The sequence below is a fragment of the Silene latifolia genome, chromosome 6, assembly GCF_048544455.1.
Source record: "Silene latifolia isolate original U9 population chromosome 6, ASM4854445v1, whole genome shotgun sequence".
In the NCBI taxonomy this organism is placed as follows: Eukaryota; Viridiplantae; Streptophyta; class Magnoliopsida; order Caryophyllales; family Caryophyllaceae; genus Silene; species Silene latifolia.
Window position 1 is genome coordinate 137492786 of NC_133531.1, and position 65814 is coordinate 137558599.

The 65814-nt window shown below is 37.7% G+C and overlaps 5 protein-coding genes, 2 long non-coding RNA genes and 1 pseudogene across 10 annotated transcripts in view; 6 read left to right on the forward strand and 2 right to left on the reverse strand.

The window, feature by feature from the left end:
* Positions 1–3147, forward strand: part of LOC141585797 (uncharacterized) — a 16046-nt gene extending 12899 nt beyond the window's left edge. Inside the window, exons 2-4 of the long non-coding RNA XR_012519420.1 lie at positions 2103–2574; positions 2853–2980; positions 3071–3147. This is a non-coding gene — a long non-coding RNA (uncharacterized LOC141585797). The remainder of the gene's footprint in view (positions 1–2102; positions 2575–2852; positions 2981–3070) is intronic.
* Positions 3148–14597: 11450 nt separating this feature from the next.
* On the forward strand, positions 14598–25377 carry LOC141587362 (uncharacterized). 3 transcript variants are annotated; one of them, XM_074408830.1, is made up of 16 exons: positions 14598–14807; positions 14905–15097; positions 15861–15912; positions 16113–16161; positions 17329–17379; positions 17896–18008; positions 18122–18193; positions 18266–18405; positions 18856–18949; positions 19089–19150; positions 20071–20175; positions 20661–20736; positions 22408–22520; positions 23085–23144; positions 23244–23432; positions 24971–25377. In XM_074408830.1, the coding sequence occupies exons 1-15, from the start codon at positions 14720–14722 to the stop codon at positions 23347–23349; spliced, it is 1374 nt and encodes a 457-aa protein (XP_074264931.1). In that variant the 5' UTR covers positions 14598–14719; the 3' UTR covers positions 23350–23432; positions 24971–25377. The 3 variants fall into 3 exon arrangements, with proteins under 3 accessions (XP_074264931.1, XP_074264933.1, XP_074264932.1); XM_074408832.1 differs by having other exon boundaries at positions 14642–14807; positions 20666–20736; XM_074408831.1 differs by having other exon boundaries at positions 14642–14807; positions 16116–16161.
* A 2458-nt stretch (positions 25378–27835) lies between these two features.
* Positions 27836–29598, forward strand: LOC141585798 (uncharacterized). Its single transcript, XR_012519421.1, has 4 exons — positions 27836–27943; positions 28198–28352; positions 29336–29405; positions 29541–29598. It is a non-coding gene; the product is annotated as an uncharacterized LOC141585798 (long non-coding RNA).
* Positions 29599–34171: 4573 nt separating this feature from the next.
* LOC141587364 (uncharacterized) lies at positions 34172–37689 on the forward strand. Its single transcript, XM_074408833.1, has 2 exons — positions 34172–35031; positions 37047–37689. The coding sequence occupies exons 1-2, from the start codon at positions 34292–34294 to the stop codon at positions 37087–37089; spliced, it is 783 nt and encodes a 260-aa protein (XP_074264934.1). The 5' UTR covers positions 34172–34291; the 3' UTR covers positions 37090–37689.
* Positions 37690–40021: 2332 nt separating this feature from the next.
* Positions 40022–40396, reverse strand: LOC141588791 (uncharacterized). The gene has a single exon (XM_074410217.1). The coding sequence runs from the start codon at positions 40394–40396 to the stop codon at positions 40022–40024; it is 375 nt and encodes a 124-aa protein (XP_074266318.1).
* Positions 40397–43561: 3165 nt separating this feature from the next.
* On the forward strand, positions 43562–47938 carry LOC141587366 (uncharacterized). Its single transcript, XM_074408838.1, has 5 exons — positions 43562–43814; positions 43959–44056; positions 45181–45280; positions 46819–47001; positions 47474–47938. The coding sequence occupies exons 1-5, from the start codon at positions 43758–43760 to the stop codon at positions 47594–47596; spliced, it is 561 nt and encodes a 186-aa protein (XP_074264939.1). The 5' UTR covers positions 43562–43757; the 3' UTR covers positions 47597–47938.
* A 3148-nt stretch (positions 47939–51086) lies between these two features.
* Positions 51087–53184, forward strand: LOC141585801 (uncharacterized). 2 transcript variants are annotated; one of them, XM_074406844.1, is made up of 4 exons: positions 51087–51208; positions 51381–52007; positions 52484–52945; positions 53034–53184. In XM_074406844.1, the coding sequence occupies exons 2-3, from the start codon at positions 51389–51391 to the stop codon at positions 52555–52557; spliced, it is 693 nt and encodes a 230-aa protein (XP_074262945.1). In that variant the 5' UTR covers positions 51087–51208; positions 51381–51388; the 3' UTR covers positions 52558–52945; positions 53034–53184. The 2 variants fall into 2 exon arrangements, with proteins under 2 accessions (XP_074262945.1, XP_074262946.1); XM_074406845.1 differs by having other exon boundaries at positions 51087–52007.
* Positions 53185–53718: 534 nt separating this feature from the next.
* On the reverse strand, positions 53719–55636 carry LOC141588792 (tubulin beta-1 chain-like; annotated as a pseudogene).
* Between the last annotated feature and the right edge of the window lie 10178 nt (positions 55637–65814).

Below are 65814 nucleotides of genomic sequence, written 5' to 3' on the forward strand. Positions count from 1 at the left end.
CACCAAATATATAATTTCAGGATGAATATAACATTTGAAGCTATCGATGAAACTGGCTCATTTACATTCACAGCTTTTACTGAGGATGCTGAAAAACTCATAGAGACAAAGGTAGCTGCCTTATATGCAATGTCCCCAGAGGTAACTCCATCTTCAAAATTCAAAATCCAAAGGCTCCACCTTTTCTGATTTTCTTAAGGTAAGAACTATAATAAATACTCTAATCCATTCCTGTAGGCTAAGCAGAGCCACCTTACAGACCTCGAAAGCAAGATTAGAGCTACAAGTATCTACATCCATGTTGGCCCAGCAACATCTCTATCGCGCAACCGAGTTCTGAAGTGGGTTCTAAAGCAACTATCCCTAACTTAAGTTGCGGCCTAGGCGACTGAACTGATTATCATTTTGCAAATCGTGTAGTCACGTGCATCATTTGAAAAAACATGAAACAATCAATGTGGGATGTATGGCCTTACTTTTGCCGTATGAAGGCCGTAGAAAATAAATTCCCCACACGATTAATCAGTTCAGCTCCTAATTAAGCGCCCTATGAACATTAGGATTAGTGTGTACTTACCTATGTAATATTTGCTATCTTTTGTTGCAAGAACATTAAATCTATTCTGTCAGTCACAACTTTTGTTGGTATAGGTTACTATGTAAAATTGGCTATGCCTAGGCCAACAACAAGAGGCTATTATAAGTTAATATCAGACGGTCATGGTTGTCCTTTTAGATCAAGGTTTAGTCCACTGTAATATCTGTATTGGTGGCTTCATGCCTGTGGTTTGCTAAATGAATGAACCATGTTTTAATGGAAAATCCGCAACTTTTAACTGAAGTATCTGTTGATTTCGAGATCCCTGTGCTAAATTTCCTGGTAGAGCTGGTACATTCCTTCACACCAGATCTTATTGTTAGGTTGCATTGCCAAATTTATGGCTTTATTATTAACTTATATGTTGAATTATTTGCATATGCTGATTCCATAGCAAAAAGTACAGAGCTACTACAAAATATCCTTTGGAACTCATTAAGCCGAGGATTATCGGACATAAGAATTTCTCGTAGTTTGTAATAAGTTATTTTTAATATTTTATTATTTCGGTTTGTCACTGCCACAACAACCCCAGATTGTACCCTTTGCTGCACCTATGTTTGTGATTCAGCTTGTTTATATTTAGGTTCCCAAGCTTGTGTTACAGCTACGTTGGCCACTCGGTTGGCTCAAAATTGCTGCATATGAATAGCAAGCGTGGATTTAAGATTATAAGCATTGGTAAATCATTTTAAAATAACTGTAATTATGATTGTATTTAAAAGCCACGTAAAAACTAAAGAAATTTCAAAAATTATTTTGTAATTGAAAGTCATCTTTCCATGGACATGACAACACATTTGCAAAGGTACCCCACAAAAAAAGCACAAAACAAGCTACCAGAGTAATGGTTGGTAAGTACTTGGTAACCCTGACCATACCTCTTCAAGTACTATATGTAAGACAACTAATCATATCCATTTTCTCTATTCATACAAGCAACCCCACTACAACCTATCTATACTCTCTTAAAACAGTATTGTGCATCATCTTCATTTGTAAGTCTATGGTCTTTACATACTATACCAATTTTACAATGCTGTTTACATTTGTGTTAAATAACTAAGTTCTTTGGTTAATGCACTAATACATATGTTACTTGTGAAGCTCACCATGAAACCTATGAGGACACTAGCCAAAGAAATTGCAGGAACAAGGAGTCCGTATTCTATTAAGGTCAAGCTCATTGAGATAACGAATATGCGTACTTCATTGGAGAGCAGCACACCGAAATGCCAAATGTTTACATTTCAAGATGAAGAGGTAGCTTCTACAAAATTCCATATGTCATATCTTTGAAATAGTGTTTACTTGGGTGCCAAACTTGCACAAGATGAAATTATAGGCAGACGAGTAGATCATATGGGGTACATTGGGGAGGTTGCTGAACACTTAGTACGTATAGAGATTTTGGAAAGCTATATATCATAAGTTATTTGATGAACTATTTTATCATGATAAATTACAACTTATTCATTGGTTAAAGCTCATGTACCTAATGCAGGGAACTAAACTGAAGACTATCCTATACAATGAAGAGCTGGAATTGTTTGAGGGTCTTATAAAGGATGAAATGGAATACGAAATTTCGAATGCCTAGGTGAAGCTGATACCTGGTCAATGCTTGGACAATCTAGAGGATCTGGTGTTTCAGATTAAATTCAACAAAATAACCACTGTGCAGCCTATTTTTGGACCAAACTCTCCGGCTCAACCTGAATACATATTAATTGCATCTATCCCAAGATCATTCTCACTTGATGATCAATACGGTGAGACGTGCTTAAATCATTTCTCTGTTTATATTTCGCCTTTGAAAAAAAGGGAGTACCACCTGTAATTGTTGAGTTACTAATTAATAGTTGTTCAACTATAGATGTGCTCGGGATTGTTATATATGTCGGTCAGAATTACCAAGTTCATAGTCAAAGTGGCCAACACTGGGAAGCTTGTGAAGTTGTCATTGTTGATCACAGGTACATAAGCTCCTCAACAAATAAATCATAACATTAAAAGTACAAACCATGCTAAAATGGCATTGCAAATTTCTGCTTACTCCGAAAGCACTGTCCCGAGTTTGGGCCTGTCAGCAATCGGGAAATCTGACATAAAAGGATAATAATAAGATGTAAATTGAATCCTCATATTTTTGGGAAATCGGATTTGTTAAAGTGTCTTTTATCAATCTTTAATCCACTATTAATACCTAAAGTTTGTCATTTTATTAACATCACCATGTGGTTTTCTCATGTAGCTCTGAACAGATAATGATCATAACAGTTTGGGGAGAACTGGCCATTACGGAATGCAAAACTTTGCAATCCATTGCAAAATCCTTTCCGGTTGTTGGCTTCACGTCTCTAAGGACATCATACCAAAAAGGTAATTCCTATTACCAAAAATAAGTTTCAAAGTTATAACAATAGTGGACTACAAAAATTGACGTGTCACATAACCATGCTAATCGTGTAGGGTTCTCGCTGTCAACAACACACTCAACATTTATCATCTTAGATCCACATGGGGAAAATGCTAATGCGCTGCGTGCTTGGTAAGAACTCATAAAATGATTACTGTTGGCATTACCAAGTATTACTCCCCGCTAAACAAACAAATATGGTAGGGGAGGAGGCAAACAAGGAACTACTTGCTCGCTAAGAACCACCAACTCGTGAAGTGCGCCGTCCCGTAAACGCAACGCATCATAACGACAATGCAAAAGCTCCTTGAGAAGAAAGTAAGCATCCATCTTATTAACAATAAATAGCTCAATAGGTTAAGTCTTAAGCTTATCTCTACACCATATAAATTGTCAGTGCATGCTACATTCCAGTCAAGATATGTTGCTAAGATGCTTAGTTTTACGTTTTTGAATAATAATTTGTTGCTAAGATCCAAATAATCTCTGGGTTTTTGGAGCTTCTGCAACTTGATTTAATAATAGTAAGTCCTGCAAGTTAGCATGAAATGACTGATAAATGTCTTCTATTTAAATGCTTTACTGTATTGTGGTAAAAACCATATTCAATATAAAACTGAATGTCATGAAGAACAATAACTTTAACTGGTAATGTATTAAATTCTAAATCTTTGCCTGTTGTTCAAACTCAATTGTCTTTAAAAAATAGTAATGATTGGAACTAACAGGTCCAGAATACTCTACAAGAAGAGCACCACTGGTTGCATGTGCAGCTGAATGAATTTGACCATCGAAAAATACGCTTCTACCATGGTTGTAGTGAATGCGGAACAGGCAATTGTCAAGACATCGGTGTGGCATATACATGTACCGCATGCTTAATGAGAGAATGTTATTTCCTCTCCAGGTAAGGATTCTGAAACTAGCCAAAACATCCACACAAACTCACACCTTATCCAACCCAAAATTGTGAACACGGGATGGCTATAAAATTTGAAGCAAGAGATGAGATCTGGGCTTATTTTTTTCACTGCGTTAACCAAGAACGCGGAGAAATTATTGGAAGTGAAAGCAACAACCTTGTTCTCAATGCCTCGCATTGGTACTCATAGCTGTTAGTCTTGTCACACCCACCCTAACAAGGCAACGCTAAATTCCGCCTCACCCCATATATGCGTGATATTGGATACAGGAAAAAGAGGACTACCTTGTCCGAATTGAAAGACGGCTAAGAAGTACACCCATTTACATTCAGGTGACACCGGAAACCTCTCTTTCCCGAGCTCAAGTCCTAAAGTGGGTGCTCAAACAAGTTTCTCTAAACTAAACTAGAACAGTCCAGGCAGCTGAGGAACTCTTTGTAGGCTTTTGTTACCCGTGCACATTTTGACGTACAAGAAACAAATGTTCTGGAGATAACTAGCCCAACAACAGTTGCACGGGGCCAAATAGGAAATAAACTCAGCGGGTTATTACTGGACTTACAAGATAGTTAATAGCATGTAGCATATTAAAACAATGTGGCATTATTAGTTTACGCTTCTAGGTTGGTTGCTTGGTTATTTCGGCATAACTTGTATTGTGCTGCCATTGATATGGCTGTTTAGCAATGCACATTACGTGCTGTCCAACATCTAAGTTCTAAAATCCATTGTCAAAAACATCGTTTCTATATCTTGGGGTATCGCGCGCACCGCGCGCGATACAACAACTAGTATCTATAAGCGTTGCTAAGAAACATATATACCTGATTGATAAACACGATGAGGGAGAGAAGACGGTGACAACAGTGACGGAGATGAAGACAGAGAGACGATCAAGGAGGAATGGAGGATGATATTTGTGTATAGTAGCAGTATTATCTTGTGTTTGTGTTTTGTAGCGTATAGCAGAATAAAGCAATCTGTTGTTCTTAAGATTTGCATTACATTAATAACAACGGTTATTCAGTCTACAACCGCTTTTAACCGTTGTTATAACCTAATAACAACGGGTTCTAAACAAACCGTTGTAACTACTTTTCACTAATTTTGCGCCAAATTATTAACAACGGTTAAAATGTATTACAGATTCAACCGTTGTTATTAGTTTTTATATTAACAACGGTTTTGAAAGTATGACCCGTTGTTAAAACCAATAACAACGGTTAACAACACAGAACCGTTGTAATTAAGTTTGGTAAAATTCGCGCCATCCATTCTACAACGTCTTATGATGATTTTCGTGAATAAGCGTTGTTAAAGGGCCGTTGTAGTTGCCTGTATTTGTAGTAGTGTGCTCCTAAGTCGTACTTCCTGACCAGTATCCCATTTTCCAAAAAAATTGTAATTTGAGAAGACATTGGAGATGTTGAACGAATGTATTGAAGAAGCACAAAAAGCGTATATTGCTTTCTTCTATTTACGTTCTCCATTTGCATTGTAATGTTTACTTACAATATTTTACCTATATGGCTGGTGACGAGCCTGAACTCTTTTGTAATCTTTTCCATTGAACGAATCCTTAAATTTATTTTGTCAATTTCGATGTGTCCTCTCTATCCAGTACATCTGCTTCCTTAGGGTTACACCTTCAATTTTATCTAATGGTATGCGTCTTACTCATTTAGCAGAGTATACATGGCCATTTAAGGAACCGGTTGCACGTGACGTATCTCATTACTTTCAAATACTTTGATATCATCAAAAACCCCATTGGTAAGAAGCAGATTTCTTATATTCTGTTTCCTAGTTATTTTATTTGTTTCTTTGACAAGCAATCTCTTCAATATTCTGTTTTATTTCGTATGGAGCCAAAGAATCACTATTCTTTTGATTCTAACGACGATGTAACAAATATATCCCATTCCCGTAGATACTCTCTACATTCTACAGGCTCCAATAAACACCATATAAAGTCTGTTTTGTGCAATTTTTTGGTTGGCAGATGTATTACGAACATTCGAAATGTTTGTTGCCGATGTCCGGAGAATGTTTGACAATGCACTTACAACTCCCCATAAACGATATATTATAAATGTGCTACCAGGCATGTTCTTCATCTGTGTTTTCATATGGTTTCCAATCTTGTTTCCATTTTGCCTTGGGTTCGTTATTTAAAACGGTCGATTTGCAGACTGGAATCTGGAGTCCCATTTCTCAAGTGATGTTTAGGCTTTTTCTGCATTCATGTGTACAAATCCGAAGTTTCGGGTAATTATAGGTCGTTAGTAGAGATTCATATAGTAGAAATTAAAGTTGCTTACGTTAATAAGTTTTAAGTGAAATCTAGAGAACAGGAGTTCAATGTAATTTCATTGATAAATTACAGGAATTATATGAGACAATCCTAATACTTCGTATTATGTATGGAGTAGTTCTGAGTTTTTTCATTTTTTTGTTAAAAAAATGAAGCTTGTGTATAAGTGTACAAGTCTTTCATTATTATCACATTCCCTCCTTTTGTACCTTAATACTTTACAACTAGTCTTGCTTGTGACGGGCTAATTCCGTCATAAGCTTGTGACCTCTCACAAAAAGGGAGAGGGGACAAGGTGGGGCACCCCCCATGTGCTTCCCACTCACCTATCAATGGGTATTTTATGAGAGAAAACGGTATCCGTCACAAGCTTGTGACGGATATCGCCCATCTTCAATGAGATTTTGTGAATATTTTAAGTGATTAAGTTGCCTTTTTCTTTGCAGGCATAGATTGGCTTGCTCTTGGAATCGTTGATTTTATTTTGAGTGCATCTAGAAACAAGCATACGGGCTTTTACGGTTCCATGATTTTGTTTGTAGTTCAACAATGTTATATTGACAATTGCGAGCATTGACTTATACTGCCTATTATTTTTGTTTTTTTGCCAAGTGCAAAACTAATATACCGCCTAATATTTGGATGTATTTTAATTGATTGTCATCCATCTTTTTATTATTATGCATTTTTTGCGTTCTATATTTACGAGATGATGTTTAGGATTCACGAAAATCATAGGGTAAATTATACTCCCTCCTATTCCGAATAAGTGTCCCATTTGGACAATGGCACGAAAATTAAGGAATATAGTTAAAATAATGAAAATTATTGTATAGGGGTAAGAATATATGAGTTAAATAATGAAAAGTATTGAATATGATGGTGTAATACTACGTATTTATGAGTCTCTGGGTACTCTATCGAGTAGGCCTTACTCTGTCGAGTAAGGGTGAGTTGCAGTTTAAAATAGTTTCTGACCTGTTGGGTACTCGATCGAGTAACGTAGATACTCGATCGAGTAAGGAGGCACTCGATCGAGTACCTTAGCTACTCGATCGAGTAGCCGGTTTATGGGGATGATTTCTCGGGTTTTGTTAATAATGCGATTAGAGTATATATTACTTCCGTCATTGTTCTTTAAACACTTTTTAAAACCTAATTACTGAGAAAAGAGAAATCAAACTACGTTCTTCGCTTCAATCGCATTGTTAGCAAATCCCGGAGTTTGGAAGGTCGAATTTTACCTTTCTTTATATCGTTGTGATCCTTGCGTCGAGGGTAAGACCTATATACCGTTTTTATAGTATTTCATTAAAGTTGGTTAAACCCTAATGTTGGGAATCGGAGGTTTTGTTGTATTTTATGATTGGTAGTGATTATATGTTTGTATGTTAGGAGGAGGATTCGTAGAGGAAGCGTTTTGATATCAGCTGTGAGATCGTCTGATTGTGTTGTGCTTTCCAGGTAGGGTTTCCCTACTCAGTATTAGTCCCATGATGTGTTGATTGGTGTTTGTGGTTATTGTATATTATCATACTCGTATTGTGACGATTGCTGGACTTGGTTGCTGATAGTAGTTGTGATTGATTGTATCTGTCTGTGTTCTTCGGGGTATGTCCCTGGCTGAGTGGAGTCACTTGCGAGAGTGGCTTCACGCCCATGATTCGCCTTCTGTGGAACCCGCCACAGAAGGGATGTGCACATTAATGGATTCGGGTTTATCGTTCGATGGAGATGAACGGGGCTTAGGTGGGAACGGCTGCGGTCCCCCACTGGCGGCGAGGAGTGACCTGTTGCGATGGGCACTCTGGCAGGGCTACACACTTTAGTGTGTAGTCAGGATTGTGGAGTTGGGTTTGGAGTTCGGAGAATATCTGTGATGTTTGAGCTGTTTGTTTTACTGTATTGTTGGTTTATATAAATTGTGTGATTAGTACTGACCCCGTTTAATGTTTTAAAAATTGTGATGATCCATTCGGGGATGGTGAGAAGTTATTGAGCAGGTATGAGTCGAGTTACTGGGATAGCTGGGATGTGCCACGGTCTGATGATAGAAGTCTTCCGCTGTAGCTAGTAGTTTAATAAACATTTCAGTTAGCTAATTAGACAGTTGCTTTGAGAACATGTATTCGCATTTTGGTTTTGGTTTTGAGATTATAACCTTTCGCTAAAGTATTTATATTTAAATGTCGTTTCGTTATTGTTTATTTGATTATCATTGCCTCGGGTAACCGAGATGGTAACATCCTTATACCTGGGTGGTCCTGGTAAGGCACTTGGAGTATGGGGGTGTTACAGATGGGTTATGGGTGGTTGGGGTGGTAAATAAAGAAAAGAGTTAAGGGTAGGAAAGTAAAAAACCATGTCCAAATATGGCAAATGGGACACTTATGTGAATAGACGGAAATGACAAATGTGACAGTTATTTAGAATAGGAGGGAGTATCCTACTTCAAGAAGTAGGGAGTATAGTAAGATACACACACCTATAGTAGTTACAAGAAAAAAAAGAAAAAAAATAAATATTCAGAACAGCTCTCACAATACTTTTTTTTTTCAAATTACTCAATTTATTAAATTTAAAAGGGTTTTTTTGGTAATTACTCCCAGTTATAAATATTTTTTTTTTCTAATTGCTCCTTACTTACAAAAACATTAAAAACTGTTACCTTAGGGGTTGTTTGGTAGGGGTGAGCAAAATTGGATATCCGATACGGTTTTCAAAGCCGTATCGGATATCCGGTTTTTTAAATCTCCTTTTTTTAGTATCCTTATCCGATACGGTTTTTTTCGTATATCCGATTTTTCCATATATCCTGAAACCTTTATCCGCTATCCGGTTTTCAACCTCAATTATGTAATTTAATATTTTTTTTTTCTTTTCTAAGTGTGGTGGTTGGTTTTTTTTGGTAACTTAAAAGTGTCTTTTAAAAACTTATTAAGGGTAAATAACTTATAAATTTTAATATTAATAAGGTTTAAACACCAACATATTATATATTTTTTTTTTGTATATATTTTAATATTTTATTCTAGAAAAAAAAAGCAACCGTATCGGATACCGTATATCCGGTTTCATATTTTGCCGATCCTTATCCGATACGGTTCTTAAGAACCGTATCGGATATCCGGAAATTCGTATCGGATATCCGGAAATCCGTATACTTAAATCCGTATAGTGTATCGGATACATATAATAAAATCGTATCGTATAATTTTATGTAGGTAGAAGGGAGTGTATGGTAGGTTGTAGTTGTGTTGTTTGTGGTGGTTGGTGGTTGCAACTTGCAAGTGATGGTTTGATGTAAGTGAATTGACCCACGAAAAAAATCCTACTTTGACTTTCTTTTGATTGTTTTTTTAACTCCAATTCAACTCCCCTCGTACCACCACTTGCAACCAACAACCACCACAAACAACACAACTAAGAACTACCTTGCACTATCCTCTACCTACAAACAAAATTTCAGACCAAACAAAGCATCATAATGTAACACCCCCTCATACCAAGGTACCTTACCAGGACTACCCTAGCATGAAAGGCTGTTACCATTTCGGTTGCCCAAGGATAGTATATATCAAAAGCAACAGTCCCAAACACATTTATTAAAATAATGTAGATATAAAAAGGTTACAATGTTCCAAAAATCCAATAAATAATAATCTGACTGATAACAACTACAAAACAGACACTAAGACTCATGGTGGTGCTACTACATCTGGCGTGACGACTCTCCCATGACCGCCCCAAGCTCACCAAATGCAATACCTGTCACAGCCTGCTCACCATCCCCGAATGGATCACTGCAGATATCACAAAACATCGGGGTCAGTACTGCTCAATCAAAACAAGACAAATGCACAAGTAACCAGCTGATCATCCTCCAACCCCAGTCTCCCGATCTCACACAGTAACCGACTACACACCGAAGTGTGTAACCCTGCCAGATTACCCATCGCAACAGGTAATCCTCGCCGCCAGTGGGGGACCGCAGCCAATCCCCACCTAAATCCCGCTCATCAACGAGGGATAACCCTGTCCCTTAATATGCACATCCCCTCCCGTGACGGGTTCCACAGAGGGCGAACTAGGGTGTGAAGCCACTCCCACAAGTGACTCCACCACAATCATCACAACACCACAACATCACCACCACCACCACAACACCAACACTCTGATGATCAGCAGATAACAATATACACAATACAATCACATATTAATTCAATCAATAGAAACTGAGTAGGGAAACCCTACCTTAGCAACAATCAGTAGTGCTGGAAATCAAGCACTAGAATGGCTCCTCTATGAAGTCCTCGCCTAAACAATAATCACTTAACACAATTACATTTTGCAAAACCCATTCCTCCAATTCATAAATAAAAACAACCCTAGAATTAACAATCAACAACATAGGGATAAAGACTTACCGACGAATGGATGAAGGATTGAATATGATTGCTAAGGTGTAGGTTTGATTAGAGCGTTGTAGGTTTGATTAGGTTTTGTAAATGATGTTTTAGAAACTGATTATCGAATTATATAACTTCTAATTACTCCCGAATCAAACCGCTGAAATAATAAACGCCAGACCGGATACTCGGTCGAGTATAGAGTATACTTGGCCAAGTATCCTCTACTCGGTCGAATATAGAGTATACTCGGCCGAGTATCCTCTACTCGGCCGAGTATTCATCATACTCGGTCGAGTGTTCCTCGGCAGTAGCCAAACAAACTACACAATCCACACTACTCGATCGAGTAGGCCATACTCGGTCGAGTATTATCCTATAAAATCCGTAGTATTACACATAACCTGATTAAAAGACCCACTAAAAATCTTCTGGCCACCCGCTGTAAACCCAGACTTACAGCTACACTCTCCGGGCAGCCTTGCTTTACACAAACATAAACCCCATATAAGGCCACTGACTATCGTGTTGACAATCCCTGGAAAGCTTGTATTTGCACCTTTCCAATGAGTCCAGGAACACCTCAAATCCACCTCGTTTGCTATCTCAAACATCGACTGGAAGTTACCTCATTGCAAAATGTTGAGTTCTCCGGCCAAAATGTCGTGTTTGACAAAAAGTTTTTATTAAAGGTTGTGTTTTACAACTTTTTTTTAAAGGTTATGTTTAACAAAAAAATAATAACTAAAAAATAAATAACAATATAATAATAATAATAATAATAATAATAATAATAGGCCTGTTATAATAAATTATTAATATAATGATATTAAATATAATAATAATAATAAACATGTGATTAATAATATTAATAATAATGAATATATTATTAAAATAATAAATATAATATAGTAACTTATTAATATAATAATAGTAATAAATAGGTTATGAATAATATTAATAATAATGAATATATTAATAAAATAATAATAATATAATATAATATAATAATAATAAATATATATATATATACATTAAAAATAAATATAATAATATAAATAATAAAAATTAATTATTAATAAATATAATAGTAATATAATAAATATAAAAATAATATAATAATAATAATAATTACAATTGTAAATAAATTAATATAATAATAATAAGAACATCAATAAGAATATAAAATAAAGATAATAATTTAATGTTGAAATAAATAAATATTAATTGAACTGAACAAAAAGAGTTGAACTGAACTTAATGAAACTGAACTGAACTTATTAGAATTGAAATTAAGGCCCTGTTCTTTCTGGCTTTTTAGAGGTGAATCAATGAATCAATCGAATGGAGTGAAATCAATCGAATGAGCTGAATGAATGAATGAATGGAGTGAATCGAATCTGGATGAATCGAATCAATAGAGTGAGCCTGAATCGATCGAATCAATAAAGTGAATTGAAATGAAAAAATCATATTAATAATAATAGTATTCAATATTATTGTTATTATCAACTATAATATATTAATATTCATAGTATAATAGTAATACTAAAATTAATATTTATAAGAAAAAAATTATAATATTATATATGAATAATCATAAATTATAATAATGAAAAAATAGTATTTTTCTACTAATAATATTTTTAATAACAATAATAAATAATAAGGTCATATTAATAATGATATTAGTAAAATAATTGTTTAGAATAAAAACACTCAAGTAAGCGTTGCTCGAATTCAGGTCGAGTCAACGCCCTACTCTCATATGGCATCTCGAGCCTATGCTTGCTTTCTTCGGATGGATCTTTGACGCGTAACAAAGGCTTCAGAGGGTATGCAAAAGGTCCTTCTCTGATGCCTTACTGTAATGGTGGATAGTCGGGACCTTGCTTGAAGCTAAGGTCTCTGTGCCCTCTTGTAGTAGCTCGAGTAGTCTTACTTCTAGAGAGAGGAAGTTGTTGGTGAGAAGTTTTTACCATTGATTGGTGAATTGTGAGATATTTATAGGTTTTATGTGTACCTCAAATGATGGTTTGGCAAGCACGGTTACCATATTCGCTATGAATACGCCTTACCGATTCACGATTCGCTTATAGAAAATGTGTTACATGTATTTTCAGTAATCAACTTGATAAAATTCGCTTTTAACGATTTGTGATTCGTTGGGTACCAAGCGAATTTGTAACCATGTTGGCAAACGTGTTGACTTGTAAGACCCCGTATTGGCAAGTGAGTCAAGTCGGTTCGGTGTGCCTCATTAATAATATTAATAATAAATGTTATGAATTTTAATAATAATACCAATAAATGTTATGAATTTTAATAATAATACCAATAATAATTATGATAATAATAATAATAATAATAATAATAATAATAATAATAATAATAATAATAATAATAATAATAATAATAATAATAATAATAATAATAATATCAACAACAACAACAACAACAACAACAACAACAACAACAACAACAACAACGATAACATTAACATTAATAACATTATTATTCATTTTAATAATAATATTCATCATAATCATCATCATCATCATCATAATAATAATAGTAATAATAATAAATAAATAAATAAATTATTAACAATATTATTAATTATAATTATAATAATAATAAATATTAAATAATATTAATATTAAAAAAATAGTATTATTGTTAACAAAATTAATAATAACTATTATTTAAATTAGTAAAGCTGAAATGAGCTGAATTTAATGGAGCTGAGTTGAGTCAATCAATTGAATGAGTCGAATCGAATCGAATCGAATCGAATGGAGTGAACTAAATCGAATCGAAAGTTAACTAAACTAAACTGAATAGAGCTAATCTGAACTGAAATGGGCTGAAAATAAGCTAGAAAGAACATGGCCTAAGTCTAATATAACAAGGACTTACTAGTACAATTTTTCGGTAAAGAAATAAGGGAAAATTATAAATAACCACCTTGTATTTACGTATTTTTACAATTTACCACCTTGTATTTGCTTTTTTACAAATAACACCCAAACTTCCTTATATATTCCCCAATCACCACTGTATTTTTGCCCCGACATCGTTTTTATAATTTTCCGACTTATTAAGTGACAAATTACTCATTTTACCAAAATTACCCTTCAATTCTACAACAGTACAACACCATTTACCCCCAAATACATCTAATTGTATTTCCAATTCAAGAACCCTAAATCCCCAAATTCATATCAAAAAATTTCCCAATTCATTAACTTATCTCAACCCTCGGTTCAATAACCCTAAATTTCCCCGATTTCTCAGATGTTGGGAACAAGGTTGAGTCATGTCCTGCAATAGCTGTGTCTGCGTCGATGTATATTTTTTACATCATGTTTCTTCAATATTCTATTTCCTTCTATTTAACATATACTCTATTGACTTCAAGCTGCTACATGAATAAAATATACTCTGTAGTACTCTTATTTGGCTATTTGCAATAGCTCTTAGAGCTAAAATGTTGTCTTAAGCAAGTTGTAGCTCATCATATGCCTGATGTAAGTCATGGAATTGTAGGAATTATAAGTTGTTCTATATTCGTCGCATGCTTACTCATTTGTAGAAGTTGGTTCAAAATTATGCCTCTTGAACTGAAATTTTGGCTTATTTGCAACCTCTTATATATAGATTCGCCTCTTTAGGTAGAAAGTTGGGAAAGTTTATGATATGAATTTGGTGATTTAGGGTTATTGAATTAGGGAAACACAACTAAATGTATTTGGGGTAATTAGTGTGGTACTACAGGAGGATAATTTGGGTAATATGAGTAATTCGTCTCTTAACGAGTCGGAAAATTAGAAAAACGATGTCGGGGTAAAAATACGGTGGTGATTGGGGAATATATAATGAAGTTTGGGTGTTATTTGTAAAAAAGCAAATATAAGGTGGTAAATTGTAAAAGTACGTAAATACAAGGTGGTTATTTGTAATTTTTCCAAGAAATAACTGTATGAATTACAGTCGGAGCAAGACGAATAAGAATTACCGTAACTTATTTTTGGCCATCGAACGAGAAGAAGAAAGATGACGACGAGGTCCAACTTTTACAAGAACCCTTCATTCACCTATCGAAATTCATACAGTCTCTCTTCCGTTCTCCAAAATCTCCATAGTAATTATCAACACTTCTTAATTCGCACTTCTACATTTTTCAATCATTTCAAAATTGTAATTAATCTCAATTTATCAATTTTTGTGATGTTTTGCAGATTACAACATCGTCACCGGAAATGCACCGCCGCCGGAAAACTTGCCGGACACGTCATCCTCCGCCGTTAATGACGCCGATCGCCATCGTAAACGCCGCAGACGAGAAAAGCCACCGCCGTCGTCGAAACAGCAGCAGCAAGGTGAATTTGATGAGAAGCCTATGTCTCACGCGGATTACATCCAGAAAATTAGGTTGTTTGAGTGTTTATCTTACGTGTTCTTATTTACGCAAATTATCGTATTAGACGGTCTTATGATAATATTGTTATTGGTGTGACAGTGTGAGAGTGTGAGACGGTTTTAGACTAATTTCAGGGGACTAAATGTTTGAACTAATTGAGCTGAAGTTAGACATTTAGGTTATTTAAGTGTGTATATTACGTGTTTTTATTTGAAACGCGAAAATTCTCGTCTAAAGACGGTCTCATGATGATGTTATTGGGTGTGAGACTGTCTTTCAGACTAATTGTTTGAGCTAATTGATCAGAAGTCTGGCAATTAGGTTATTTAAGTGTATATCTTACGTGTTTTATTTGAACTGCGCAAATTCTCGTATTAGTAGGTCTCTTGATGATGTTATTGGTGTGGAACCGTCTGGAGACTAATGTTTGAATTCGTTGAGCTGTTGTCAGACAATTAGGTTATTTGAGTCTTTTTCTTGCATGTTCTATTTGAAATATGCAAATTCCGGTATTAGACGGTCTCATGATAATGTTATTGGTGTGAGACCGTGTTTCAGGATACTAATTGTTTGAACTAATTGAGCTGAAGTCAAACAGTTAGGTTACTTCATGTGTATATCTTAGATGTTTATTTGGAATACACAAATTCTCATATTAGACGGACTCATACGAATGTTATTGATGTGAGATTGTCTTTAAGGAGACCTTTTGTTTGAGATAACCTAGCTGAAGTCTGATTATTTTTATGTTGCGATTTGGTGGATTTTGTGTAGGAATGAAGCTTGTTCAGCTCATGGATGTGAACAACTAACACCAGATGTTCTGGTAAGTGTGCTTTTTGTTCCCCGCTTAAGGAATAGCTTAAATGCAACTTTTGTCCGTTGCTTAAGGAGTAGCTCAAATTTGCATAGGACGTTAGTAATTTCGCTTTTTTGTTTGTTGCTTGAGTAGATCAAAATCATCTGTTGCTTTTTTATTTCATATTGCATTATATTTCAAGTCATTTATTATTGAATTCATTGCAGCAGGGAGTCTCTAAATCTGGAGTTCAATTGGTGGAATACGGGAGCGACAGTGAGTATTTATTTTCATGATGATTCTAATTCATTAAATATTGCGTATATTGTGCGAAGGAATATGTTTTATCTTGTGAGAAATAGAATTCATTTCTCCCTCCATTACATTTATATTGGGCAAGTTCTATTTTGGTGGTCAAGCGATGTTAATTGTAACCATTGTTTTTCTACAATTAACACCATCTACGTCTTTTCTTAATCATATAAATGGTTTTTTGATGAATTAAATTAAATCGATTTTACATTGTACCTTACATGCGTAAGATGCATCAGGATTAATAACAATAAGTGATCAAAATTGAAACAATTATTTTACCAAAATTCAAATAGGGAATCTAAATTAAGTTAGTTGCTTGTGTGTTCGTATATAATAATAATGAGTTTTCGAGGATGGAAGCCCTGGTTACATTTAAAAAAAATATCATTTTCAATAACATTTCATTTTGTCTGTTCTTGATTGGTGGTAATTATATAGTACTCCCGCCGGTTCTCAAGAAATGGCTTATATTTCCTTTTTGGCCTATTCATTATAATTGCCTCATTGGGCTCATTCTCATTCCGAGTATGTTTTCGTTAATGTAAATTAGCCTACTTTATTGGTGAGACCCACCACCCCACTCGCAACTTTACTCTGTGCAAAAAGTAAATGAAACATTTCCAAAGAATGGGAGGGAGTAGATCATGAGGGGGTTCATGTTGAACAAAAGCACCTTAATTGGTGATTGCTTTAGTCAAAATTATCTTAGTACATGTTTCTTCTATGGTGTTGAGCTTTTCCTAGTGAACAAACATTCCTCTGGTTGAAATTTTGGTTTTTGGATGTAGTGTGCCATTTTAGTTGAGGTTTACTGCACATTTATACTTTTGATAATTCTGATAACTTGATGTTGCGTAGTCACTAGCTACCACCAAGGCACTAAGTAAGTTGAGGATGTTTTTCATCTCAAAATGAACTCTTGCATTACCAAAAAAAAAAGCTAGTTTTATGCAACAACATTCCCTTTCCTCCTCTTAGAAACCTCTTATGCATTGAGCTCCGCTTCACAGTCATCATTCTCTTCCCTTTCCGTGGGATAGAAATTATAGAGGGTAAAAAAGAGTTGTGGAAATCATTAGGCTCACTCTATCTCTCACTTCTTTGTCAATTTGTTTACTTAAACAACAGGCGATGACCAGCCTTCAGCATCAGAAGAGTCATTGGGGCAACCCGCTTCAGGTGCTTCCCACATCTTGTGCTCATAAACTTTAGTTGCTTTAGTTGTCGTTCATCTTTATATACAAATGACTGTTTCCCGCTTTGTGTTGCCTTCTCAACTGTTATCTGCCACATTATGAATCTTTTCTAGTTATTGATATCAAACCTAGCATCTCATGGGAGGATTTTTAGGGCTGTTTAAGGGTAGGGTCTAAACTCTAAGAGCGTTGCTGAAAATATGATATCCACCAAGTCAACTATAGAAAACATTTAAAACCCCTTGGGAATGGGGACACTGTTCCTGCGTTTATTAGTAGACACCACACTAGTCACCTGTTAGGCTGTCATCATGACTGTAAGTGGAGGATTTCAAGCATTAAAAATTGACAGAATAAACCAAAGGATGTAACCTATAGTTGTTAGTTTCTGGTAATATTCTTATTTGCTGTTTTTCATATAAGCTCTTTCATGGGGTTCTGCTTTGTGATAAGGCCTGCTGTGGTATGTTTGTTAATATTTTTGCTCCTGGAATATTAGAGCATATGGAGCACATTGATCGGGTAAAAATGCGATGTGAGCAACGATTTCCACTGCTTGGTGAACCTGTTTGTGTTGTGTGTGGTAGATATGGAGAGTACATATGCGACGAGGTATGCTATATATTTATGACCAAGAAATTGGTTCCTTGCATTCGACTTTCTCCCACTCTTTTCTCTCTTACTTGCGACCCAGTTGAATTGGTCTTTATTTTTTATTTTGGCAGACTGAAGATGACATCTGTAGCAAGGATTGCAAGGCTGAGTTGTTGAACCAGAAGCAATTACAGCCTCTTAAGGTGACAATTTGCATATATTTTCGTACAACGTTAGCGATGCACGGTTTTGACTCTTAAAATTTATACGGACAGGGCAACATCTGTCAAGAGCCGACCGTGTCAATATATCAGCCTAAACAGTTTTCACAGCCAGCTGAAGGAGGCAAGGATACTTGGGATTATGATCGTAACAGGTGGTCAAGAAAGAGATCTTGTTTGTCCACTTATGAATGGTATATATTCATTTATCTCTGTAATCAATCATAAAGTTGCACTTGGAAAGTAAAAAATGTTGGTAATCCGTTTTAGGCTTTTAGCATGGAGTTGCCAACTACAAATTGGGAGCAGCCCCTCCCTCCTATCCGTGCAAAGCATTAAAAAAATTCAAGTTGCAAGTAATCAAGTAGGAAAAGTACTGTTACTATACTTGGAGTTAAGGTTAATGACCATCTGTAAGCTGTTCTCCGATGGATAGGTGCAGCAAATTGACCTAAATTCTAACTAACAATGATAAAATATGATGTTATTTCCTGGGATCATATTGCCATTGCCTGTTCCTTGCAATCAACTTTGCTGTCGGTGATTTTTTGGTAATTGGAAAAATTAGAATTTGATTTCACGGGCTCTGAGAGTATGCACCATCAGTTTTAGCAATGTCTTGATTGGTCCACCCTTTCTTGTAGCTGGAAATGCAATAAACCTGGTCATCTTGCTGGAGATTGTTTAGCAACTAAACCTTGCCATCAACCTGTTCAATCAGGTCTAGCTTTCAGCCAGGTGCCTGTTCTACTGCTTCTATTTCTTTGTTCTTGTAATTTTTCCATAATTGGCGGATGATATCTTATGGAGTTTGTGTAGGAAACTAGCAACCATTTCTTAATCAATATTAATTTTTTTTTGACATATTGATCTGTAGGATGCTGTTAAGCGTAATGGATCATCAGTCATTTCTGTAAATCTTCGTGAACTATATCAAAGGTCAGTGTCTCTTGTTGTGATGTGTCTGCTCAGGGTTTTTACTGTATGTGTATTCATTTCTGCTACCCCTCCCCTATTCTATGTTTTTGGGGTACGTTGGTGTTTTGAGCTGGTACTCCAATAACTCTGATGAGAACTTGAGATCCATGACCAACAGTTCAATGAATTATTGGGTACTCCTATCGGTCTAAGTGTCTAACTATTCACTCTCAAGTATTCCATGGAGTTAGCACATTTAGTGTTAGGAGAAGGTCTCCTTTGTTAGCGTTTTTCCGCATTATTACATTGCTGGTAAGGACTTGACGTGGATGAATAAATCATTATGCTGGGGTTAAATATCAGTTCTAGATTCCTTATGTGGGTTTAGTCACGTCTCTAAGGATTTTTTGGGGATGTTGTCTAAGAGATTTGTAGATGAACATTCTTATTACTTCATCCATCTCATTATCTCAAAATTATTTATCTATGTCCATATTGGAAAGTCCTCAAACAATGAATAATTTGGCATTTTTTTTGTAAAATTACTTTCTGATGGTTCTCAATAGTCAATTCTCATATTATCATCACTTATAAAATAATTTTTATTTATTTATTTATGATGCCCTAGGTCCATATGCATATCTTCTCATTGATCTTAGTCAAAGATGCAAAGGATTCGGGTGTTCACTGTTCATGGCATCTTAATGTATTTTTTTCTTAAGAATGACCCCTAGGCAAAGAAAGTCAATAAGTGTGAAATGAAGCTAGATGATTCTGAAAAAAATGTATTTTAAGAATAAATATACATAATTAATAATTATTTGTTAATACTCATCTATAAACTTTCAATACTGTGACGCATATTATGGATATTTTCCTTCCAGCCTCCCAAGTTTTTTCATTTACTCGACAGACCTTAATGGCTTAGTGTCTTGTTTCAGATGCCATCATATAAATAAGAGCATGAAAAACGCCAAGTGCAATGATTGCTGCAACTCCACATCCTTGGCAACCTGCCTTGATTGCAGTACCATAGTTTGTGACAGGTATCTTGGTATAATGGTAATTTTGTATTTTAAGATGTTTTCTTCCCAATTTTTTTTTATGTTAAAACTTTGTTGTTTTTAAGTGTTTTTCATCTTCTTCATGTACACTTTCTTGGTCTGTTGGTCATAGTCTTGTGATCTTGTCATAAAATGTTTGAATAAATTTCAAGGCTCATGTAACTTTAGCCTTTTGCCTTGCCTCTTTAATATAGATTTCTTTTCCCTCAGTTTTATTTCATCAAATGATTGAATCATGGTCGCTTGTTTGGATTTTTCAAAATTGGGAATATATTTTTTTCATTTTTTGTCCTTTATACATTAAATTTGAGCACTGATGATAGAATAAGCTCTCGTTGTAAAAGTAAGTATTATTTTGAAGTTCAGTTAGTTTGTTGGTTAGAAGATGGCCCCTATCATTTTCTAGGAATCATTTAACATTGGATTATGTACCCTTAGTTGCTCAGTTTGACTTTGAAATTTTGCAGTGTAGGTCATCTGCATGGGCATATCGCATCTTATCCTTCACATAAGCACATTTTCTCTCATAAGCTTAAGCGTCTGGTAAGTAAGTACTTCGTTTGAATAAACTTAAGCTGCTGCTTGCCTTTCGGATTACAGACAATTTAACTTGTCTGATTGTTTTTCCAATGCCCCAGTGCATTCTTGGTTCTGTCTGATTGATTTCCATCTAGTCTAGACTCTAGACCTCATGCAATAGATGCACGATATATAGAGTTTTTTTTAGTATATTACTTGTATATTTAAAATTGGTACCTTATTAAGTTTTGACATTTCTCAATTCTCATCAGTGGATTTTACTTTAAGAAAAAAAAAAGTTAAAACTGAAAATTAATCAAGAAAATCGAGTAATGTCCTCAAATGTATTTTAATATATTTTTTTTATTTACCACAAAGTTAATGATTTCAATTGGAACAAAAAATAAATCAAAAAATTGAGTAATGTCCTACAATGTATTTTAAATGAAAATATTTTTGTTAACCAAAAAGCTAATGGTTTCAATTTTTAAAATTTCTCAAAAATATTTTTGTCACGAAACGAATGATAGCAGTTTAGAGCTTTGTTTTATACGGAGTATGGGTCAAGTTATTTTCTAATATCAACATCAATAAAGATTTAGCGATTTATAATTTTATATTTATTTTCTTTTATTTCAGTTAAAAAATTATAGTTTAGAGTTTAATGAAAATGATATTTTATTAAAAAGATTAAATTTAATGAAAAGATAATAGTTTAATAAAATAAATTTATCATTATTACTTTCCTTATTTAAGTGAATGCATTTAATTGTCATTAGTTTCCTTATTTAAGAAAATGCCTATTAGAGGGAAAATTTTGAGATCATATATTGTCGTTTGGTTCAACTATGCGGAATGGAATGGAATGTAATACCATAGAGGAATGGATTTGAAATCCCATACCTCTCTAAACATGTTTGGTTGATTATCTTTTCTACTCTAGAGGAGAATGGAGTTAGAAACTTGGGGGGAGGGGAAGGTATGGGATGCTAGGGGGGATGGAATGGAGTTAGAATCCATCAGGTATCTAACTCCATTCCAAAACAAGCCAACCAAACACAAGATTAGACCAAATCCATTCCAATCCATTCCCTAACCCCCAACCAAACACCGCCTTAGGGGATCCCTCGGTGCATTCTTGGTTCTGTCTGATTTTTTCCCAAAGCCTTTATTTATTTCTGCCTTCCTATTAGCACAATCTTGGTAATATCTGCCACATGAAAATGGAAGATTATATATCCAGTGAAGTTAAGAAGTATATAACCCTACAGATGGGCCAATAAGGTGTTTCAATAATTACGCTACTTTAAGATGCTGTGGAATTATGTTCTACATTCAATTTCAAACTGTAATTTGCTGGTGAGTATTGGTTTTGGGGTTGTTGAGTTTGTCGGTCAGGTCTCAAGACAATGATGATTTTCTATCAGTCCGTGGATATTGTAAAGCTATGATGTATATGTTGCAAGTTGCAATAAATGTCGACAAAATTGGAGTTTTATTGCATACAATTTGGCCATGCTAATACGCTATGGCTTATTCATGTGGCTGAAAAGAATTTGGCTCAAATTTGCTGAACTGATGCAATGCCAATAAATTATTTTCCTTGTGGATGATAGTTTGAACTTTGAATTTTATTATGCTAATTTTCTTTACGCCTTGAATGGTGAAATAAGTCGGGCCTTCTCTGTCATATAGGTAAAATGCTGTAAGTCGACATGCGAAGTAACTGATTTCAGGGAGCTTTTAGTTTGTCAGTTCTGCTTTGACAAAGCTTTTGACAAATTCTATGACATGTACACTGCAACATGGTACATGTTCTTACATTATTCCTCATCTTTTCAATTTATGTTCGTTAACTTTCAGTGTTACAGTGACATGGTGATACATAGAGCTTAAAAGATCAATGATGATTAAAGTCGCGAGTCTCCTGTTATCATGAACCGTTGCTCATTGTGCTACTGTTAAAAGCTGTCTGCTTGTGTTGAGTTCTAGGCTTGACTGACACATTGGAAATAGTAACCGTCTGGGTCTGAATTCCTTCAGAATATTTTCCTGTCATTTGGTTTGTGGTATAGCTGCGTACTCTTTCAGCCAAAGATATCTGACCAAAAACTAAAGTTTTACCCTCATACCGTTGCCCAACTATTTCCTTTGAGAGTCCACGAAAACAATTGTTGGTCCTGTCAATGAGTAAGGATGCATGCATTTTGCGTTAACTAAATGTTGCCTTTGGTGGGATCCTCAGTTCCTCACATTAGTGACATACGGAGTACATGCTATGGTTTCCTTAGAACTACTATGGAAATTAAATTTACCGAGTATTATAGCTTGCTGGCGAATCCTCTTAGCAATTGCCTTATTGCCAAGTGCAGGAAAGGATCTGGTCTCGCAATTATCTGGGGCTCTATCTGCTGTGAGGACCATTTTGAATGGTAATGATTTTGCATAATGTGGATCGAGTATAAATTCCTTATATTTGTATCTCAGTACTATATGTATCTAACATTTCCCTGGTTTGAGTGTCTCTTTAGGCATAGAATGAATTGTTTGAATGTCGATGTGGAGGACAGTGCATACATTGTCCCGCGAGATGGTGGGAGAAGAAAAACTGTCCAACTGAGCAACTTCATATTTTGAGGGAAAATGTGTCCGGAAAACCAAATAACATATCTTCATGTTCGGAAAGACCAGAAAACAAGTCTTGGTCAGTTGGGTTGCAGGTATGACTTGTTGCTATGGACTTTAGCTGCAGTTTGATAGCTGCAGTTTGATATACAACCGTAATTGACATGCATATCTCAGGAGGTCATGGTCAGTACAAAGCACTATGCATGTTTGTGTAACCTTACTTTGTGACAGCTGTTTAGTTCTTTCCCTTTTACAACACCAGTTGTACAATGCTTTCCACAGGCCTACTCTAAGGATTCTTTCTAGACCTGGCAAAAATGACAGGGCCAACCCAACCCAGATTGACATGATTGGACCCGACCCGGGCCCAAATAAGCGAACCAATGCATCATCGAGTTTTGATGGCCGCTACCTGACTCTTACCCCTTTCTAATTCGATAATAACTTACCTGAAATATTCCCGATTTGACCGTATCTTACCTTCTGCGCTACCCATATCCATCTCTAATATCCCGTTTGCCTTGTCGAACTTTTGTCTATGCGGTTAGATATTGGTATGGCCTTTAGGTTCTGTAGATTTTTTGTGGTATATATGAAGGAAATTTGGTAAATTGTCGACATTTTGGGTGCTTGCTAACTCAGTCTCCTGTGAAACTATCCGATTTGTGAAATTCTGGGTATTTGATGATTCATTGGATATATTGTGTGAAATGGTCTCTTTGATAATTTTTGTTGATGACTCTTGTTGATAACTTGATGCAGCTACCTGTTATACTAGATTTATGGCGTGCTTTCTCTTTAGTATAATTTACTAGAACTATGATTGGAGCAGATGATTAAGTATACATTAACTCACACGAAGTTAACGTATTGAAGGTTTTTTTAGTTTTATTTTTCAACCATCTATAGTCTTAGATAGTGATGGATTGAAAGTGTGTTTGTTTTTGAACTGAACCCAAAGTAGTTAGATTAATTTCTGATCGCTTAAAAGTAAAGCAAAGGTTATAATCTTTACCCGTACTAGGATAAGTCCTAGATAGAGTATCACAGGAGCATTAGATGTAAAGACATGTTATGATAAATGATATAACACAAAATCTCGTTATTGTGTTTCCTTGACGCGTAATTTCTTTTGTTCGAGTTATAGTAGAATATCCTCCTAGCTAACTTAAAAAGAGTGTTTGTTTTCTACATGATTAGAGTACCAACTTTAGAGGATTATCAGGAAACCCTTTCGTTCTTTTAGGATTAAGAGGTCAATTTAAGGAATTCTTTAACTCAAAGATCACTCAACGTCCTTGTCGGAGTTGCTCAACCAACTCTTGATTAGATCATCTAACCTCCTTCCACAGCAATAAGTTTACCCCGAATAAAAACACACATCAAAAGGCTAGTTGAGTATTCGACATGGATATTGAAAGCCAAGAGTATAACAACCTCAATAAATTGTGCAAATTTTCACGTCTATATCTTAGGAGATTAATTCTGGGTTCTTTATTTGCCACTGTTCTTCTATGCTATGTTATTGCTATCTTCAGAGTTCATAAAGTCGATCCAATGTATCTTCAAGCTGATTCCTTCTATACATCTAACGACCCTCTCGATATTGACTATGGTCCACTGAACGCAGAGCACGATCTTCCTATGGCCTACAATACCACGTATGAGGCTGAGGGCCTCGTCTCACATGTTAACTTTGAGATGACGCAGACTACAACTATGAGTTTGCTTCAATGGTCGATCATGAAGAACATGTTTGCATTTTCGTGGTTGTGGAGCCCATAACATCGAGGTTCTTGCTCCTTGCTAGTATATACGACACCAACTTTGGTTCCATATCTCCTAGAGCGTAAGGATTATGCTGTCTTTTCTTTTGGTTTTGTTCAAAATCAGTACTCCGTAGTATGTATAATGTATTGGGACTTGGTTGTAAACTTAACTTTCGTTATAGGTGAAATTTTGTTGGAATCGTTCTTGGTTGTAAACTTAAACTTTCATTATAGGTGAAATTTTGTTGGAATCGTCCTACTATTTGTTTTTTTTTTTTTTTTTTTTTTTTGGCAGCTGTAAAAAGGACAAAACTACAATCCCAATTTAGCCCGAGCTAGGTTATGGGCAACCTTATTAAGACGACGCGGTACGAAACTAAAGCAAATACAATGAAACAACAAGAGGACCGACTCGATATCAAACAGAATTCCCTTAACCAAGTGGTGCTGAGACTCCACTCTAGCAAGTTGAAGAAGAAGTTGAAGGCAATCAGAGGAAACGTCCAAGTGGAGCAAATTGCTTCTAGCAGCCCATCTCAAAGCTTCCCTAATGCCAATCGCTTCAGCTTGTAGTGCAGATTCAGCATCAAAGCTTATGGCAAAAGTCCCATAACATTCCCCATTAGGTGCATAGACAATCCAACCTGCAGAAGCATGTAAAGAACTTACCCAACTCGCAAAAACTTTAACACGGAAAGAGGCACAAGTTCCTTTTTCTCCCACCAAAAAGAACGGAAAATAATTACTAATCTCATTCCTCAAAGTGTCCAATGGATCGTAACATACAGCCCCCGAAGCCGATACTGTAGAAGCAAGCCGTGACTCCGCTTCTAAAGCTACATTAGTAGAGTTCGAAAGAGAAGCAAAGAAGTACTCAGGCGAAAAGGACTTTCCTGAGAACACAATCTCATTCCTGGTACGCCAAAGACTCCACAGAACAGAAAGGAATCGAATGACGGTAGTAGAAGAATCCTCCTTTGTGTAGAAAAAATTTATCCAATTCTTAATCCAATCACGTAACCGAACCGACGTAGAAAATTCAGTAGAAATACCAATCGATGAACACGCCCATAGACGCTTAACCAGGAAGCAATCCCTAAAAAGGTGCTCAACGGTCTCCACCCTACCGTCCCTCCCACACCAAGGACACACCGACCCAATGATGAGATTCCGTTTAACAAATTCAGCTCCCACCGAAAGTGAATCCGTCAAAATTCGCCAAACAAGAATCTTCCAAACCTGCGGACCTGGTAAGCGCCACAACCGTTTTTTACAAAAAGTCTTAGTAGAGGCATCAATTCTACTCTCATCCTTAGACGAACTATGAACCCGTAGATAAGAAGCAAGACAGACCGCGTAACCACTTTTGACCGTGTAGATCCCCGAAGAGGTAAACTTCCAGAAAAAATAATCATCAATAGCAGTACTACAAATAGGCGTGGCACAAATCCGACGAGCCCACTCAGGTTCAAACAAATCAAAGATAAGCTCATGATTCCAACACAAAGAAGGAGTAAGAAGATCCTTAACCGTAAAATTCAACATAGAATCTGGCGGCGGAAAGCCCAATCTCGTCCTTTGAGGTGGCACCTCACCACCAACCCATCCACAATTCCAAATACGCAGCGATGAATTGACACCAGGCTTCCAGCCCAAGTGAGCCAAAAGCAACTCCATACCAAAAGACAAACTCTTGCAACCCCAAGATTGGTACGAGCAAGACTTTAAAGACCCAGGCATCACAAGATCGCTATTACAAATAAGCTTGTCATAAAAAACTCGACTAACCAAAGAGTCTTTCATAGACAGAACTTTCCAAGCTAACTTACCTAAAAGAGCCTGATTCATACACTGAATATTCCGAATTCCAAGGCCACCTTCCGACTTTGGGAGACTAATAAAATTCTTACTACACCAATGGATCGTGGACCTTAATCTCGTTCCAGCCCACCAAAAATGTGACAATAAGGAGTTAATCTTATTGGCCACACTTACCGGTATTTTAAATACCGATAGGACATAATTTGATAAAGCAGACAAAACAGAAGAGATCAAAGTCAACCTTCCCGCAGGTGAGAGAAAGATAGCATTCCATGACGAAATACGGCGCCGCACCTTTTCAATGAGCGCATTGAAAATTTCCTTTTTAGACGAACCAAACTCAGTATCAATACCCAAATATCGACCAATACCCTTATTCTCAGAAATATGTAAGGTCCTCAGACCTTCCCGCACAGAGCGCATCGTGGTGCTTGGACTGAACAGAATACCCGATTTAGACTCATTCATAATCTGACCCGAGGCAGAACAGAAATTAGCCAAGATTAGTAAAATCTTACTGTAAGCCTCCTCTTTATCTTGAAGAAAGAAAATAGAATCATCCGCAAAAAATAAATGTGAGAGAGAAGGCGCATTTCTTGATAACTTAATACCATAAATAGACCTATTGGCTTCAGCTGCAAGAACATTTTGAGACAGAATTTCCATACATCTTTACACCTTAACATAAAATCTTTACACCTTAACATAAATCTTTACACCTTAACATAAAAGTGAACAAGGGTGTACACTGTTCAAATGAACAGTAATTGTGCACATCGTTTCAGCTCAAAACGACTTCCTTGGCTGCGTTTGGTGTAGAGCTCTTGGGCCTTTTTTTTGGACTTCTTTTGGTGTAGAGCTCTTGGGCCTTCTCCTCACATTATTATGTTAGCTTGTCTCTCTGTAGTCTGTTGGTCTGTCCCATCCCCTTCCTTTTCTCTTTCCTAAACCAAATCCACACCTCCGCCTTTCCTCTTTAATCAAAAATGGCGATTCATCGCGATCAATCCCAGGTTTGTTTTGCGTTAAATAATCCTTTAGAGTAGACTCAATTCATTATGGGTATGTTATTTTGAGCATACAAACAAGTAATTTTGCAAACCCTAATTTGCTCGATCTCACGTAAATCAATCGAACCCTCATTTAATTCGACAAAGATATCGATTTTCCCAGGGGTTTGTCTCTCAGTTCATTATTCTCTGTTTTTAGGGTGTTTTTGAGTCCTAATTTGATTAATTCGATGGATTTTGGGAGGTTTTGTTTGCAGGTGGGGGTCGTAAGTTGAGTACAAGCAAGGAGGTGTAAGTTGAAGCGGAGGTTGATGCTGAATATGCTTATGTTATCGAAGGTGAAGGCGTCGAAAACTACCAAGTTAAGTCCAATGATAGTGAATTAGGTTCTCTCTTTGGGTGGGCGTTACTGGTAAGCTACTGCGATTGCTGAATCCTTTTCATTTGTCTATTTTTGACTGCCAAATTTCTATATTGTACATGTCGTAACTGTAAACTACCAAGTTTTGCTAACTAAATTACATTGAAGGTATTCGCCCTTTTGCCCTTCTCTTTGTTTCACGGATACTTTCATTTAGTACTCTCTTTATCCCGTTTATATTGTCGTCATTTAATTTGATTAGATGTTTTATTTAAGATAAAGGTTATTGCCTTATTGATTTTCATGGTGAAATCACAGTTGTATGATTTAAGAGTTTTTCCTCTAATCCTAATTTGACCATCAAATGGGTGAGGCACTGAGGCAGGCCAAGTTTGGGTTAAGTCGATTTTGTTAGGTGTATCCCGTAAACTACAAGATTGGCCTATACAGGTTTGGCTTGGTAAGAGTCGTAATATGAATTGTTGTTAATCATAGAACTCAACGTGTTGTGTCAACTCATAATCCCCTCAACGGCTAACAGTAATGATAATCCTTTCAACAATTAACAATCTCTTCTTTTTCCTATTAGCAAGTTTTCCTGATTTGAGAATTGTTTAGTCAAGCTTTGCAGACCATCAAGATGGTGTCTTTAACACATGAACAAGAGTGTACACTGTTCAAATGATTTCCCTGATTTTGAGACCAAATAACCATTTGTTAGGTTCTTTTTTAGTTGACAAAAGAAAAATGATGGTCACAAACCATTTTCATCAAACCCCCTTTTGATCACCCTCTTATGGAGTTATTAGTAACTCAACCCCCTTTTGATCGACTTATGTTCTAGAATTATAGGGAAAATGCTATTTTTGATAAGGATGACGGCAAGTAAGCTAAACAAGTAGAGGATTGACATACTGCCTTTGTAATGTTCTTATTTTAGAAACTATGGTTTGCTATCTTTATTAGATTTCTGGTTGTATACTCCGTACTTTCTCTCGACAATGGTATTGATTTGTTAAATGTCAATTATGAAGGTGAGACGACTTTGAGCAAAATCACTGCCACAATGTGATTGAAGGAGCCACGAAGAAGGCATACAAGAAGGTAAAAGTTGATATAAGTTTCTTAATTGTTTGTTTTACAACACCAGTTCTCTTGCAATTGATTTATTATAAGATGCACTCTTTGAGTTACAGAATTATTTTTGCTTGTCAATTTACTGATGTTCAAACATGACAGGTTCAAATTATGGAGAATTCGATGTTCAAACATGGCAAGTAGAAAAGCAAGGAGGTGTTTTTGCACGGTTTTACAAAATTCAACTAAATTCAACTGAACCAAGGCAGGTATAATGAATTTCTGTAGTATGCTGTATCTTTTTCCGGGGTAGTCTGAGGCACAATAGAAGCTGATGTTGTGTAATGTGTGGAGTACATCACTGAGCATCGTACGCAACAAACATTAATACTGTTATGTGGGAAGTTCAAAAGCATGGTCTTCACACTTGAATAATGATTTCAGCAATTCTCTGAATTGTCTTTGTTTAATCCTCAGTAGCAATCGGTTAACATTAATCCTAGCTTTCTACGAGGTCTTTATAAGCAAGCTGGAAATTGCAGGCGGATCGATTGCAGTACTCTGGTATCATTTTATATTGTCTGTATAATGTGAAAAGATCGTTGATTATATCGAGGTTTTTTTTTTTTTTTTTTGAAGAAATAGGCCTGAACAAAATTAAATTAAATTTAAGCCTTAATAAATATGCCTAGAAGAAAATTTCAAAGAAAAGGTTGTTCATAATCCATAAAATCTAAAACCAAAATTCAATCATCAGAATAAGACAGTTTAAGGTATTTGTAAAAGAACATCTGATGATTACGATTGAAATAGTAATAAAGAAACAAAAAAGATATAAAGATCTATCCCATTTGTTTTTGGTTTTGAAATGCATTTTAAAGTTGGGAAAAAATCGTATTTCCTGAGTTAGACGAGAAGGATTCGGATGTACGCAGCCTGAACCTTTAAAGTTTTTTAAAAAGAACATGTGATAAATAAGCCCTCTTGTAGTTTGCTCATGGTTACCATATGTCCATATTCATAAAGAAAGAAAAGGTAATAATTATCTATGCCATTTCTTTTTGCTTTGAAATTGAATATTTAAAAGTTGGTGACCAAATTCGTATTTTCAGGGTTAGTCGTAAGGATTCTGATGTACGTGGTGGAAAAAAAATGTGATGACTATGATTGAATTGGCAATAAATAGAAAAAAAAATATAATGATCTATGCTATTTTGTTTTTGACTCTGAAAGTATTATAAAGTTGGCAGCATATATACAAATTCAAAAATAATCCGTAAGGGCACACCCCAATAAGTGCATTGTTATAAGTCAACAGTGTTGCAGGGGTTTTGATCTATGTTATTCTTCATGTAATTTCAGTTTTGATGGTTCACGCCATGTCCTTTTGATGTTTTTCATTGAAGTCGTGATGTTCTTTGGATTATACCGTGTGGTTGTAAACTAACGCCATTGTTAACAAGTGTATTTGGATGTGCGTCAGTATGAACTAATTTCTCTTATTTAATTGCAGGGGAAACTCGAGAAAGCATGCCTTGCAGCTTAATTAGAGACCCGGAAGCCATTGCAACTCCCGGCTCAACTACACTGCGTACATGCTCAGGCGTGATGTGCCTGTCATATGCAAAGCGCAAATCCAACAACTCCGGCTCAACTACACTTCAATTTGAGTGTAGTTTAACTAACTGAACGCTAATGACATGGCTTCTAATTTTAAATCAGACCAAAACCCTCCGGTAAACACAGTGACACCGATCACCGCAGTCAACAGAGTGGGTTCCGAAGAATGAAGGATCTCGTGGCAGCGGTCGTGAGATGACGGCGTCGGTTCCCGGGACGGAAACATACATAGATATAGCATATATATCCAAATACCACAGTATGCTTTCTATTTATTGGCAGACCATACAGTTTGTTTGGTGACCAGGTTTATGGTTTCGCCATAGGCTCCTGACCCTCTTTATAACTTTGTAAGAATTATGGATTAATGGTATCTTAATTATTCGTACTTTTGTTAATTTAAATAATTATTTACTATTTAAGTTCTCAAATCCGAAAACAATTATATCAGTTTCTATATCTTGGGGTATCGCACGCACCGCGTGCGATACAACAACTAGTAAGATAAAAAGATACGTCCTACTATTTGTTATTATCAAATTGTTGTAGAATTTCAAGGGTTTATGAGAGTTCTAAGAACAGCTAATGTTCTTTCTTCTTTCTCTTATGTTTGTAGGGCTCAATGTACTTAGTTGAGGACGGTCGAATTTCATACCTTGGAACAACTTTTGGATTGTAACTAATCTGGTCAGGAAGAAATTATTGTTTTTTTTTTTGTAACCAGAGGTGTTACCATCAAAATTTTATGAATCGCTGCATTTTACTAGATAGATGCTTCGCAGTAATATGAGAAAGCCCTTCCAAACTCAATAGGACCTGGCTAGACCTGTCAAAATCGGTCCAGACCCGAAAACCGACCGTAACCCGACCCGTAAATAACCCGGTTTTTGCAACCCGAACCTGTTCTGACCCGTAAACAACGGGTCGAAACCCGACCCGTAGCGGGTTGAACGTTGGGTCAAGACAATATATCTTCCTTAAAATACACAATGTCTTATATTTTTTTAAGGAAAGATATGTATATATGCGGTATCTGTGTCACGTCATCACCTCAAATCACATGTCATGTCATCACCTCGAAGTGTGTGTCATATTGTCACTTTCACCGTAGTACGTTGAATCGTATTCCACATCAGCATTGCATGACACCTCATCACCTCGGACCACATGCCACGTCATCACCTCGAAATATGTGTCATGCCATCACTTTTGTCCTAGTACGTCGAACCGCATTCCACGTTAGCACTGCCACTTCACCTCCTCAAACCATATACCACGTCTTCACCACAAAGTTTGTGCCATGCCCATGTCGTCACTTCGAAGTGTGTGCCATGCCGTCACTTTCGTATAGTGTTGTTAATATTGAATATAATAAGCAAAAAAATGCATCCTCTTACTAATATCATATATTAAGCTAGATAATTATAAAAATTAAGAGTAAGTATATATTTATAATTTAAATTAAAGAAATTAAACATTTGTAAAAAGGCGTTAATCAAACCCGTTTTAATCCGAAATCCGTATTTTATAAACCCAAAATGGACCCGACCCATATTTTACCCGAACCCGAAATGACCGAACTTGTAACCCGCCCGATCGACCCATTTGACAGATCTAGACTTGACTCTATAAAAATAAACTCATACCAAATCGAGTACCCAATTGACGATTGCTACCTGCCTGCCTCTAGCTACAGATTATCCAAACAAGGGTGGAAATCCAGGCGGGGTGACTAGTGAGTAGTGACTACCGACTACTATTTTCTCCGACTTGGCCAATAAGTATTTGCGTTTGAACTTTATTACCGTAGAGGCGTAGAGTAGATCTTACTCAAAATGGTCTGAAGGTTAAACTTCTCAATTCTCACAGCCGTCCTTTAATTATTTTTACCTTGTTTAAATCAATTATAAATACCTTCTCAATTCTTTTGAACTTAATTTCAATTCTAATAAGTTCAGTTCAGTTCAGTTCAGTTCAGTTCAGTTCAGCTTCATTCAGTTCAGTTCAGTTCAGTTCAGTTCAGTTCTGAATAGTTTATTTCATCATTGATACTATTATTCTTATTTTATATTCTTATTGTTATTATTATTATTATATTAATTTATTTACTATTTTTATTATTATATTTAAATTTATTTTTAATATTTATTGTATTACTAATAAATTTATTATTATTATTACTTTATTTATATTTATTATATTTATTTATTATTATATTATTATGATTAATAGTAATATTATTTATTAATTATTATTATTATTATTTTATTAATATATTCGTTTTTATTAATATTATTAATAACATATTTATTATTATTATATTAATAAATTATTATATTACATCTATTATTATTATTATTATTATAATTATTGTTTATATTAATTATTATTATTTAATATTTATATTATACTTATCATATTTGTTTTTTAGTTATTATTATAAATATATGATATTATTAGTAATATTATCATTTATATTACTAATATATTATTATTATTATTACTATATTTATTATTATATTACTATATTTATTTTTTATATTACCTATTAGATTATTATATTATACTCCCTCCATACCAATCCAAAGGTAACATTCATGACGATAAATCAAACAAGATCTCACATGACTATATTTTGTCTTATAGATTAAGAATAATATCGAAGATTCCCTACGACCATAAATAGTGTCATTTTGGTCAATGTTACCTTTGGATTGGTATGGAGGGAGTATTATATTATATTAATATATTATTATTAATAATAATGAATAGTATTATTATAATATTTATTATTATTATTGGTATTATTGTTATTATATTATTTATTCTTATTCTTATTCTTATTAATATTAATATTAATATTATTATTATTGTTGTTGTTGTTATTATTATTATTATTATTATATTTTTATTTTTATTTTTATTTTGATTCATTTCATTTCGATTCGATTGATTAGATTTAGATCGATTGATTCAGATCGATTGATTGATTGATTCAGATTCAGCTCTATTAAGTTGATTGATTCAGATTCATTTCAGATTGATTGATTGATTGATTGATTCTTTTGAGACAATTTTAAATTAAAAAAACAGGGTCTTGGTCTTAGCAAAGAATTTGCCATCCCAGTAAAATAGGGAGTATAAAACATAAACTACATCTATTATTCCAATCTGAATTCGATCAAATTGACCCCTCAATTTAAAAGGTAATTAAAACCTCTTTCTTCCCTATTCCCTCGTTCTTCCCCAATTCAATCCAATCCAATTTCCCGCAAAAAAACCTTGAAAAAACAATGGGCGGCCATGGAGGTCTCAACATCCTTCCCCAAAAAAGATGGAACGTCTACAACTTCGACAACCGCGAAAAAGTCCGCAAAGACGAAGAACAAGCCGCCAAAGATGAACAACTCAAACGCGAACAATCTCGCAAACACGATTCCGCTATCCGTATCGAACAACTCCGTCGCGTTCGCGGCATCGATCCCGTAGCCCCTCCTTCACCACCTCCTCCGCCGTCGCAGCTTCCGCAAGTCCCCGTTGTCGCCGAATCATCCTCAGTTACCACCGGAATTGACTCGGTTACGGAATTGAAATCGGAGTCGAAGTCGAAGCATATTAATTTATTCGAAGGGATTAGGATATTTGATCCTGTGATGGTGGACGAAAAGAAGAGGAAGAGGAACGCGGAGGAGGAGATTGATAGGAGGAAGAAGATGAGGAAGGAATTGAGAGAGAGGAAGGAGGAGGTGAGAGAAGTGGGACCGGAAGATGAGGTTTATAGGTTAGGGTATGGTGTTGCTGGTAAAGGTGTTAAGGCGCCTTGGTATACTGTCAAAAATCGAGCTGTCGAAGATGAAGACGAAGACGAAGATGATGTGGTTGTGGAAAAGAAGGAGAAGAAGAAGAAGACGGTTGCGGAATTGAGGGAGGAGAGGTTGAAGAGGGAAAAGGTTGAGAAGGAAAGGCAATTGGCATTACTTTCGCGTAATGGCGGTGGTGCTCGCGGTGGTGGTAGCTATGGGCGGTATTCTATGTGAGTTTTGTTTATCTGTGTTGGATTTTGTTGGTTGGATTAATTAGTTTAGTTATTAGTTGTTGCTTCCTCCGTCCCAATCATTTGTTTACGTTTGTGATTGTTTGTGTTTGAATGTAGAGACTAGTTGAGCTATGCAGTCAGGTCTATATTATAGGAGTAGCTATTTGCGTGTTTGATTGAATATAGAGCTATATGACGTATGTAGTTCTATGTGGTAAAAAAAAATGTCATACTGCCTTCTATTAGACCAGAAAATTAAGGGAAAAAACTACCTTGAATTTCGTGTTTTGACTGGGAAATGCCTAGTGAGGGAGACGATAGTATCATGAATCATAGCTTTTCCGTTGCATCTTGGCTGGCTGTGTTTTATTGAGCTTATGGTGTATATAGTGAATACGAGGCATATGATCATACCTGTGATTGATGAGATGTTCTTTTAGCGTTACACATCGTTTGATCTAAGTATGTATTTTCGGAGAATGACTGAAATCTATATGCTTTGGTTATTGTCAGCCATGTAATCACCCATGCTTAAATTTTTTTTAGACGTCCTTATCTAATTGATGGTGGTTTGTTGAGTTGCAAATGACAGAATTTGTGAGAGACTGAGAGTAGTTAGCTAGTGGATTACATTCTTCTGTTACTGTGGTTTGTATCTTTTGAATACCTGGAAACATGACTCATATTTTAGAATACTACCCGTCTATTGTAGATGGGTGACATGAATCATGTCTTGGCTATGATGTGAGAGAGGGGATTGTGAGTCATGTGTCTTCCTCTCCAATTGCTTATGCAATGTATAGTGATGAAAAGGAACAGCAAGCATTTGTCAGTTTTTCCACAACATTATATGTGTCATGATTAACGATCTACTCTTTTGTATAGCGAACTTATATTTTATAGCCTCTAGGACTGTCTTCATTCTTCATATTCAATTTCTGGGTCTGTTGGTAAGAGAACGTTGAAGACTTGAGGGTCCAGTCATCACTTTACTTGTGAGAAATGTTGAGTGTACAGGAGATGTAGGGTGGTGGTTTTCTTTTGACTTGAGAAGATTTTACGGAAATATTGGGAATATTAGAACTAAATGTTGTATAAAATTATGCATTTCTAAGTGCAATCTTCATTTTCGGTCATTCTGGAAACACAATTTCATTGTGCTGCTGTTGATGACACAAAGGTTGTGTACATCACTACATCCAACTCCCCATATCCTGCCACTTAGCCTTTGAGGCACTAAGGTAAAGTTATTGTTCTTGTGGAGTGTTCGTAACGATTATACAAGCTCGTCTTAAACCATGTTTCTTCGTAACTCATCTTAGTGAAAATTATACGTGGCAACAAGATGGCAGAAGTTTTCCGATTAAACTAATGTTTTTGTGAAGTGCTTAAGACTTGGTAAATGTAACATTGGTGGTTTGTCCAGTTTTTACTTGGGATGTAAACCAATCTTTTTGCCAATTGCCTTCATACTTGTAACATGCCGTGTTCTACCATGTCTTTCTCTCGCGTTCTTTAGTTCTTTCACTTAACCTGAAGCTTTGGTAAAATTTATTTGGAATCTGTAGTCCATTTGGTTGCTATTAGGGGATTTAATATTCAGGAAAAAGCATTTCTAATAAAAATAGCGTTCCAAATAAAATGCGGAGATTGGAGCACATAGAAAAGGGTGAGTACGGGAAGTGGGGAACATTAGCATTTCATTAGGTTACCCTTGGAGGAATTAGTTTTCTGTCTACCTTTTCCTCATTTTCTCCTCCACACAAACCAAATAACAGGAATCACTAATCAAGGGAAATGTTTTTTTGGGTGAATATTTTTACCCTATCCAAGCAAATCCCGGGCTATGTATTGTGCCTGTTATGATTCGTTGGTACTTGGTAACAAGTTAAGTGATGCTTGTAAGTTGTAATGTTGTGAGAATTATGAGCTCGTAGCCATTTCAATTACGAACTTGAATCATCAACATACTGTTGGGTTGGTGGTTAACTCTACCACTTATGTCTGTGCAGGGACCGAGAAAGAAAGCAATGGCGTACAGGGGATCGTTTCTAAGGCTTAATCTCAGGGATAATCATACTCTGGAGCAAAGCCTTGGATTTCTGTTATCAGACAATGTCTGATGTCACAACTGAAGTTTGTGTTTCAAAAGATCGGATGGATAAAAGAGTCATTATTATCCTTGAAGGTGTACGTACGTAAAGCAGAGCGACTCAAGATGAAAAAGGCAATGAAGTTGGATTGAAGTTGCATATTGGGATAAGTTGTGCTCTTGGTGATCAAACTTGTAGGGGTGGGACGACTTGCAACTAGATTTTACCGACATTGGTAGGAGGATCAAGATGTTCGTGGGTTTGTTTGCTTAGATTGCTTGGTTTTGTTGCTTTTTCATTTGATTGTAGGCTACTTACTAATTACTATACTTGTATGGTGCCCTATGTTCCTTGGTTTTCGGCCGTTGCCGTTCCTTGACTTATTAGCCTAACCTAATTATTGAGAAATAATTGACGTTCAAATTGTAATTAATTTTGGTCAGAAGAGGGTATTTTGGTAGTTTGCAAGTCTAGTGGCCTACTCTCGTTATGTTGATTGAACTTGAAATGAAACTTCAGTCGAATAATTTTCGGTATTTCTCTACCTCGAATTTGGATTGAATTTTTGCCATGCACGCTGTTCGTTTCAACTGATTAGACAATTCTCGGTTGTATTTTTTCCGATGCCATTTTATCTAGGCAACAAAGAAAGGAGCTATAATAAAAGCAGCATAGCAGCCAACCGAATGCTGACTTTTCCTGGCTTATGAATAGAGGACGTTTCTCACTATCTAACACACGATTCGCGTATTATTCTGTTCAAACACTCTATGGGCAAGCAATTGATTAACCTAGTCAATTGCTTTGTAGCATAATGATAGACTATAATAATACTTACGCACAAATGATCATCTCAGACGACTGAATCCGTCTGAAATTAAAACGAATAAAATGTGACCATTTCCAGATAAAAAAGTTTCTATCAGTTTATTGCTAAAAAATTTTAGCTATAACTTTCTGTCATCATTAAATAGTCACTTTTTATTATACAATATGTGACATTTTCTCGTCTTAAGTACTCAATACCGTCTTAACGGAGACTAATTAAGAGGGAGGGTTTATTACCTTAGATTAAATAGGAAGAACATGAAGGCCACAAGCCGCCTAGGAATCAGTCCTCTTGGTTGCTTGTTTACCTTATCTAAATACAGTACCAATCTTGGTGGGATGCATGAAGAAGAAAGCCTGGATTAAACACTGCTTAGTGGCATTTTAATAATGTTTACAGCATGATTAACAATGATCAAAATGGTGGCTACTTTTCAATACTTTACCTTGACTTGACTATAAATATTAAATGCACATTACATTCTTGTTTGGTAAAACTTCCGAGTCGTGCTTGAAATATTAGCATGTCGCGACAGAGTCAAAGTATCGAGGTAACATAACTTTGGTACCTTAAGTAACAAGGTTAGCCTACGGTTGCTGATGGTCTAAGTGAATCGAGATGAAAGATGGAAGTGTCAAGCATTTGACGTCACATAAAGAAGCGGAAAAGGTAAACAAAGGACGGGTTGGAGATGCTATGAAGAATAGAAGTGCGAAAAGCCAGCTTCTGTTACATGCTGAAAACTTGTCGATGCCCTCTGTAAGTCTACTGTCTCATATATAAGAACAAGTCAAATTTATTTCTTTAATATTCTTCAGTTATTTGCAGGAGAATGTACTAGCTAGCTAGCATTTGATGTGTAACGTCAAATCGTTGTTGATTCTTGATTCGACATTTTCCATTATTTCGTTGCAGTTTCAGGTGGTAGTGATGAACGCTAATATGAGGTGCAGCTCCTGTCGTGATCGCGTATACAAGCTCTTGGCTAAAATGACCGGTATGTAGATTGTAGAAAGGGAATTGCTTAAACTTTGTTTTAAGCACTTCATATATACCAAGTACGTTCTGTTTATATGATACTCCTTTCATCCCATTAAGTTTTTAATCTTTCACCTTGATTTTATTACAGGGTTTAAAGAATACTTGGTAGATGTAAGTAATAAACAAGTGATCATCACAAGCGATATAAGATAATTGTGGAGCACCCAAGAATAGGCAAGCTCGGCCCTTACGACTTTATAATTTAACTAGATTTTGTGCCCGTGCGTTGCACGGTTTATAAATAATGTTTTATTTTTAACTGAATTGGTAGAATATGTAAGTTCTTGAATGTGAGAACGGTAAATTTGCTATCTTAAAGTAACTAATGACTTTGAAAATAAGTGTAGTCGACGTTGTGAGTTAATTTAAGTTAGTCTCTCTAATTTCAATTAGTCTTTTGTACGATTGTGTTATATACTACTCCGTATTATACGGTCTTCATTGGCATATTATGAAATCTTTATTGTCATCTTAGATATGTATGATCGTGTTTGTCAGTATGTGCCCTAATTATAATCAGCAAGTCTCAATTGTGACGATGTTTTGTCTTAACTAAACACACGAGTAGTACTTGACCCGTCGCAAGTTTGTGACAGATATACCCGTTATAAATAAAATGCAATTAGTGAAGAACTTATACAATCATCTAGCACACACCGCCGCTTCCATAGTCTTGCTTCCTCTTCTAAATTGATTCTCAAATAACTAAGAGATGGAATAGTTGGCTGAAAGACATGCGCTATTTCAACCAAGAGAATGGACTCAAAAATCAAAATACAACAAAAGCATCATAATCAAGTGGTTTTAAAAGCCCATATACTACGTCTGATAAATTTGTGAGTGACATTACCCGTCACTTGCTCCGACCCGTCTTCAGCAAGACTAACTGCTATTTATATACTCACCTTAGATGTTTTAGCGAAGTGATTAAGGCTTAGGTATCATAACCTCGCGTTTTATAAAGACAACATACATGTAATTATATCATTATTTTTTTTTTTTTACAGCTGTAAAGAAAGGTATCCTAACTAGTCATAGTCTTGCAAGTAAGGCCATGTGCATACACATTAAAAGACCTAGGAATGAAACTAAAAGAAAGGCAATGAAAGAAAGATCCTAGCCAACATATGTCTTCAAGAACTCCTAACACCTGGTAATGCATCCGTTCAGTTCCTGCAAAAAAGCAAACAATGGGAAGACAGTCCGTCGAGACCTCCAAATGCCAAACACCATACTGCTTAGCCCATAAAAGGACCTCCTTGATACCAATCGCCTCAGCTTGAAGAGCCGATTCAGCCTTGATTGCTTTTCTTCCTTCAAAGAACCTATTTCCATTGCTCGTAAGAGCAACCCATCCAATCCCGGCCCTGTCAAAGGATTTCCAGCCCGTATCAACCATGATCCTAATACGCTCGCAGAAGTTCAGTCTCCCAATAAAATGAATAGAGTTACTTTCTCGGAGCCACGTCAAACTCCCCTCAATTATTTCAGGGACCTCAACGTTGTGGTCTATCCTTTCACCTTTCCCTTTTCGTTTCGTCACCTCTTCTCTTGCTTGATCAGCAATAAAAACAACATTCGACCACAAATTAAAAAATCTCTTTGGGTGAAATGCCTCCCCCCAAACAAGACTCTATTTCGACAGCTCCATAAACACCACAAAGTTGCAATAATAACTTGATGACGATATCATTATTATATGTGTATCATTCATTCTTATAAAACACTATGTTGGGTTTAAAGTTCTCTCTCTAAATCTTCTCTCTAACTTTTCTCCCCAAAAATCCCCAAAAAATCAAGCTTTGCTCCACTTCAGCCGCCACCCACCCATCTTCTCTCCCTCTGTCATCGGATCGGTGGTTTCTCTTTGGAGGTGTTCTTTCTGGTCGGTCTCCTTCTTTATGTCGTTTTGATCGGTGGTTGTCGCTGCAACCTTGGGTTTCTGTCCCTTTGATATCTCGTCCTGTCACTTACGACCTTGCATGCAACCCAGGGGTAGGGTGATCCCCTTTTTCCCCCACCCCTGGTATGTCTTAAGTTTCTGGTAAGTCAGTTTCCGACATTGTTGGAGTTGGTGGTGTCCTTCAACTTCTGCATGTAACCCATGACTTTTTTAATGTTGAAGTCGTGTTCCTTTTTTGAGCTATTATGTTGCTCATCGGGTCGGTTAGGGACCTTTAGGTGATCCCCCCATTTCCCTCATCTATCGGTCTTTAGTCCTTGTCTGTGTCTATGAGCTTTGATCTTCGGGTCAGTTTGAGACCGATTGGTGATCCCCCCATTTCCCCCATATTTCGGTCTTTAGTCCTTGTCTGTGTCTATGAGCTTTGATCTTCGGGTCAGTTTGAGACCGATTGGTGATCCCCCCATTTCCCCCATCTTTCGGTCCTTTGTCCTGTGTGTCTCTTGTGTCAGTGTAGGTTGGCTTTTGCATGCAAGGCGGTGGTCCCGGGAGTTCTCATTTGGTGAAATGGATCCCCTTTGTTGTTTTGTTGTTGGGTCTGTCTAGTTGGGCACCTTCTGCCACCGTAGGTTTGTCTGGGTTTGTCTTGTTGGGTCCGTCTCTTTTGTTGTGGATAGAACGGGAGGTTAGGTTTGTTTGCTTCTGTCTTTTGTTTCGGAGTGTTGATCCCGGTTCTTGGACACTAGTTGGTTGTAGTGTGTTTTTTGGTGTGGTTGTGTCGGTTGGATTGTGTGGGTACGGGTTGGTCTTTGGTGTTGGGTGGATTGGATGGGGTGGTTCTTTAACAATTAGAATGCTGTTTTTATGCTCTTTTTTCGTCATGTTTCTACAAATAACCTCCTTTTATGGGAGACTCTCTACTAGGATTAGTAGTTATGTTGTATGGAATAATGGCCTTTCAAAGGCGTCGTTGGTAGTAATTGATGGACGGTTGGTCACGGGGAGCTTTCTTGTCTTCTTCGTCACCTTACTCCCTTTCTTGAGTTGTTGGTCTTTGGACTGTTGGGACCGATCACTATCACGGTGTAGGGGATTCTTCTCCACTGAAGACAAGCTTGTTCAACTCGTTCTTCCTCCTTTCTTTCTACGCTCTTGTGTCGTAAGTGCACCTGGCTCGTCTCGTTGACTTATGGAAGGTGTTAGTATTGCTGATATTTTGGATGAAGCGGTTCATGGCCTTTCTACCTCATCTTACCAGCTTGTCACTAGTCGTCTCTTTTGTCATGAGACGACTTTAGTTTTAGTTTTATTAGATTTATGGTTTGCTTTTATCTTACGAACTGTTCGATGTAATTTTAGTAGGATTGCTTATGTTATAGCTACGTCTATAGCCTAAGACAGCAATCTTTTTCACTCTGACAAAAAAAAAAAAAAAAGTTAAAACACTATGTTGCTATAATAACTTGATGCTAGGGCCGGACATGGTCAGACTTTAAGTTAAATTTTGGCATATGCACAAGCAGATTAGAAGGTTTGGGATGGGTACGTAACATGTTGAAGTATTGCAAATTTTTGAAAATGGTTTGTTCATACTAGCTTATTTTAAGAGCCGGACAATATCCCTTAAAACAATTCTAGTGCAGAAATTAACTTAGTTATTAAAATTATGGAGTGATATACATTACCAGAATTCGAAATAAGTGACGTATTAACCCTTGTACTCCTACTTTTTAGGAAAGCCCACTTGTACCTTTCAACTTCCTAGTCATTCACATATAGTAAATGATGAATATTGAGGATGAAGTGTGGTAAAAGGGTAAAAAATGAACGTTGAAGATGAAGTGGGGGCATATAAAAATGAATTTGGAGGGAAAAACGATGTTTGTTGGAGATAAAACAAATATTTCAATTAAAGTATCATATTGTTTACATATCCCGCTTCATAATGACAAGCGAGAATTCACTTAACGTCTTAGTTGTTGGTGCTTAATATTATGATGTTGGAGTGTGAACTTTCCTTAAAAGTAAAGTACAGTGTGGACACTAGTCTACATACTTGGGGGTATAAGTGAGAATAATTAGTAAATTGAAGCGTATAAGTGGGCTTTCCGAAAAGTAGAGACAAGTGAAATTAGCGCATAAAGCGAGAGAGGGAGACAAGTGGGAATTTCTTAGACCTGGCAAAATCAATCCACCCGATTGACCCGACCCGAAAAGGCTGACCCGAAACCCGAAGTGACCCGAACTACATCACCCGAATGTGACCCGAAAACCCGAATTGACCCGACCCGACCCGAATATGACCCGAACTTTCTTGACCCGAACTAGCCTGACCCGAAAATGACCCGATCCGAAACCACCAAACCCGTAAATGACCCGACAAAATATAACTCTAATTGAACCGAAAAGACTTGAAATGACAATTTCTCTATTATTCATTGACCGAAAATGACCGACCGAAACAACTCGACCCGCTTGACCGAATCGACCGACCAACAAACCCGAAACTGACCCGAAACACGAAATGACCCGTCCCGACCCGAGTGAACCCGAAATCAATGAGAAACCCGAAATGACCCGATCCGAATTGACCCGACCCTAACCCGACCCGTTGACCCGTTTTACCAAGTCTAGCAATTTCCCATAAAATACCTTGTCAATATTTTCATTTGGGTTATCTTTATTGATTGATTTGAAGGCCTTTACCAAATTTTCTATTACTTGAAGCCCATCCACTTTGTTCATAACTCTACTCGACATTTTCACCAATTCTCTCTCAAATTTTTCAATCATCTGGAAAAAAAGAGTGAAGAAATCAAACAACAAATTAAAATAAAATTACTATAAATCTGTAAAAATGCCTGCAATTGCTCCACGATCTGGGGAGGCTATCTTTGCAAGTGCTGAACGCGTTGTAAGAATTAATTAATCTTCTCCATTTTTTAATTTTCCCCAATTTATCCTTTGTTCTTTTTTTTTATTGGTATGTTGGTAATTGATCAAATTATTGATTAGGGTTTAAATTAAACTGAATTTTAATTAATGGCTTTTGTTGTAGAATGCTGAATTGTTCACTCTAACTTATGGAGCAATAGTGCGTCAACTGCTGACAGATCTTGAAGAGGTTGATGAAGTTAACAAACAGCTTGATCTAATGTATAATTTCTTAAATTTACCTCAATCATGTTTTAAACTTTTGATCTTTATGTTTTTTCAGCATTTTTTTGGATTTAATTTGATATATTAACTGCAATTCTGTGATCAAATTCATAATTTCATAGGTTTTTTCAAGCATGTTTTTGGGTTTGAATTGATAATGTTGAATGCGGTTTTGTGATCAAATGTATAATTTCATAAGTTTTTATTGGTAATGTTTTAATCATAGGGTTAGTTTTTCAAGCATGTTTTTTGGGTTTGAATTTATAATGTTGAATGCAATTTTGTCATCAAATTTTGGTACTAGATGAAAGTTGTTGACCTGTTGTTAGACATGATTGAATTACCAACAAAGGAGAATTAAGTGTTTATGGGGTGGTGTAGATAATGTCGAATGGTGAAACAGAATTAAATACGGAGTATGTTGGAGTTAGCATTTTGTGTATGTAACATTGGTGACCTTGGTGTATTAGTGTTCATAATTGGGTAGAGATGCGGTCTTTTTTTAAGCTTTAGTGAAAAATGTAGCACTGTGAGAAAAATAAACAAGGAGTATGATGGTTATATCATTTCAGGGGAAATAAAGCGTGTGACCTTAGCGTAACAGTGTTCGTGATGGCGTTGAGATACAATTATTTATGGGGTTGGGGGTGGAGTTCTGGAGGTGATGAGTTAGCTCATTAGACTGCGACATTCTAATCGAGGTCAGTGGCAGATCTTGATAGTAAAATTTGGGTTGGGGTGGAATTGAATCCTTATGTTGTGCATTCAAGGGGACATGGTCTTGTATCTTATATATTATAATTATACAATATAAAATTTTGGCGAGAAGGCGGCCTTTCTAAGATCCTTTCATGGAAGGGATAACGATGGGTGTTGATTATTCCAACGAGAAACACTCAGGAAGTGGAATCAATAGTTATTGCTGTTGGAACTCTGTGAAAAAGGGCTGCCTTTATCAGCCTTAGAGTTGAGAGTAAATGCTTCTCTGTGTGTTTGCTGCATATTGTTCTTGTCTTCCTTTCATCTTTATGGCGTTAAAGGCTAGAGCTCAACTTTTTACTAGTAAATAGCTTAGTATCTTGGTAAATAAATGTCTTGTTGATTCTTTCATTTTCTTGTAGGGGTTATAATATTGGCGTTCGTCTAATTGACGAGTTTTTAGCTAAGTCCAATGTGTCAAGATGTGTGGACTTTAAGGAGACTGCAGAAGTAATTGCTAAGGTCTGTTTTAGTTTTGCTTACCGATTGTATAATGTGCAATATTTTTCTTTCCTTCCCTCTTCTTTGGATGTATATTTCACTTTGTTCTAATCACTTACTCTTTAGTGCGTTTCTAATTTTCTATACATTGTTTCTCAATCCTAGTAAATACTAGTACTTCTAATAATTTGAAGATTTGTAGTAGGACTTGAGCCATCAATAAATCTTTTGATTGCAATTTTCCTTTAATTAGCAGTAAATATGACTTAAGAAGATATTTGGTCAGTAATCGGCATTAGCTAGGAGTGATTGTTGCTACACTTGAGGTTGATGATTAGTTTGTCTCTTGACTCCCATCATAAGCACACTGTAGCATACATCGATACATGGATCTGCCCACAGGATTTGTACTCCCTCCGTCCCGATCAATAATCTATTCCTTTTGGAACAAAGACCAAGGAAATAGATATGGGTGATTTTGGACCACACAAAACATTATACCCCACTCACACATGGAAGATACCCCACCAAAATCTACCAAAAAAGGAAAGAGATAACTATTCACTGATACACCCCAAAATGGAAATAGATAGCTATTGACTGGGAGGAAGGGAGTATATAATATGGGCTGTATGGTTGGTTGAGTTTTGGGCACGTGAACCAGTAAATGAAGTTAAGTGGGAAAATAGGCATAAGGTAGTTTGATTTGAGAGCCATGGATTCTAGTTGGTCTTCGTAGGTGGGCAATGCTGCTTTCTCTTACCAAAGTAGCCGATGAGCATTTGCATTAGTTGTTTCATCTTCTGTATTTCCTCTGAAATTTAATCATATACTCGTCTCATATGAAATGTAGTCTCGTGTTTTACCTGGAAGAAGGAACTTATGGTCTTCCCTTTCGCAACATATATCATGCTATAGATTCAGTCACTTATTTTTCTTGTTTTGCTCAAAAAGTAAAATGGAACATGATTGATGTAGGAGAGGTAAAATTCCCATGTGCACAACCTGATTCCTCGTTCCTCCGAAGCTCCGACATGAGAAGCATTGTTTGTTTGTTATGTTAAAAGTTGAAAAAATTTCGAAGTATTTCTTTTCAATGCCACTTGCACACTCCAGGCAAAATGGATATTAGTCCATTATTTCTGTGACATTATTTGGGGTTATGTCTTAGAAAATGCACTTATTTGTTTGTTAGTCTAGAACTCTAGATGTTGATCTTAATATTGTTTCGTGCATCACAAATGATGTGAGAGAATGAAGTATTAAAAAAATTCAAATTTTCAACGGAGTCCTATCTCTAAAGATTATAGGAGGTTTTCTAGGTTTGATATCGTCATTATTTCTTAATGTCTTTTTAAATGAAGTTTTCCTGCACTTTGATCTTTTATAACCTATGTGAATTGTGTTGGCCATATTATTGTTGCTGAATGGCGTGCCTTGTCCAATTGGGGGAACTGATGTTATAATTTTGATGAGCAAATAATTTGTTTCCATTGTTATAGTTGCTCCAGATCAACTTTTCATTAACGTTTGTCTTTATATTTTGTTCAACTAAATAGGTTGGGTTCAAAATGTTTTTGGGGGTGACGGCAACCGTCACTAACTGGGATCAAGATGGAACAACTTGCAGCTTGGTACTTGAGGACAATCCTTTGGTAGATTTTGTTGAGCTTCCTGACACTTGCCAAGGCCTTCACTACTGCAACGTTTTGAGTGGTGTTATAAGAGGAGCCTTGGAGATGGTAACCTTTTGCATTCTGATGCCCTTCCTTTTTGTGCCATTTTACAATTTGGCTCGGTTTTTATTTTATTCCAAACATCCCAACTGAAACCCCGTGTTTGGATATAAAAAGAGGACGGAAGAAAAGGTGGGGGCAATGGAGGGGAGGGGAAGCGAGTTGAAGCAATGCCATTTTCTGTCCCCATATTTTTTTTGTAGGAAGGATTCAAGTTTGCATAGAACGGAATTGGAGGGTTCCATTTTCTTACCTTTTCATTTCCTCCAAGTCAATGTTGCTAGTCAAACAAAGAAAACTATTCCCCCTCCTTTCCTTTCATTTCCCTTCATTTCTTGCCATCCATACAAAGGTTTTAGGTGCTATAGTTTCAACGGGACAAAAGGTTTGGCCATGGGGTACGAGTACTCGTAGTAGTTTCTCTTCTGTTGCTTGAAACAAATACTAATGAAGGCGAATTATGCTGTTCTCGTTGTAGGTATCCATGAAGACGGAAGTGACTTGGGTCAAAGATATGCTACACGGTGATGACGCATACGAGTTGCAAGTCAAACTTCTGAAGCAAGTTCCTGAAGAATACCCATACAAGGACGATGAGTAACAAACTTGCTGATGTCATTTGTCAGTTTCGAGAATGCTGCTAGATTCTCACCCTGCAAACATTTTTCCGAGTGAATAATGAATGCAGGAGAAGAAGAAGCTCTCTTCGGTTAGATAAACCTGTAGTATTGACAAGTTGGCGTGCCCCAAATTTGTTTACCATATCATTTTCATTGCAATGGATAATGTATTCGTTTGCCGGACAATGATCATTATCCCTTATGTGTTAAGTAAACCCTTACAAAGCTGATGCCTTTTAATTCGGTACGTACTTGTATTAGTCGTATATTCATCAAGTTAACATCATAGACTATACATCTGAGGTAGTACCTCTTATTGTTTATTTTTTGAGTTTTATTTTAAAGTTTTTGAATTTTGCTTTAGTATAAAGTTTTTGAGCATATTTACTAAAACATTACATTAAAAAAATATAATATTGCTCAAAAACTATATTTACGGGTATTTTATTAGTGTATCAATTTACGCAACTGATTATTGATTACGGACGGAGTCATCATTTTTGATTTATTTTGGAAAATACCGTAATGGAAAATAACTACCATCTCTATGCATAACAAACTACCGAAATCAATAACTGCCTAATTAGTACTCACTCTGTATTCCTTATAGAACAAGAACACGGCATCAGATTATCACTAACAAACTCGAAAATTGAAACAAATAACGAACATACAACAATCTGGTATTAACTCATGTGACTAACAACAAGATTCATCAAGATCACATTAAGAACACACTATAGAAAAGAAGCACAAACTAAAATTATACGAAAATAAATCCTCAGTTCTTCTTCGACTGCTGGAACACGATGAAACGCTGCAAAATCGAAGAATTTATTAAAGAAAATCTTAAACCTGGTCAGCAATTCCGGAGTAGTCGTAAATAAAGAAGGTGAGACAGAATCCGATGAATAAGATGAAGACGCGGTATAAGAGTTGGAGAGTGGAGTCATTCACTGGTGGAGGAGAAGTTGGTAATCCCAAGTCACGGCGGGTAAGAAAGAGATAGAAGAGAGCAAAGATGTTGAAGAGGTTAGCCACAATCGCTGCTTTCATGATGACTAGGCACAGTTTCCTGTTGTCGGAGTCGGAGAGGTCAAGAAAGTAAGGAACAGAGTAGCATGTCGAAACCATGGCGTAGGATACAAAGCTGAAGATGAGAAAGACTATAAACAAGTGGGTTGGATTGCTGTAGTAGTACTTGCATCTGTTTACGGTTTCTTGGATGAGTCCGCCATTGTTGTTGTTGTCGATGTTATTGTCGATTATGTCATTTATTATTTGTTCTGCCATGGCTGACGAGTAAGGAGAAGAATCGAAGATAAATGAAAGGAAAAAAGAGAGTCGGGTTAAAGTCCGTCTTACACAAGTATTTGTATTTGTAATGTGCGTAAATGAAATCGGTTAGTTATTACGACCTTTATATAGAGAGTAACAAGCTCTAGTTTAAGTTGTTAGAGTTGTAACTAACTACATAATAGATTAACGGCCTAATTAACGAACTTTTATTTCAATAATAAGCAGACTTGTCCAGGTTTAGCTATATTAAAGACCGAAATTTTGCGATAAGAACGACCTAACTTTATTTTACAGATTTAATGGACCGAGGGCGAGGAGTTAAAGTTTGAAGATTTTGAACTTAAAGGTAAAAAAGTACGTACAATTCTATTATGATCACATCAACTACCCCGTCTATTGATTAGCGGCTAATATAATTTAAAAGTAAAAGTTGTTGAGGTCTCTTCCCATATGTGTGTAGAGGCATTATCCCACATCGGTAGAATAATAGTGAAGAGGCTATTTTATAAGTTAGTGGGCTACTCCTCCTATCACCAATTGGTTTTAGGATGGAACCTCACTTGCTTGTGGGCCGGTAAATAAATGATTGCCAAAAAAAGTAGTACTCCGTAGGTATTATGATGATAATTAGTGGCTAATATATTCAAAATAACGAGGACATAGTAGTAGAATAGTTATGTTTGTCGATCCCCCGTTAATATTGTAATCTCTTTCTCTATATATGGGCTAACACGAGAAATTAAACAAGCAACTCGCAAGCTACAACTCTAAGTGTAGCTGATTCACAACCGAAAGAGTAAACACAATTGTTTGTGAAAGGCAATTTTACACAAGTTCTTACTCGAACTATTATTACAAAGTAGATTTTTTTACTTAAAACTAATTTTAGCCACATGCATGATTACATTTAGATTTATTTTACGGAAAATGCACGCAGTGCCTCTTTAGGTTTCACATTTTGCTCGAAATATCCGATTTTTTTATCTGGAAAACTTTAACATGTTTTGTTGATTAATGACCCGAGTTGATTAGAGCTTATGTCTGCTACCGTTTTTAACCTTTTGATCTCCTTATGATTAATATAATTGAATACATACATATAAATGTGATTTAATTACAAATCTCTTCATCTCCTACGCTAAATCCAAACTGATTACCTTAAAACACTATATATAAACACCACTAACCATCTTCTCAACCCAACATATTCTACTTTTATATTACCACTCGTTTCCGTCTTCCACAAACAAACCACCATGAATCCTCTCAACATCATCGCGACAATTCTCATTGCACTTGCAATATCTTCACCAACACACACTCATGCGCGTCCTCTAGACACCGGTTTGAGTCACACCGAACCACGTCCACTTGTGACACGACTAAACCTGAACGACAACGCCACGAATTGTTGGGGGTCATTATTCAAGCTTCAGGCTTGTACCGGTGAAGTCATCAATTTTTTCTACAATGGTGAAACATATTTGGGTTCGGAGTGTTGTAATGCGGTCCATACTATAGTCCATGATTGTTGGCCTTCTATGCTTAACTCTTTGGGCTTTACTTCTGAAGAAGGTGATCTTCTTCGTGTTTATTGTGAGGCCCAGGCCCAACATGAGTCCGGTCCCCCACATGTTTTTGTGACTACTAAGGATACGATGGTTGTGGAGAAAAATAATTAAGGGTGTTGATTTACCACGAAATTAAATAAATTACGATGATTATTTAGTTTCGTTGATGGTTTAGTAGCGTTATTTTTGGTTTGTTAGTTTTTCAAGTTGTGAATCATCGATAGTTCGATACCTAGTGTGCTACGGCGTGTTTCCTTTCAGTAATAATGAACTCTTTTTTTTTATGTCACTAATCATAATCTCATCAATGGCATTTCAATTCGCCTTAATTTTGATTTTATTGACCGGTACCAAAATGCTAGACTCGTAAGTCTTAACATCAAATAATCTCAGAGCAACTTTCATAATGAGATAATCATCGATGAAGCCGGGGATAAACAATTGAAAGAGACGTTTTTAACAGCTTTTGGGCTTTGGCCTAGCTAATTAACCATCGTACTAATCACAAATCTTAATATTTGTATGGCCCATGGAAAATATATAGAAATCACTTGTTGGCCAATCACCACTTTTCATAATAAGGACATTGAGATCTTTCGTTATATGGTTTTACAATGTACTCCGTAATATTCTAAAACCGTGTTACACAATACTTACCCAAGACTCTCGCTCTCTGAAACCCTCACACTCATGCAGTCATAAATCATCAACATTCATTTTTAGGTATTTCATGACTTTTTATATTTTCGATTAGTTAATTAATTTGATGTAAATTATGTTTCTCTTAGTCGCACGTACGACCGTCACACGAGAATTTGTGTTGTATGTTTTGTTTTTAATTGTTGCTGTATGCAATTAATTAAATTAAGCCGCTAGGTTGGTCATTGGTGAATAGGAAGGACAATGTCTCTGGCTCTTGGACAGCTGGCGGTCAAGTGGTCGGCAGCGCAGTTGGCGTTGCTACCAAGGAGGCTAAGCAGCAGCGGTGACATTGTAATTTTAAGGGAAAAGATGTCGGAGAAAGAGATAAATCGACGTCGTTACAAAAACATCAAAGAGAAGATCGAGGCGGAGTACGAGGTTGTGCCTTATTGGTATGATGATAGTTTATTGAAACTTGAGCGGTGTGAAAGTAATGATTTTGGTGTTCTGAAGAGCGTACTGAAGGACTTGAGGAAACTCAACCGAAAAAACGGTGTCGTTCCAGCACCACCAAAGAAGAATAAGATGTTTCACCGGTATGCTGGTGGTGGAGCAGCTAAAATGTTTAAGCGGAGTCCAGATGATGATGCGGTTATTGAGACGGCTCAGGTTGCAATGGAGAAATACAAGAAGAAGCACAAGCTTGGTTCAAGCCTCGAGTTCGTGAGCGTGCTTCAGGTGGAGATCGCTCATTCTCTTGGGAGATACGATATTATGATTCAAGCTCGTGATCTTAGTGCTGCCGGAGTTTCCATCAAGCTCCTAGCCCATTGCTTTTTGTCCAAGCGTCATGTCTTTAGTGTTGTGCTTTATCGCCCAGGTAACAATACAGTACCAAGGAGTATTCTACTTTAGAATCGAATCGGTAGAATCGGATTGTAAAATCGTAAGATTCTACAAATTCACTAAATATAGTTATTTATTTGGTAAAAATATATAATTGAAGATCAAAACACGCATTTATACCCAAAATATTGATAATTAATGAGTTTAGTATCATTTCATGAACATGTTTCTACAAATGACATAAAATTTGGATTTTACGATGTCGTTATATAAAAATTTATTTTAATATGTTTACTATGGAGTCTGATCGTAACATCGTAGAATCGTATTATGATCCTACCTCTAGAAAATTTCAAATAAATAGGATCGTATGATTCTACAAACTTGATAGAATCGTAGGATCCGAGATCGGACAAGCATTTTTGAATCGTAAAATAGTAGAATCGAATTGAGATTCTGACAACAACGCGTTTTATAAAAAACATCATTTATTAGTTGATTTGAATGTAGTTTCCTTCATGAAAGTGCTACACAAGGATAAAAGTAGGAAGACACACATCAACACAGGTAAGCGTTTTGGATAGTGCCTCATCCAAAGCGCGCTTTTTTAAACCAAGGACAACTCCTCTTTCTTTCTTGTCAAATTCTTTGCTAAATCTTTGTGCAGTTTCCATCATGGACTGGCAATGCAATGATGAGAGCTATCTCTGTTTTAGAAATCTGATCTGTTGGCTAAAAATATGTATTCTCTGTGTAGTTTCCGTCATAGACTTGCAACTCAAAGATGACAGTAAGAAGACAGGCGACGTTGAAGCACTTCTTTACGCAAACCTGCGTAATTGTCCTATTATTGATAAGCGTGTGGGCCTCGCAAGAAAAGAGTTACATCGTGATAAATCTCGTAGATCAGTCGTCAACTTGTCCTTAGATGATGACATTCTTATGCGCGTTGCTACGTTTGCTGTGAACCAGGTGAGTATCAAGGAAGGATGCACTATGCAAAGGTTTCATGTAAATCTCTCTTTGACAGCTGACTATATTTAATTGTTTTTCCCTTAAGAGGCCAGATCTTCATTTCTTGAGGGTAACGGGAGCATGGCGAGAAAAGATCGAAGATAGGAGATATTTGTACCATGTTATATTTGAAGCTTTTGGAGATGGTCTTACGAGAAGGTTCTATTCGGCTATATCTGTAAATGAAAAAGGCGGAGCTGCAATATTGGTGGATTTAGTGGCTGTTGATTGCCCTAGAGCCACCATTAAGTCGGGATAGGATCCTCACAATTTCCGAAAAGAAATGGATTGTTGTAGTAGTATTTGAATTTGTCCACAAGTTCTAGTAGTCCGCCACCATTGTTGTCGTCACCTGACTGTCTGACGGTAAGTGGCAAATTAGAAGGAGAAGTAAGAAGGTAAGAGAATTATGGAGGGACGCGTAAATGAAATCGGCTATTAGTTATATGTTTTTATATAGGAAGAAAACAGAGAATTTTGTGTATAAATTCATACAAGACTTATTATATAGAGTTTGTACAGTAATAACCAACTTTACATAAGGTGGTTAGAGTTAACCTCGTCTGCCGCTATTACCTTCTTCGACTCTCCTCCTGACTGTCTTTGTCCCATCCTACATGAAGATATTTTGAGGGTTGCATTCCCTCGATTAGATTTAGTTAGCTTATTTATTTTCGGGGCTTAGCCCCTCATGCGTACCAAAAAATACACACATGAGGTTGTTTAGAGTTCTAAAAAACTTCAGAACAGTCCAGCTCATATTCTAATCCTTCCTTCGGGGATGTTTGCGTTCTTCCCATTTGATCTCGTTCATACCTAGCTTCCCCAGTGTACCAATGCAAGAAAGCCTTTCTCCTGAACCTAGGCCTGAACTGCTCGCTCATCCATCTGAACATCTCCTGAATGGACCTCGAGTTTCCAATGAAGGTTGAAGCCATGAAAATAATGATCAGAGAAATGTCACATACACACACTCGAGTTAACATAGCAGAGGCAGAGAGGTACTGCCCGGGACGTGGATCTGTGGGGTACATCATGTTCTTTGAGTCTCACAGATGTAGGGTTAGTCCGGGTACCGTTAGAACCCGATACTGCTGGGAGCGACGTGAGGTCAGAGGAACAACCCCGACCATGAAGAAGTGGAGACGGGGGAATAGGATGAGGTTCACAGGCTCACAGCTAGGCTGAGCTAGCTCACGGAGGTGGGAGTAGTTGACCAGGGAATCAAAGACATCCGGTTACAACACTCTTTGTAGCAGAGATCAAATGGTTCAGATCACCTACGGCAAATTAAAAGACAGTGTCAGTTATATACGAAACAAGTTCCATGGCATCTTTCATTTCACAAAACAAACAATTCGTCCTTAGTAACTTATCCTTGGCGAATTTAAAAGCCTTTCAACTTATCCTTGGCAAATTTACAACCCTAAGATGGAACTCCTACAAAATTTCCAAAAATGAAGTATGTGCTTTCTGCAACTTCTAAAATTAATACTCTGTACAAAACCAGTTCTAAATCAAAATAAATTCCCATCATATTTTCCAACCAAAAATCTTGCAGAAGTTAATAACATTTCAATTTTATAAAACTGATAATTATCGCTTTGTCCAAAACTGGAAATTCACCATACATTAATCAAATTTAGAAATATTTGATACATAAGAGAAGACTACTAAATGTTTAGGATCTCAAAATGGGTCACAGTTAGATACATGAGAGAAGACTACCAACAACGATTATATCTCACATAATATTACAACTTAAAAATTGCCCTGCAAATCTGCAATAGATCGGATTGGAAAGTTCACAGGCTAAGTACACTGACAGCTAGGTGCTGTGAACTTGAGGCTCCTGAAGCAAATGCCACAGAGAGCCTCATCATTGTCAAAGACCATACACTCGTCAACATTCTCAACGATGATGAACAGATAAGATAGCGTTGTTAGGATTAACAACGGTGTTAGATACCTTGGGAGATGGAAACACTAAGAATGTAAGCATCATCCGATCAGGGTACTCCTTTCTGATCTCCGAAATGAGCAATGTATCCATTTCCTGATCCAGTACCACCTCCATGTGAGTGGCATACTTGGAAACCTACACAATAACACACATTAGTGATACATCCAGTAACAACAAGTCAACATTTAAAAACTTATGACCTAAATTATTTCCGCACCAAGATTGAGAAAAATGGTCAAAGCATCAAAAAAAATTGTTTTAAGTGTCCTGGGAACATGGATCCGACAATGGTGGCATACTGGCATGGCCAAAAGTATGTACCCCGAAGACAGTTACAGACTCGCAGTTTTCCCTCCTTCCTTACAATGTCAAGGACAGGCTGCAGAGTCAGTGAGATCCGCACCCCTTACTATAGTATACCCTACCTTCATCAGAATTGCCTTTCTAAAGTGGTACTCCCATTCCGTATCTATAACATGAATTTAAACCCGACAACATCAGAATTGTCCTTCTAAAGTGGTAATATACTAATATCCACCTTGTATCCATCAAAAACACAAATCGCTTGTTATAGCTCATCACAGTCCAATATCACCAACTGCATTCGAGCTCAACATCGAACTCCACCAAGTATCTAAACTACAATCAGACACTGAAAAACCCTCAAAGGGTACCCACTCATTCATTTCTTCTTAGGTTGAAATAACCAATACCCCGGTTCCCAATTGTAAAACCCGTTTCGCAGACAGTTTTAAAACATTACCCTAGGAAGAAGTCGATAACTATTTTCCTTACATTTTTCTCCATTACCGTCGACATGGTAACAATTACCCTAAAACAATTACCTACAATTAAAGATTTCAAGCGACCATTTAATAACAAATCCTGCAGAAACTATTAATCAAAACACCAAAATGAGATGGATTTTCACTGAACAACTCAAAGAGTATTTGAATTAAATGTTTTAACAAAAAATCTCATCAATCAATCTACAAGAACTGTTGCATTACTACTCAAACTAACTTCAAACAATAAACACTACTTAAATCAGTTATTCAATTCCATATCCAAACCTAAACACCAACAAAATTAGAATAATAAATAAAGAAATTAAAAGAGAAAGAGGAAGAGGAAGAAATAGAGAAAGTTTACTGGAATTGAAAGGATGAGTGGAGCAGGAAGGAGGGAAATGTGGAGAGGATGGTGCAGCACTCACAGTGAGGAAGCGGGACGAGAATCGGGGAAAAGTATCTCTCTCTCAAAACTTGACCCGACCCCGTTCCGGCTCGGTCTGTTTTTGCAGGGTAAAAAGACTCGTCTATCTTGGCCCGTCATCCGATTGACCCGAGTCCAAATTGACCGGTTATTTTAAGGTCATTACCTAACCTGACCTCTTTGACACGTTAGATTCAAAGATAAATTGAGAATATTATGGAAATATTAATATTTATATATCGGTTTTTTCTAACATGTGCTCTTAGGACACATGTTAATAAGTTAATTAGATAAAGTTATTATTTGAAATAATAAATACAAAAAATAATTATTTTAACATTTTAAATTAGAAAATCAATCTTATATAACTTTTAAATCATTTATAAATAAAAAATTATTTAAATAATACTCCCTCGTATTTAATATAAACTTCTCTATTTCCTTTTCCGTCTATTCACAATAACTTCCCTATTTCCTTTTTTTATAAGTGTTTGTGTGGTTCAAATTTAACTGTATGGTGAGGTAATGTATTTGTGTGGTCCAAATTTATTTTATACTAGATTTCATGCCCAGACGTTGGTCGGGTAATATGAAAAACAAAATTTCTGAATCTTTGGTCTTGTGGTTTTATAATTCGAAAGCATTTTATAACGAAAGTAATTGTTACTCTCGCAAAAAACACCAAGGTGTTGAGATTACTTTTTTAGGTAGGCCACTTTGCATAATGTTTGAATTATTAAAATATGATTGTTTTCAAGTTTCAAGTAGTCACAAAACTTGAAACTAATTTACTTGGTTCAACACTATAATAATCTCTTCGACTCAAGTCCGGGCTTGTCATTTCTCAACGGTGCTTTTGAGTAATATAACCATGAGGTCGACCTTCATAAACTAAAAGGCTTTTTTTAATGACTATCTGCCTTTTTTTTGTTACTTTAGGTGCTTAAAAATCTCGCTGATTCATTTTATAAATCGTTTTAATCTTTTAGGATGTTACACAAGAATTAAGAATGTATTTAAAAATGTTACTCCTCCCATCCTACTGTGTTGTCCCCTTCCCTTTTAAATACTTTATCTTATAGTTATTATCTTCTTTCTAAATTTAATAAGGAAAAACTTTAATTATCCAATATTGCCTCTAAATAACCAAGTTTAAGGAGTAATGTTGATAGCTCAATTCACCGGAAGTTGTATTTTAACAATAGAGATTAACTTTGGTTCGTTAAATATTACATTGAAATTTGCAATTGGCGAGAAAAGTTTATGGAAAATATATGATTATTGACAACCAAATACACTTAACTGACACTAAAAGATTGTACACGGATAAGATACATATAATGGGAATTAACAACTAACAATTTAAATTATGTAACGGTATGAGCAGATCATGAAAACTAACATCTTTAATTACATTATATACTCGCATTGAAGCATCTTTAATTATCCCATAATCTCCACACTCCTCCACATTAAAACGTTTGTTGAAATCTTACGTATGAACAATTTAGTTGTTTTTGGGTTACTCTCCATCGGGCTTTTACGTGGAGAGAAATCAAATTTGCATCAAAATTGTATCTTAATTAAATAACAACTTCTAATTAAATACAATTAAACTGTTAAGAAAATTTTATCATGTAATTTCAATGCATGGAAGTAGTTCTAAAATTTTAATCTCCCAGTGAATTTATTTTGCAACACTTGAACTTAAGATCTATTTATTTCAGTTTAGATTCTATAATTTCAACTCAGTTTTATTCAGGTTCTATAATTTTGTTATGGTATTCTTAATGGGTGTTTTCCTTGCATAAGTTATAACAGAAAATAATTCCCTTCATATAGTTGTTTTAAAATTAATTCCCACCATATAATTGATGTTGGATTGGATAATCCAAAGCAAGAGGTATGTAATGAAAAAAAATGGAATTCCCTGTATAATGTACTGTAAAAAGATTATTCCCTAAATATACTCTCTTAAATGCTTTATTTATTTTTAAATTTTAATAAGTAATATATTAGTAATATTCACATATATTACTACTCCATATTTAATAAATTTATATTATATTTATGATAAAAATATATATATTATTAAAGATTAGTATGAATTTATATTATATAATACACTTTTTCATAATTGTAGCTATTGTTTGTATCATAAATGGTAAGATCAAACTCATATCAATTTAATTGTATATTTCATACTCCCTCCATTCAACTCCACAAGGCCCTTTTCTTTTTTCACGTTTGTCAACGTGTGTTTTACGCGGTAAATATCGCTAGCTACGTATTTGCAAAAATTATAAAAGTTAAATATTTTTAATGTACTCGTAAAGACGAATCAAACAAGATCCCACATGAATATATTTTCATTTACGTATTGAGAGAAAATTGATAGTGAATACTCACTTGTGAATAGTGTGTAAAATAGAAAAGAGCCTTGTGGAGTTGAATGGAGGGAGTATTATTTATATTTGAGCTTTTTTTCCCATATATCCTCTAATTTTGCAGAATTTATAGAGTAGATACGCTTCAAATAAAATTCAGTGCGCTTAATTTTTGGTGCATCTTAACAAATATATAGTGAATATAAATAAACATTATCATTATAACAATCAGTAGATAACAATATGAAAAATGTATTTATATACTATAAATTTTTTGCAAATTTAAAAGAAAACATTTAAATTTTTTTTATCATAAATGTAATTTAAATTTATTATAATATACGGTATAATATTATATGTGAATAATATTTATTTATAATCTATTGAAATATAAAAATAAATAAAGAATTAAATGAACTATACGTAGGGAATAATTCTTTAACATTACATTATATAAGTGTTCCGGGTGTAATTCCAGAGCAAGTATCGTTACCACCCGTGGCTTGTAGAATGATGTCTTGAGTTGGATTCTCCTTTGGTCTTATTCGTTCCTCTCGGCCTCTCCTGCAACAATGAACGAACTGAGGGCTTGGCTTTGTGCCAAGCGTACTCACTCCGACGCCCAAGTCAGTAAACTTAAATATATATGTTGTATGCTAACTGGCTAGGAATATATTGTAGAGAGATAAGGAAGATTATACCGGATGAATTGTGTATTTAGGTTAAGTTGTGTATTTCTGAATTGGATCCCATCCTCAATGAAGGTTGAGGAGTATTTATAGACTTCACCTTTTGTCACGTAGTGGCCAAGTGGCCAAGTGGCTAGCAGGTGGAAAGACTGATCTACCCCTCGGCCGAGGTTTCTATGGCGGGCCGGCGGGCCCTGTTGACTCACCGCCGAGGGGTCTTGGATGTGAGTACGCGGGTATGTCCGGTGGAAGGTTGTCATGCCGAGACCCGGCCGACCGGTGATGATGATTCTCATCGGCTAGGGCATTTTGTCTAGGTCGTTGACTTCTTTGTGGACATCTTTGACCTTGCTCAATATGTTGACTTGGTCGATTTCTTGAGAATATGCCCCATCAATTTGCCTCCAGCGTAGTCTATGCCGTGGTATGGGCTTCGATGTACGTCCGAGCGTATATTCTGCGCAAGTAGTTTGTAGAAAATTTTCCGCATCGGCTCCTTCGTGGCGGCTTCTTACGCTCTGCCTAGTCCTTCTTAGGCCGTACCATATCCCCCCTCCACATGGATGTGTTTTGGGCATCCGATGTGGAAAAGAAAGAGACATTTGGCCGAGACCGAGGTTGAGGCGCAGGTTATTTATGATCGCCCCGGGCGGTGTCTAGCTTGGTCGATTACGTGGCGGCGGAGAAAAGGTGCATGGGAATTTGTTGAGGAAGGTGAATAGGCGGAGAGATTTGAATAGGCGTGTTGAAGACGTTTGGTCACTGTTGCATTGATTGACACAACTGTTGCAACGATGACATCCCGTGGTTGCATGTCCGACACGTGTCCGCACGCTGATTGGTTGACGCTTCATGGGCTGTTTCTTTGATTGGTCTGCTTCATGGGCTTTTCCTATAAATAGGGCAATTGCTCGAAAAATTGGCCACCAATTTCATTCTCCAAAATTTCCTTCTCTCTAAACTTCCAAGGGTTTCTTTTTCTAATTTCCAGAGTTGTTACTCCGGCGAGCGTTTTCTTCAAGGTAAACAAACAAACTTTCCAATTTTTAATTTTGTAATTTCATTGTAAACATGTCTTCTGCCGACGCCGGGCCTAGTAAGCCGGGCCGTAGGTCACCTTCTCCCGAGGTCGATCCTCGAATTGCGGAGGAATGGGAGGATGATTCGATGTCGATGATGACGCGAAGATTTTGGTGACGATCTTGAGGAGGCTCACCCTAACAACGTGAGGAAGTACGTTATGGATCACGGCCTTGCTTGTAAAGTCCGTCTTGACTGTACTTGGACCCATAAGTTAGCCCGCTGTTCCGGTGAGATATTTTTCGAGAAACATTTCTTCTTCGGTGAGGGCTACGAAATCGTTATCCCGGAGGAGGGCCAGGCTGTCTGTTGCCCTCCACCGGGCCACACCGGCGTATATATGCGACATTTGGAGTTTGGGCTCCGATTTCCGCTGAATGGGTACGTTGTGGCCATCCTTAAGGCCATGAACGTTGCCGTTGCCCAATTGCACCCGTTGGCCATGAGGACCATAATCGGGTTTGTCTGGCTTTGTCTCTTCAAGGGGGAGGCCCCAACGGTGAACTTATTTCGCCGACTTCACTACCTCCAGCCGTCATTCTCTCGGCCGGTGGTTCGGGTGGTTCAGCGTGCACACGGAGAAGGGTTATATTATCTGGCGACAAACTTTCCTCTTGCAAGGGCGGGGGTCGGTGGGTGTACGTTAAGGTGCCGAACGACTATCCGCTTCCCTGCTCCTTTCAACATCAAGTTAACTTGCGGTGTGAGACTAAGGCGGAGCATGACGGATGGGTCTCCGGAAGAAACTCAAAATGGATCTTTGGGGGGTTCTTCTCTCGGAGGACGAGAGGTTGGCAATGCGGCTTTTGAGGTAGACAAGGGTGGGGTGCCGAAAAGATGGATTCCTCCAACGCAGATCATTCTTCAGGATGAGCCGCTTTGCCATGTCGGCCTCATACCGGCCCTAGCGCAGGGTGAGTGGGGTCGGTGTGAGGCCCATCAGATGCTCCAAACCGTCATGCTCCCTAACATGTGTTTGAATTAGGGATTTAGCGCCGAAAGAGCTGCTAGGGAAGTGATTGAGGAGCTCTTCCCTCTTGATGGTTCCTTTCCGTGGGACGGATATGACAAGTTGCTTGATGACAAGCTCGAAGCCAAGGAGCAAGCCGTGGTGGAGAAGGCTAAAGAGGCGGTGAGGGCGAAGGCAGAGAAGGAGGCGGCGGCGAGAAGGCGCTCTAGGCGAGAAGGCTAAAGAGGCCCAAGAGGAAGCCAAGCGGGCAAAGGCGGCCGAGGTGCCGAGGCTAAAGCGAGGTCTTGAAGGCCGAGGCCGCTAAGGGAGCCGCTGGGGTACTCATCGAGGAAAGTGCGCTGCCGCTGGCGATGGCGAGCAACAACGGACGGACATAGGGGGATAGCATTTGTAATTTTTGGTCTTTTGGCTTATCCTTGTAATTTCTTGTGATTCGTTGAATATATTTAATAAGAGTCCGTTTTTACTTCACTTCTTTTCCTTGTGCTAGTATTCGAGCTTCGACTGTCCTTTTAGCGTCTCCGTCTTTGTCCGGGTTGTCTCTTTCCGTTATTAATTGAGTCTCTTATGTTCCCGCCTCGGCTTGGCGGCGGTCTAAGTGCGTGTCTCGGTGTGTTAACGCTTCCAAGGCATCTTGATCGTTTAGCGAGTATTAACCGCGCTGGTTATAACCGTCGCGATGTCGCTTCCTTAGGGTGCATGCCGCTCTTGTCGGTACGACGAGTGTGAGTGTCGTCTGCCGTGGCGTCTACTACTTGGAGTGATGCGACGGCGTCACACCTCTTGGGGTGACTGCAGTGGCGTCTACTACTTGGAGTGACTGCGACGGTGCTGTTTCTTGAAGGAGACTCCGTGGCGTCTACTACTTGGAGGATCTGCGACGGCGTCACACCTCTTGGGGTGACTGCCGTGGCGTCTACTACTTGGAGTGACTGCGACGGTGCCTGTTTCTTGAAGGAGACTCCCGTGGCGTCTACTACTTGGAGTGACTGCGACGGCGTCACACCTCTTGGGGTGACTGCCGTGGCGTCTACTACTTGGGTGGCTGCGACGGTGCTGTTTCTTGAAGGAGACTCCGTGGCGTCTACTACTTGGAGGATCGCGACGGCGTCACACCTCTTGGGGTGATCTGCCGTGGCGTCTACTACTTGGAGTGACTGCGACGGTGCACATTTCTTGAAGGAGACTCCCGTGGCGTCTACTACTTGGAGTGATTGCGACGGCGTCACACCTCTTGGGGTGGCGCCGTGGCGTCTACTACTTGGAGTGACTGCGACGGTGCACATTTCTTGAAGGAGACTCCGTGGCGTCTACTACTTGGAGTGACTGCGACGGCGTCACACCTCTTGGGGTGACTGTCGTGGCGTCTACTACTTGGAGTGACTGCGACGGTGCCTGTTTCTTGAAGGAGACTCCCGTGGCGTCTACTACTTGGAGTGACTGCGACGGCGTCACACCTCTTGGGGTGACTGCCGTGGCGTCTACTACTTGGAGTGACTGCGACGGTGCCTGTTTCTTGAAGGAGATTCCCGCTCTTGTCGATATGACAGTGTGAGTCGGCGTCTGCTCCTTCCTAGTGATTATGGGAAGAGCGTACATTCTGATGGAAGACTTGGATGATTTTTCATTTAGGTAAAAACATGCGCCGGGGCGCCCACAGCTATTTTGGACACCTCCGACGTTACATGGAGTATTCCCGAGATTTTCCGGCGTCCTAATGGCCCGTTGAAGGCGTACCTCCCCAGTTAGACGCTAGTTACATCCATGAGGTCGCTCTCCTGTTGTAAGGATAGACCTTTCCCTTTCTCCGATTTCTTTGCCACCTTAAGGGATTGCATGTTGCATCCTCGGCGGCCTATCTGGGCGTTCACCACCTCGTCATTCTCGTCTTTGGAGACGAGCTTATGCGCTTCCCCCCGGTCCGAGACGTACATCAATGTTAGGGCCCGGATGGACATCACTGCGTCAGCCTCGCTCAGAGTGACGCGGCCTATGAGAACGTTGTAGGCGGATGAGCCGTCGATGACCACGAACTCAGCTAGGACATTTTTGGCCGCATTCCTTTCGCCGAACGTTCACGGAGTCGATTGATCCCAGTGGTACCGTCCGGCCCAGAGAAATCGTATAGCGGGTTGGTGCGGGGGCTTAAATCCTTGACCTTCAGGCCGAGGTGAGGAAGCACTCCCGAGCATGACATTCGTGTATGCTTTGTGTCAATCGGCACCTTTTGACCAGGTGGTTGGATATGTCCAAATTGACTACAAGTGGGTCATTTGTGAGGAGCGATGACTCCTTCGTAGTCCTTTCTTCCGATAGTTATGTCGGGGATGTTGGAAGAGGGGGTGGCTGTGTTGGGCACGAAGTTGATGGCCTGATAGAGCTCGTTCAGGTGTCGTTTGTACCCATGAGCGGACCCTCCGTTCTCGTGGCCCCCGATGACAACGTGGATCACTCCTATCCGTTCGAAGACGGATTTCTTCTCGAAGCTGCCGGCGTCGGTCTTTTGGCTTTTGGCAACGTACTTGCCGAGGCTCCCCTTTTCGATCGGCTCTTCAATGGCATTCTTGGATCGGCGATCGTTGGTTAGATGGCGGTGTGGCCGTGGTACTCACAAGATCTTGGCTCGTGTCACCGTCACTCTTTGGTTTTGGGGGTCTCTCCCACTTCTGGCCCTCGCTTTTGCTCAGGGCGAAGACTTCGGCGGCTGATACGACGAGAGGGGTTTTATCGTTATACCGCCTCTGGTGGTACGTTCCCGAACTCCACCCGGCGCCGGCCGAGTCCTGTTTCCTGGCAGATTTGTCAGACCGTGGCCTATTTTTGTCACGGCGTCTTTCATCGGGGCTGTCCTCCCGACGGCTCTTCTTTTCTGAGTGCTCGGCCTCGTTGGGCCCTAACCACGTTTTGTGATAGTCTTCTACTTTGATGGCCTGTTCTGCCATTTTCCTGGCGGCGTCCAAGCCCAGGCCTCCGCACTTGATGAGCTCATCTTTCAAATCTCCCCTTGGGAGGCCCTTCATCGCCGCGCAAGGCCGCCGATTCGGGATTAATCTCTCGAATCTGTTGGACCTTTCCGTCGAACCTCTTCACGTAGCTTCGTAGAGACTCGCCCCCCTCCTGCTTGATAGTTAGGAGGTCCGATGTCTCCACGGCCCTTCTCTTGTTGCAAGAGTACTGGGTTAAAAAGGCGTCCCTTAGGTCGGCGTAGTAGTACACCGAGCCGTCGGGAAGGCCCTTGTACCAACTTTGAGCCATCCCATGCAACGTTGTTGGGAAAACTCGGCACCACACCTCATCGGGCTGCTCCCATACCGACATGTGAGACTCGAAAGCCTCAGCGTGGTCGGCGGGATCGCCTTCCCCTTTGTATGCTATGGGCGGCAACTTGAGCTTAGTTGGCACCTGGACTTCTAGGACGTAGGCGCCGAGAATTTTGTCGATCATATCCGGATGGCACGTGGCGTCGGCTCCTCGCATTCCTAACCCGGCTCCTCTCCTCGTAGCGGGAGGGGCTCCTTCTTCGACTTGGACTTCTTCTCCAACTCTGCCGAGTTGGACTCTCTCTGCTCCTTTGGGGTATGCCTCGTTCGTGTTGCGGGGGACGCTGTCCTCCCATGAGTGCGGGAAGGACTTAGGTCTACCACGCCCAATTTGGGCTCCCCGCGACTTTCTTTGGGTCGCTTCTCCTAGCGCTCCGTTCAAATTTCTCGGAGTCACATTTTGGGCCCCTGGTCTTACAGGCGTTTCCGCCGCTCTTGTCGGCGTGACGGTGTGTGAGCGACGTATGCGATTAGGTCCGGGACCATTTTCGCTTCGCTATGTCGACCACATGCCCCATGATGGTGACACTGGTCGGCAAGCTGGCGGCGTGGCGCAGAACGCAGTATTATCGGCATCCCGAACTCCGGTTGGTTTACCCCGCCGGTGGAGGGTGCGACTCGAATTGTTGAAGGTATCATCCGGGTGGAGGGCTCATCGATTTACGAACACCTCTTGTTCTTTTGACATCTTCTTAGCTTTTTGGGTGGGTTTTTTTTTTTTTTTTTTTTGTTTTGGGAATGAATGTGACTAGCTTCTAGTGTCTTTTCCCACAGACGGCGCCAATTGTTCCGGGTGTAATTCCAGAGCAAGTATCGTTACCACCCGTGGCTTGTAGAATGATGTCTTGAGTTGGATTCTCCTTTGGTCTTATTCGTTCCTCTCGGCCTCTCCTGCAACAATGAACGAACTGAGGGCTTGGCTTTGTGCCAAGCGTACTCACTCCGACGCCCAAGTCAGTAAACTTAAATATATATGTTGTATGCTAACTGGCTAGGAATATATTGTAGAGAGATAAGGAAGATTATACCGGATGAATTGTGTATTTAGGTTAAGTTGTGTATTTCTGAATTGGATCCCATCCTCAATGAAGGTTGAGAAGTATTTATAGACTTCACCTTTTGTCACGTAGTGGCCAAGTGGCCAAGTGGCTAGCAGGTGGAAAGACTGATCTACCCCTCGGCCGAGGTTTCTATGGCGGGCCG

What these genes read in the sequence shown, in the direction of transcription:
- LOC141587366 (XM_074408838.1), top strand. Translation starts at nt 43,758, where the DNA reads ATGCCTGCAATTGCTCCACGATCTGGGGAGGCTATCTTTGCAAGTGCT. An exon ending in AACAAACAGCTTGATCTAAT is followed by an intron (nt 44,057 to 45,180) that starts GTATAATTTCTT and finishes ATTTTCTTGTAG; the next exon opens with GGGTTATAATATTGGCGTTC. An exon ending in TAAGAGGAGCCTTGGAGATG is followed by an intron (nt 47,002 to 47,473) that starts GTAACCTTTTGC and finishes TTCTCGTTGTAG; the next exon opens with GTATCCATGAAGACGGAAGT.
- LOC141587362 (XM_074408830.1), top strand. Translation starts at nt 14,720, where the DNA reads ATGACGACGAGGTCCAACTTTTACAAGAACCCTTCATTCACCTATCGA. An exon ending in GAGAGTACATATGCGACGAG is followed by an intron (nt 18,009 to 18,121) that starts GTATGCTATATA and finishes TTATTTTGGCAG; the next exon opens with ACTGAAGATGACATCTGTAG. An exon ending in AGTACCATAGTTTGTGACAG is followed by an intron (nt 20,176 to 20,660) that starts GTATCTTGGTAT and finishes GAAATTTTGCAG; the next exon opens with TGTAGGTCATCTGCATGGGC.
- LOC141585801 (XM_074406845.1), top strand. Translation starts at nt 51,389, where the DNA reads ATGTCTCTGGCTCTTGGACAGCTGGCGGTCAAGTGGTCGGCAGCGCAG. An exon ending in TGTTGTGCTTTATCGCCCAG is followed by an intron (nt 52,008 to 52,483) that starts GTAACAATACAG and finishes ATTTGAATGTAG; the next exon opens with TTTCCTTCATGAAAGTGCTA.
- LOC141588791 (XM_074410217.1), bottom strand. Translation starts at nt 40,396, where the DNA reads ATGGTTGATACGGGCTGGAAATCCTTTGACAGGGCCGGGATTGGATGG.
- LOC141587364 (XM_074408833.1), top strand. Translation starts at nt 34,292, where the DNA reads ATGGGCGGCCATGGAGGTCTCAACATCCTTCCCCAAAAAAGATGGAAC. An exon ending in AGCTATGGGCGGTATTCTAT is followed by an intron (nt 35,032 to 37,046) that starts GTGAGTTTTGTT and finishes ATGTCTGTGCAG; the next exon opens with GGACCGAGAAAGAAAGCAAT.